We start from the raw sequence: 70,550 nt of genomic DNA, 5'->3' as shown, positions 1-70,550 counted from the left end.
ACATAGGCTTGCAGGTGCATGCAGAGCTGAGTTCATAGAGGTGCACAGTAGGGCTGAGAGGACGCTGCCTTCCTAGGAAAGCAGGCTGGAGACGTAGCATGGGGGTTGGGCATTGGACATGCATCCCAACAGCCTTGATTTCAATCCCCAGCACCAGATAGTCACGGGGATCCTCAGAATATGGCCCAAGCCACCAACGCCTCCCATAAAAAAAAAAAAGGTTATGGGGCACCTCCCTCCTAGAGAACAGTGGGTTGAGGGCCTAACGTCAGACTGCAAAGTGTGTCTGATCAAACCCCAGCCCGTTGGTCTCCTGCCTCCAGGGACCCGTGCACATGATCACCTTCTCTGTCCTCTCTATTTGAGAAGGGGGGGGGGGGCCTTTGGGAGTGGGGAATGGGTTCAGAAGCCCCCAGACAAGCTCTGAGGCAGCACGAGAATTCGGGACCTGGTTCTGATGGTTGACCATGAAGCACCAAGTTGCTGACCTTGGTCTCAAGACAGTGGGACCGGGCAGCTGGGCTGCGGGCAGTACGGCAGAAAGAAGGCTCAGTCCTGCATGCGGGGGCCTCTTGCAAATGTTTTGGGGACATCTGGGATACGTGTATTCAGGGCACCACTTCTGGGGTCCTCAGGTGCCCCAGCCTCCAGCCCAGTCATCTGATTCGAAACTCTTCCTGCAAGTCATACAGAAATGCGGTCGTTGTGCAAGGCGGGCAGAGGAGAGGATTCAGCTCCCGTCCAAATGAGAGCATTTCCGTTACCCAGAGGTTCCCAGGCTTACTTCCCTACCACCCCTTGGAAATCTTCCTCCTTAAAGTGAACGAACAGAAAGCGCCCCCTAGTGGCCTCCATGGCTAATACAGCCTCCCTGGGAAATTCCTCCAGAGGCTGCAGGCTCTTCCGGATGGGGTGCTGTGTCCATAGTGGACATGGGATAATCCTAGATGAAATGGAACCAGAAACAAGCGGCGAAAGCACTGACTGGCATTGGCCCAACTGCCCACCCGGCATCCTTAGAAAGCCGGCTTCCTGCTCCGCCCCCTCCTCCCAGCTGGGCCCCTGCCACGCACCCTGCCTGGATTCCCACACTCTTTCTGGGACCTCTGTCCACTACATCCCCCAAGGTCTCTTTTACAAGTCACCTGGGACCTTTCGTTTCCCCCGCAGAAACTCCCACTGGGGCCCCTCTGGTTCACTTCCTGCCTGAGCCCTGCCCTGGGGTCTCCCCAATGCTGGACCACACAGGGCTCCCCTCAGCCATTAAATGGCCCCTCCCCGCTGTCTGCTCTCTCTCACTTTGCTTCAAAAATCTTATCAACTCCACGGCCTCTTGGACTTAAATGGCTCCCCAGGGATTGATGGTTGTTCCAGATGTGGATGTCCATCTGCCCCTGGGGGCTGACCCCCAGACACCCCACAGGCAATACTAATGACCTCTTCCCTACTCCACCTGGGTACTTCAGGACCACTGGGTGGGAGCTGCTGCCCACCCTCCCTTCCCCCGTCTCCCCAAGTCCTCCTGCTGGAACCCCAGCTCGGAACCCAGCTGCCCTGGGCAGCTTGGCTGGCACAGGTCATCGTGGGGCACCCCCAGCGCTGGAGCAGCTCTGTGCCCCTAGGAGAGACATCTGTCCCAGGGACCTGAGTGTCTTTAAATACTGGCTCTATGGAGTTGGCCTGCAGACCCATCCCTGGAAAGTGTGTCCCCACCCGTTGCCCACCTGGGGGCTGACGCAGCGTCACCCTCCTCCTTTTTTCTTTTTCTTTTTAATTTTTATTAGTGAAACACCATGAGGTACAGTTGTAGACTTACAAATTTTTGTGCTTGGGTTTCAGTTATACAATGATCAAGTACCCATCCCTACACCAGTGCCCATTCTCTACCACCACTAATGCGTCACCCTCTTTCAACCATCCTGGTTGGTCTCACACATTCTGAAGGGATTTGAGCCACACCTGGCCCTGCAAAGGAGGCAGCTGTGCCCTGGCCATCTGCAGGAATTCCTGCCTCAGCACTGCCCAACCTGCCCACCTGGGAGCCCGGCCCCTCTGTCCTGCCATGCCCTCTGGCCCTCCTGAGGGCACTGGCAGGCCCTGGGGAAAGGTTTGGACCTGGCCACCCTCCCTCAGTGACCCCACCACTCTGGTTCCTCAGTGCTCCCCTGACCCTGTTTCTATTCCAGTTCTTACACCCCCAGGGGGACCTATGTGCACCGGCCACTTGGAAAGAATTTCCTCCTTTTTTTAAATTTTAAACTTGTGGCCCCAGAGAAGCACAAAACCAGATGCTTGTAAGGGCTAAGCCAGTCTCACTGCCTTGGGCTTGTGTCTCCCGGGAGCCCACTGGACTAGGTGGTGCCGAGGGGCCTCTGGGAAGGGGCTGCTGAAGAGGGTCTCCTGCAGGTCAGGGTGGGCTCCTTCCCGATCCCCACCACCCAGGGCAGGAGCTGGAAGCAGAACATTGAACAGGACCGCAGGACCCGACTTGCACTCACACTCACATTGCCCACGTCTGGGAAAGAACCAGCAGCGATCACATTCACCACCAAGAAGAGCTTTAAGAATTGGGTCATGGGTCATGGCCTGACCCACCCACTGGGCTTTCAGAGCAACGGTGATGAGGGGGGCTTTTATGCAAGGGGGGTGTGAGACATCAGGGGCAGCTCCAAGGACCTGAGAGGTGACATTTTGGACATTCCTTGGGAGGGTTGCCTTTCACATGACCTCATCCCTCAATGTGTGGTCCCCCTCTTTCCCAGCTGCCAGGAACCAAAGGAGTCTCAGTTCCCGTTCCTGGAGACACTCAGATGGACCCTGCTCATTGGCTGATCCAAGCCGCAAAAGGTCACTTGCCCAAGCTTTATGGATTGGCTCATTTGGGGTCAAGTCTGGCCAGCTGGGGAGGCAGATGCACGTGGCAGGTGTCACGTGGTACAGCATAGGGCAGGCAGCTTTGAGTGGGGGGTGTGAGTATCTGAGATGGAGGAGCAGTAGGCAGAGAAGGAGGGACAGCTCTAGCCCCTGGTCCTCACTTCCGGTCTGCTGACCAATGCCCCATCCTGCAGGCATTAAAATGCTTGGAAAACACAGAGAGAGAGAGAGAGAGAGAGAGAGAGAGGACTCAAAGGGCTGAGTGCAGGCACTGCACGTGGGAGGGAGGCCCAGTTGATGCCTGGATTGCATGATCTTCCAAGCACCATAGGGAGCTTCCCCTAGCACAGAGCTGGGAGAAGTCCCCCAGGACTGTCCTGTGACCCCCCCCACCCCAAAATAATGTTCTACTACAGTAGCTCTTAACTGCTGTCCTAGTGGTACTTGGACAGGTACAGCCTCGGGTGTAGTGAGGCTGAATAGCATCACTCCAGCACACAGGATCCATTGAGTGCACAGCTCAGGGTACTAAGGAAGCTTCTCAGAAGCCACTTATGCGGGGGTCCTAACAAGCTGGGGCTGTCACGGAGCCAGGATATTCCTAACTATGCTTCATAGTCTTGGCGTGTTGAATTTTGTTTTCTTTTGCAGATAGTCATTGGTGCTCAGCTGGCAATTCCTGGCTCAGTGCTCAGGGAATACTCCCAATGAAGTGCAGGGAACCCTGCTGTGCTGGGAATTAAACCCAGGCCTCCCACATGCAAATCCTGTGCTCCTCCCCAGTCTGACATGTGTGTTGGCCCTTATCCCCTGTTGTCCCATCAAGGTCAGTGGCTCCGTAATTCACATTCTTCCTCAAGGCAGGAAAAAATGAAGAAGGGTCTGGGCTTCCTTTGCTCAAGAGGAGAACAGCTTGCTCAAAAGGATGGATCCCCAGTACACTTCATGGGTTTCTATTGACCAGAGTTGGGCCTGCTGACCACCCTGCAAGGTAGAGCAGCAAAGGCTGAAGCAGGACAGCAGAGATTGCGGGTCCAGCAGGGGTTACAGACTTTTCACACCTGCACAAGAGCAGCACTTGAAAGTCACAAGTTTAGAGCCAAAGTCTTCTAAGCCAGTCCAGCCCAGCCCCATAATCCATGCACAGAACTTGTGACCTAAGTGGGGGTGGTTGCCTGGCAGACTCAGGTGCTACTCAGGGTCATTCTCCATGGCTCTGGGGACCGTGCAGTGCACATGATCAAGCCAGGGACAGCAGCATGCAAGGCAAATTCCTTAACCTTTGTACTCTCTCGCCAGTCCCAGAGACTCACAATTTTGTTTCGATGGGAAGAAAGGTCTGAAGAATGTTTTTTAAAAATATGTGAAAGTTACCCCCTTGGGTCACTGACTCTACATTTTACTTTCTTTCCCTTCACTGAAAAACGTGTTGAGCCTCGCTTAAGGGTAGCAAAGGCTGGTGTTGTCTAGACCTCGGGTAGCTGGGAACTCTCTCTCTCTCTCTCTCTCTCTCTCTCTCTCTCTCTCTCTCTCTTTCTCAAGATCAGGATTCTGGCAGCAGAAAGAAGCTGAGAATGGATTGAGACAGGCAGTTCTCAGGGTCAGTGACACTGATCTGTTCATTGCAATCCCGGATCTCGTGATCTCATCTGTGAACCACATAGACTTAAGACTTCCCCTTTGCCAGGGGCCTGACACAAAGGGAGTTTTCTGGAAACCTACAGCTTTAAGGCCATCTTCCCCAACCGACCAAATATCTAGGACTTCGACAGAGACCTATGAAAAGGAACGAGGGCCATCAGAAACATCTGGCTGGCTGTGTCCCAAGGGTCCCGTGGAACGCAACTTGTTTAATGAACTTGTTCCCGGGCAAGTGGTGATCCTCAATCTTGTGCGTCTGAAAAATGGGTCTGACTAGTGTCTGTTTTTGCCAGTCACATCCACAAGGACCCTGCCAGCCAAGATCCCTGTACAATAAGCCAGGAACATTCATAAACCCAAGGCCTTGGGGCTGGAGCAATAGTACAGCAGGTAGGTTGTTTGCCTTGGTAATATTTACTGACCACCTGCTAGGTGACCAATAGGTGGGAACACATCTGGGTACAAGAGATTGGAGCGTCGCCTCCATCGGGAGAGACCAAAGACAGAGGAATGAACAACAGAAGGGAAATGTACAGTAGCTGGTGTTAAGCAAAAGGAATAAAAGAGGGGGCGGAAGGAGGGATGGGACAGAGACTTGCACACAGTTCAATCCTGGCATCCCATCTGGTCCCCATAGCCCCACCAGGAGTGCTCCCTCTGCACAGAGCCAGGAGTAAGCTCTAAGTACAGCTGGATGTAGCCCAAAAATGTAAAGAAAAGAGGAAGAATAAAAGAAATAGGAATAGAAAGGAGAACGTGGCGGGGGGCGGGGGCGGTCAGATGGCACTTTGAGATCGAGCGTCACCAGAAAGTGTGTGTAAAGGCCTGACAGTGGTCAGGGAGGGTCATGAGACTCCGGGGAAACCTTCTAGGCAGAGGTACAGGCAGGGGACAGTCTGGTGAAGAGCTGGTGTGTACAGAGATGGGGTTGACACAGCCAAGGAGGGAAACAGGGCAAAGGTGCCCCATCTCAGCTAGAGTCTGTCAGTCTGGGGCACCCTGAGTAAGCTGTGTTCTGGGGCGGTTGAGAGTGGGAGTGAAAGATCCTACCTGAGGTAGATGGGGTCATGCAGAGGTGAGCCTAGGAGCAGGTAGAGACAGAGGTGGCAGCGACCCAAACACGAACTGAGGGCAGCTTGGCCCCTGGGCACAGGGACAGAGGTGAAGGAAGAGAAGTGGTCGGTTTCGGGGATGTCAGCATCAGTGCACTGACCCTGCCCAGGCCTGCCTGCTTAACAGCCCTCTGCACGACCCAGGACATCTTGGTCCTGCCCTTCCCTCCCCCATCCCCCCACCAAAATCCAGACATTTCTGGAAGTCTCTGGCTCCTTCTCTGTCTAGCTGCCAGCCACCTGTGTCTCCGTGTTTCAATCCACATACCCAGCACCAGCACTTAGCTCATATGGGTTGGAGTGAAAGATAAATTTAAGGGGCTGGAGAGGTAATTTAAAGGTAACTTCCTTTAAGGAAGGAAGGAAAGAAGGAGGGAAGGAAGGAAGGAAGGAAGGAAGGAAGGAAGGAAGGAAGGAAGAAGTAAAGAGGAAAAAGAGAAAGAAAGAAAGAAAGAAAGAAAGAAAGAAAGAAAGAAAGAAAGACAGACAGACCAAGAAAGGACAAGGAAGGATAAAGAAATAGAGAGAAAAAGAGAAAAAATAAAGAAAGAGAGAAAAAGGAGAAAGGAAGGAAGGAAGGAAGGAAGGAAGGAAGGAAGGATAAAAGGAGAAGGAAGAAGAGAGAGAGAAAGAGAGAAATCAGGTCACTATCAGAATTGGCAGGTAATGGAATCTTTTACCTAGAAAACCCAAGAACTGACTCATAAGTAATTAAAGCTAATGATGGTGTTTGCAGTTTAACCAAGTGCGTAACAGTGTTCACAAATGAGTAGGTTTCCCAGTCCCCAGCAGTGAGTTAGGAGGATTTCAAACCAGTGGGGAGAGGCTCATCCAACCAGCAATGGGGGGAAACCAGTCAGCAATGAAGAGTGACACAAACCCTGCATCACTGCATCCCACCAGCCAGTCCACAGAAGGCGCCACTGCTCTTCAGAACTTAAGGCCCTGGGTTCAACCCCTGGCAGCAACCCCCCTTCACCAGAAGAGAGAGAGAGAGAGAGAGAGAGAGAGAGAGAGAGAGAGAGAGAGAGAGAGAAACAAGCAACAATTTCTCTTTTGGATTTTAGTTGGAGTGCTCAGGGCTTACATCTGGGTTCCGTGCTCAGGCAGGGCTCAGGGGACCACATGCAGTGCTGGGGCTCAAACCAAGCAAACCCAGGCAAGTACCTTAACGAACCTCTGCATTATTTTCCGAGTCCCAACGAACTATTCAAAAATATAACTTTATTATCTGGGTTAGAAATGGATATTCTAAAGCAAGCCTGAAAAGGAGCAAATCATAAGGAAAAAGTATTGTTTGTTTCTGAATTTAAAACTTCTCTATTAGTTTTATATATAACCATAAACAAAGCTCTGACTGGGAGAGAACATTTACAATTCATGTCAAGTCAAAAAATTATGTTCTTAATATATTTTCTTAACCTTCTACAAATCATGAAGGAAGAAATAAACAACACAGAAATATAGACTAAAGGATAAAACAGATCCCTGGGGGTAAGAGACCTGAATGGCTAACAATTACATGTGAAAACACCAGTCATTGAGGCATGCAAATTAAAATGAGACCCTTGGGACCAGAGAGATAATCCAGCTGGGAAGGCACTTGCTGACCCAGGCTTGAGCCCCAGCACCCCTTCTGGTCCCCAGAGCCCCGCAAGAAGTGATCCCTGAGCACAGCGCCAGGATAAGCCCTGAACACTTCCGGGTGTGGCCCCCAAATCCAAACAACATTGATAACAAACACACAGTTCTCCGTTTCTGGAACTCTCCATGATACATACTTAAGTCTCCTTGGAGAAATAGCTGGTCCTAAGGCTAATGGCTGCAAATTGTGCCAGGAGTGTCATGAAGTACCAGAAAATAAGGAAGAGCTAAAAGAGGGCTGGGGAGCCAAAGAAACACAGGGACCTCCTGAAAGACCCCCTGGGGCACAGACTGGAGGCCAGCTCAGGCCAGGGTGCGTGTCATGCTGGGCTGGTGACTGGTCCTGTGCCGTCCCCAGCACCTAGCGGCCCTTGACACCAGCAAGAGCAGCTCCAGAGGCGTCCGAGCCCCTCACTGCAAAGTCCCAGCAACCCTCGCACGGAACTGCAACCCCGTTGGCCAAGAATTGCCGGGAGGGGCTTTCGAGGCCCCCCAGCTCCACTTGAGTGGTTCCCACCACCAGAAAAAAAAAGGATCTCGAGAGGCAAAGCCAGAACAATTTCACCGAAGAAGTACTGCATTATACTCCAAATTAGAAAAGAAATATTCATGAGCCCACTCTGATCTACATCAGTGAGCGCATGGAATGGAGAGGGGAAGAGAGGACAGTTGTGAGCAGAGGAATGCTTTTAATTCTTTTAATAGAATTCTCCCAGTAGTAGGCTACAGAATCCTATTGTTCTCTGGATGAGTGTTGTAGAAACGCCAAAGGAGGGCTGCAATGCTTCCCCCCACCCCATCCCACCCCTCATCCCCCATGCTAAGTGTCCACATCTAGTGACTTCCTTCCAAAGAGGGCAAAGGGGAAGGGAAAGAGAAACCACTGCAGGGAAACACAGCAAACATTTTCTCCACCCGGTGTCAAGGCCGGTATGGGCAGTCATAGCTCAGGGAGAGAGGGCGCTTCTAAGGCTTGAGGTGATGAAAATGGCACTTGCAGGACTGGCCGGACAGTACAGCAGGCAGGGCGCTTGCCTTGCATGCAGCCAACCTGGGTTCTATCCCTGGCACCCCACATGATCCCCTGAGCCTGCCAGGAGTGATAGAGTGCAGAGTCCCTGAGTGCAGAGTCAGTAAGCCCTGAGCAAACCCTGAGTAAATCCAGAAGTAAACCCTGATGGTTGTGGCCCAGAAACAAAAGGAAAGAAGGAAAGAAGGAAGGAAAGGAGGGAAGGGAGAAAGAGGGAGAGAAAGAAGGGAGGGAGGAAGGAAGGAAAGAAGGAAGGAAGGAAGGATGGAAGGAAGGAAGGAAGGAAGGAAGGAAGGAAGGAAGGAAGGAAGGAGTGGCACTTACCTCTGCATTTTCCTCCCTACAAAGTATACAAGAAAGCACCAGATAAATTCCAGTTGGGGGGGGGGGCAGCATGAGGGTGGTGGGGGGCAGAGGGATAGTCCAGGAGGTAAGGTATTTGCTTGCCTTGAAATGTAGCCAACACCCTTTTGATTTCCTGTACCCCATATAGCCCCTGAGCACTTCCAGGGTTTAGACCTGAAGAGAGAGCCAGGAATAGCCTCTGCGCACCACAGGGAATGGCCCAATCTTGCCTTTACCCCCACCCCAGAAATTTCAAGAGTGGAACCTCCTACAGTATTTCTCAAAACCGTTGACAGTGAACTCTCTGAGGCAGCGGCACAGCCAAGAGTAGCTTATGAGCACCTGGCAGCAGAATGCACTGCAGTCTCCTCTGGGTACCTGGTTGGCATTCTGACATGGAGGAAGGACAGGGTAACCACAAAGGAAACCGCAATCATCTGGACTCCCGTGGTAGGAATAATGCCCCAGTATTGGTTTGTAAAGTGCAAAAAGTGACCCATGTTCTAGTAACTGTTTTCTTTTTTTTATTTCTTCTTGGGTCACGCCCAGTGATGCACAGGGGTTACTCCTGGCTCATGCACTCAGGAATTACTCCTGGTGGTGCTCAGGGGACCATATGGGATGCTGGGAATCGAACCCGGGTCGGCCACATGCAAGGCAAACACCCTACCCGCTGTGCTATCTCTCCAGCTCCCATCATAACTATCTGTAATAGAGGAAATAGTGGAGGAGAGATAGGTATCTACACACTCACTTTGCTTCATTTATCTGGAGGGGCGGGTTGTTTACCTGGGGGGAGGGGCATACCTGGAAGTGCTTAGGGATCACTCCTGCCAGAGCTCCAAAGAACATATGGGGTGCAGGGACAGAATCCAGGTCAGCCGCACGCAAGGCAAGTGCCTTCCCCACTATCCTATCTCTCGAGCCCCAGAGTAAAGCCATTCTTAGGAAAGTATTGGTCCAGGGGTGGGGGTGTGGCTCAGTGGTAGAGCACTTGCCTCTTGTGTGGGGGCTCTGGGTTTGATCCCTAGTTTGGCAAAGAAAGAAAAAGAAGCATTGGTACAAGACACATACAAAACTGAGAGAATGCTCTGGCAAAATACAGCTGTGTTCGGATGCTTTGGCGTGGCTCTTTCCACACAGGAGTGACCTAGATGGAAAAATCAGTGAGGACGTGGAAGACTGGCTTCAACAACACTCCCCAGCCAACAGGGTCTATAGGCTCCACCTCTACCCAGGACAGCACACACCCCCTGTAGGCATCACTGCATGTCCGCAGGCCACCAGGCGGTGACCCTCAGCAAGGGTCAGGATTGAAATTCATACAGTACAGTTTCGCTTGGAGAACAAGCTAAGTTCATCTTTCCGTGGGTATGGTCCTCTCTTGTCAGTGAATGTCTCTAGCAACATTATTTATCTAAGCATATTTAAGCCATTTTAGCGTAGAGATCTTTTTTCTCCTCTTCCTTTCGTTTGTTTGGTTTTGGAGCCGCCCCAACCCGCCATGCTCAGGGGTTACTCCTGACTCTGCACTCAGGAATTACTCCTGGCAGTGTTAAGGGGATGTGTGTGGGATGCCGGGGATAGAATCTGGATCGGCCGCATGCAAGGCAAACTCGCTCCCCACTGTATTATCTCTCGGGCCCCATCTTAAAACAACAACAACAACAACGCTGCACTGCACTGTCCTCCCGTTGTTCATCGATTTGCTTCAGCGGGCACCAGTAACATCTCACAACAAATTGTGAGACTTGTTCTTACTGTTTTTGGCATACCAGATACTGTCAGGTGTAACTTGCCAGGCTTTGCTGTGGGGGCGAGATACTCGGTAGCTTGCCAGCTCTCTGAGAGGGGCGGAGGAATCGAACCTGGCTCAGCGGGCTGGCTGCGCACAAACGCCCTACCGCTGTGCTATCAACAACAATAACAACACACACACAAAAAAAAAAAAAACAGTAATTCAGAGTTTGAAAGTACAGCTTGCACGCGGCCCACCCAGGTTCCCGCATATGGTTTCCCGAGCCCCATCAGAAGTGATCCCTGGACACAGCGCCAGGAGTAAGCCCTGAGCACCGCTTGGTGTGTCCCCCACCCCCACCCCGACCCCCGCCAAAAAGAAAGTCAATCAAGCACAGGGCATCCAGGACGGAGTTTTTCCATGCGGCGAGCGCTGTGGCCCCGGATGACCAGCAGAGGGCACCAGAGGACAGAGTTCGGTCCTGGGCTCAGCTCTTGCTTGTAGAGATCCTGGGGGTGCCGTGGTTGAGGCTTGGGGAGAAGGGAAACCTGTCAGTCCTACCTGGGTCTGCAGCCCGGGGGCTCCCACCACCAGGTGGGAGGGTGCAGAAGCCGAGGACGCAGGGAGCGAGAATCGAATACGGCAGCGAGAAGCTTGACAGAAGAAAGGGAGGCAAGGGGTGTGGCAAGAGGAGCACTTTGAGTGGTGGACTAGGATGGAACAGAGGGAAGGAGTGTGTCAGGGTCCCCAAGAGTTTGGAGTGTGTACCCGGAAGGGTCGCACTGCACTTCCACTGTAGGTGCAGGGCCAGGGGAGGGGGTCGGGGTGGGGGTTATTTGCCAAGAAAGTTGCCTCCAGACCTTCTATTTCATCCGTGAAGCAGACAGATCTTACAGCAAGTTCACGATGAGGAGGTCAAGGTGCAAAGGGAGAGAGATCTGATAAGGAGTTCCCCAGAGAGCTTCCAGGTGGGCTGCGGGGGTGGGTGGGGGTCTTGGGTTGCATCTGGGCTCCCTTATTCACGGGCTCCTCTATTCTGCAAGTACTGGCTCAGGATGTCCTCAGTACAATGCTGGGATTGTGGTTTGCGGGGGGGGGGGGGGGGGGGAGGACAAATGAATAACAAGTCATTCAACACACACCAGAGCCCTGGGAACTTACCTGCATGGAGAAGCAGACAGAGGGCGTGCATAGGGAGTACTGTGATACAGGGTGCTTGGGGGTGGGCCAGCTGAATCAGGGTCTTTCCAGAAGAGACTTGCAAACATGGCAGGGCAAGCATTGCAGGTGCTGGGGACAGGACAGGGGACGGGGGCACGGGAGTCGAGGCAGACCCCACAGGTGCTGGAAATCACCCTTTGTTGTTGCCAACCAGAGGGACACGGCCCCACCCCGAGGGCCTGTTTCCAAAGGTGACTCCAGCTCTTGTGTGGAGAACAGGTGGTAAGGAGGAGCCCCTGCCCCAGGCAGCCAGAGGAAGCCCGGCTTAGCCTATTCGGAATGTTCTCTGACTAAACCAGCAAGATTTGCTGCTGGCCAAACAGGCGGTGTGAGGGAAATGGTTGTCCACTGTGACTCCAGTGTTATTTTTTTTTAAATTTTTTATCACTTCACTTAACTTCCCGTTAGTCGGCGATTTGCTCGAGCGGGCGCCAGTAACGTCTCCATTTGTCCCTGTCACGTGCTAGTGTAGCCCAATGGCATCTCTTCGTTCCGGGAACATGGAGGGCCTCAAACCGATCGTTCATGATCTTGACAAAGAAGTCTGACCATCTGGTAGGTGGGCGGCCACGCGGTCTCTTGACATCCCATGGAATTCAATCAGTATTTTTTATATTCACAATATTTGATTACATTTAATATTTGAACACCTTCCCACCACCATATTTCGGATGTTTCCATCCCGAACCCCAAACCCTGTCCCCAAAACAGAACCAAAATAATTTACTTTGTATTGCTTGTTATGAATACTGTCACTGTCCTCCCATTGCTCATCGATTTGCTCGAGCAGGCCCAGTAACGTCTTCATTTTGAGACTTGTTACTGTGTTTGGCATATTGAATACGTCACGGGTAGCTTGCCAGGCTCTGCCGTCCTGGCGAGATACTCTCGGTAGCTTGCCGGGCTCTCCAAGAGGGGCAGAGGAATCGAACCCAGCTCAGCTGGGCTGGCTGCACGCAAGGCAAACGCCCTACCGCTAAATGATCCAACTTGGGTGTTATTTCTGAGCTGTTTGGTGGCTCCACTTATTCAAACAGAGTAGGTGCCACCAATGTGGGGTGGAGCGCGTCAAGAGTTCTGCCTCCATGCTTCAACATGCTTCAAACCCAGGTTCTAGCCTCCACATACGGACCCCCAGTCCTGCCAGGAGTGATTCCTGAGCCAAGAGGAAGCCAGGTGAGACCCCAAACATCCGAGTTCTGCAAGATCCTGTAGGTGGCGCTGTGGAGTTTTGCTTTCCTCTGAGCAATGGGGGAAGTCACCAGGGTGGGGGTTGGGGGGCAGATCTCTATCTTTCTCCAGCAACACCCAAGGGAGCCACAGAGGCAACTGTGGAGAGAGCAGATGATAGATCCACGAGGATCTAACAGAACAACTGGCAAGAGAGTTCAAAGTAATGGAAAGAAATCAACCGAAATGGTAGAAATTGAAAATCCCACTCCTGGAATGAAGCTTCTTCATTCGTCTGATGGCAGGTAATAAAAAATTGCATCAGTTCATATAACACCCCCCTCCCCAATAGAAACACCATGTTGGTGTTTATCTGTAGTGGGATCAACCTGGGCAAAGTAAGACACCCATGAGATATATGTATGTCGGTGGGTATGAATGTGATGGGCGTGGGTAGGCAGATGTATTGGCTTGTCCACATGGTGGACATCTCCATCATAAGCTGGAGTGGCAGAGAGGCAGCAGAATCATATTTTAGTCAACACCCTACACTTCCAAGAGGGTACCCAATCTGAACTCAGACAAGGTTAGGCCTGAACGTGGGGTTGGAGAGATTAGTAGATTAGTTGGAGCAGGTAGATCACTTGCTTTGTATGCAGCTGATTTGGATTTGATCTCTGGCACCCCATAAGGCCCCCCCGAATTCTGCCATGAATGATCTCTGAGCATAGAGCCAAGAATAAATACTGAGAAACACTGACTGTGACCCAAAAAAGACAAAAATTAAAAAAAAACAGATTGGTACACTGGGGGTACTCACCTTCTCCATAACCTCCCCCATCTAGTATGAAGAATTGAGCTTTACCACTAGAAATCTGGTATGAGAAAGTGAAGAAATATTCTTTGTGGTTCTATACAACTGTGTAGGTGTGGTTGTGTATAGGAATGTGTCTGATATTTGTGTGGGAGTGGAGTGTATGCAGGTGTGTGTACAGATACTCCCAACTTACAATGGGTCCATTTATATCCTTCCTTTTTGGTTGTTTTATTTGACTTTACCTCTTCGGGAGGTTCCTGGAAGCTATTTCTGCAGTGCTCAGGGGAGTATGCAGAGGCAGGGATCGAAGCCAGGCCCCTGCCGCAAAGACTGAGCACCAGCTTCCTGAGCTCTCTCCCCAGCGCAACAATGGATGACTTCCATTGTTTAAGCGCTGAGTGATGTTCTCGGACTTGTCAACAGAGTGGCAGCTTTGTGACTTCAGTAGAACCCTTTTTCTTTGTATGCGCGGCGGGCGCAAGGTGCAGCAACTCCCAGGCAGCATTTTCAATCCACTCTATTTTCAATTTTCCACACAGGAGTGAAGACAGAAGCTCATGATGAGTGAGGGAAGGTGTGTGTGTGTGTGTGTGTGTGTGTGTGTGTGTGTGTGCAGAAAAGCATGCAAGAGGTATGCAGGTGTGTGTTCAGCAAAACACAGAAAGACAACCTGCCAATAGATGTCATTTCCTAGAGCAGTAGGTGATGTTCAGAGTGCTGCCTACTCCTTTCCCCCCTAAAAAAAAGTAACTCTCCACCTTCCAGAAGTCAGTCAATGCAACCTGAGGGGAGCAAGAAAGACTTGACATGTCCTTGCGTGGCCCTGATCCTGGCTCAATCACAGGCACCCCAGGTGGTCTCCCAAGCACCACCAGGAGTTACCCCTGAGCACTGAGCCAGGAGTAAATGCCGAGCATTGCTAAGTGTGCCCCCCCCCACCAAAACCCTAACAAACAAAATAAGAACACACCATGGGACTCGCCGTCATTCCATGTAACCCAGACATCCCACCTGACTGGAAGAAGTGTGACCAAGTCCAGGGGGCAGACCTGGGCCTGGCCAGGAGCGGGCTGGGGGGCTAAGCGTCCTGCTTCCTGGAGGGCCTCCCTGGAGATAGGCAAAGCCCTGCCACAGATTGGGGTGAAGAGATGCCCCTTCTGGAGAAGGTGGGCACCTTTGTTTATGGGGTACACAGCCAGGTCACAGCTCCCTCCACCATCCCTCCTTCATGGAAGTGCCATGAAATACATATGCACACTCATGCATATGTGCACACACGTCTACACGCATGTGAACTCCCACACTCCCACACATGTGCACTCATGCGTCTGTGCACACATACGTATGCATGCGTGTGGACTCCCACACACATGCCCTCACACATATGTGCCCTCACGCCTGCAGGCGTGTAAACACGCACACTCCCACAGACATATATGCGCACACACGTCTCCAGGCGCATGGACTCTCACACACACTCCCACACACGTGCACACACGGCTGATGAAATCAGAAAACCAAAGCCAGAAGCTGAGGAGCACAGGAAGGGCGAGCCTCTTTTATTATCCCAAAATGCAAAGTATCGAAGGCACTTACAAGGACGAGAAGGGGGGGGATGGGAGGGGCAGCGAGGGGACAGTCATGGGAGGTAAATCAACAGTGCCCACGGGGGTCACAACCTGGCGCCAAGAAAGGGAAGCGCTACAGGGCCAGGCGTGGACTCCGCCGGGGTGGCTAGTTCTAAGCAGTCAAAATCCATCCTACCGGGGACCAGGGAGTTAGGAGCCCCCCGCGGGAGGGGCAGGGCCATCACGAGTTAGTGGTTCTTTGAGGGCCATGCGGGGCAGGTGCCGCCTCAGGGACCCTGCTGGAAGAGGTCGCGGTACATCTCGATGAGCCGGGCCGCCTCACGCTGGCCCGAGAGCAGAGCACCATGGGTGGTGGAGTAGTACTGGCGGTGGGTGGCCTCCCCGGAGAACAGCACCTGCATGGGCTGGGGGGGCGACAGGGGCCAGGGAGTGAGGGGACGGGGAGCAGGAGCGACCTTCAGGCCGCCTGTCTGCCCCAGAGACCCCCCGCCCCTATGCCCAGCCAGGCCTGTCCCTGACTTCCTGGCCTCCCTGCCGTCTTCCTAGAAGCTTCCCAGGGGCCTCCCTGCTCCTCTCATGAACTCGGGCCGGTGGTTCCGAGATTCCAAGACCGAACCTCCCAAAGTCTTGGTTTTCTCCTCAGCCAAGGCACGTTTACCACCTGCTTCTCAGGAGAATGAGGAGGAAAACCGGGGAGGAAAGCACTCAGAACCTGGAAAAACACCAGCGCTCAGAGCTCAAGTCAGGGGAGTCATTTAACAAACCTGGATGGGGCCCCTAGTAGGGTCCAGGGACTGTTCTGGGCAGCTGGAAGATAAAAGGTGACCAGGCGGCTGCTTTGAGGTGCCTCCATGCTGGTGGGGAAGCCAGACACGAAACCCAGTTACCAAATGGTGCCAGACAGGACGGGATGGGGGTTGGAACAAGGTGCCGAGTGCCCAGAAAACAGGCCTGAGGTCAGAGGTTTTGGGGTGCACCAAGATGTCCCCTTCCCCGACAGGGCCTGAGGGCTGCTTCCGGGGAAAATGCTAAATCAATAGGCAAAGGGTGTTTGGGGAAGAAGGAGAGGGGAGGGGGTGGGACGGTCCCCAAGCCCTGCTGGGGGAAAGGGAGACTCGGTGGCTGTTGCCAGGGTAGAGGAAGCCGGCTGTCCAGGCGGGCCCCAGCCTTGAGGAAGCACTGGCCTTCTGAAGTGGGAGCGGGCTTTCTCCTAGTGCCCTCAAACCCAGGGCTCCAGCAGAGGCCCTGTGGGATGCAGCTGTGATGTCAGCACCTAGGGGTGGGCTGGGAGAGTTTCTAACAACCACCCCCCCAGCCCAATTGAGCAACTGTGCCCAGACCATCCACTCTGACTCTGAGGCTTCAACCCACTGACAAGGGGCCCATAGAAGAGGTTAAGCTGGAGCGTGGACGGCAGCACAGGGGAGCAGCTGCTCCTACACCCATTCTCCTCTTTCCCCTGGGTAACAAAGACCTGACTTAACTAGGTTCCTTGCCACCCAGAAAAATTCAGAGATCCCAGGTTCTCAGCCGCTGGGGTGGCCATATGACTAAGTTCTGGCCAATTAGCTTCCAATACATGGCTGCTCTGTATCTCATCAAGGACAGGCCTGCCCACCCCCCAGGCATCCCCAATCCTCCAACCTTTTTTTTTTCCCTTAGGGGTAGTAGTGCCAGGAATTGAACCCAGGTCTCATGCAAGCAAGGCAGGCCTTCTATCATGAAGACACATCCCTGGCCCATCCTAAAACAAATCCTCCTCTTTGGCTGGTCTGCCTATCCCCACTCCTCCTTGTATCCTAAAGGATGTAGATGTGAGGGTAGGAGCCCCTGCAACCCTCCTGGACCACAGGGGCACTGAAAAGAGGAGTAAAGTGCAATGATGCTGGGCCCTGATACCCTTTGCGAGATATCCTTTGTGCTCTGAATTTCCTTTTTTGTGAAAGAAGTAAATTTCTACCTCATCTAGGCAGATAAGTCTGTTTCAAAAAGCTTTTTGTTCTGTTCACTGGAACTGAGGCAGGGGATAAGAGAGGCTTGATTTTCAGGAGGGAGGCTATGGAAGCAATGAGGGCCTTCTTCCTCTTCTGCACCCGGCTGGGGCAGACACAAGGCATGCTGGTTCACTGGATTGTTCCTCCGCTGCATCAAAAACCTTCTCTAAATACAATTTCACTGGGGTTTTAATAGATTTCATCTATGTCTACACTTTATCATGCCCCTTCTTATCTGTATCAGAACTCAGATAAACAGTGAGTTCTGGGCTGCAAAAGAGAATCTGGTGTTTGCACCTGTCTTAAAGTCTTGGTCCGGTTATCTGACAAACACCCACTCGCGTGCTGTCTCTGTGTCCACTCGGTGAGAGAAAATCAAGACACACATCAGGGAAATGAACCTAGATAATCATTTCTCTCGGATTTATTGTTTTTCTCTCCAAGCTCACGTCTTGATACAACCTGGGGAAAGCCACTCGTCTCCATGTTGCTTCCTCAGTGGGTACTGGAAGGGACACGCTTACCTTGAATCCGTGCTGCCAATCACCAGCTACAACATGGAAATGTTCTAGAACTACAACTTCTAATTTGGCAGCCGGGGTGACACATGCTACTGAACTTGAAATGTGGCTGGTGCTTCTCTTTCCTTGAAATGAGGCGTGGCTCACGGCTACCTTCCTGAACAATAAAGCATCTAATGGCTGTTTTTATAACCTCAAGACATCTCAGCTGGATGCTCTCTTTCCTTCTAGCTGTTATATTGTTCATTTTTGGGGGTTTTCTCATTCATTGCAGTTGCACCTTGGCACCTCCCTCCCAGCCCCCGCCCCCAAAAAATGAATGCTATTATCCCCCCCCTCATCACCCTGGACCACAATGAGGAAACACCCACCCCGCCCCCGGCACAGGGCACCCCGCCCCCACTCACCGCAGTCTTGGAGCTCTCCGTGTACGGGAGGGGCTTGGCCAGCCTCTCCACGTCGGCCCCACTGGAGCCCACCTGCGTGTATGAGTAAGAGCCCCGGAAGTAGGGGTTGCTGCCCCAGGCCGAGCGCAGGATTCGACGAGGTTTTGGAATGTTGGGGTTCCCTGTTAGGGAGTCAAAAGAAGGGGAAGAAGAATAAGGAATGGCTATGCACAAAAGGGCCCCTCCGAATCTCTCCTATTCTGGGGCCAAGGTGATCACAGATAGGCATGGAGGATGTGGGGGGACAGAGAGGAAGTTGGGGTTCAAACAGTGACACCAACAACACTTCCTTGTCACCCCCTGTCAACATCCCTCATGTTTCCAGACCTTCACCCTCTGATCTAGAAAATACTGCAGAGTGAGCCCCATTTTCCCTTTCTACTTCTGGGGTGCCTCTGGGGATCTTCCAGGACAGGACATGGAAGATGGTCTTTGTTTTTGTTTTTTTGCTTTTTGGGTCACACCCGGCAATGCACAGGGGTTACTCCTGGCTCTGCACTCAGGAGTTACTCCTGGCAGTGCTCAGGAGACCATATGGGATGCTGGGAATCGAACCCGGGTCGGCCGCATGCAAGGCAAACGCTCTACCTGCTGTGCTATCTCTCCAGCCCCAGGACATGGAAGATGTTCAACCAAAAAAATCCAATAGTCAGGGGCCAGGGAGATAGTACAGTGGGCACAGCACTGGCCTTGCATGCGGCTGACCCAGGTTTGATCCCTGAGCCCCGCCAGGAGTGACTCCCAACCACAGAGCCAGGTATGGCCCCAACCCTCGTCCCCACTAAAGAAAGACTCCAACAGAGGTGGAGGAGACCAATACCCAGTGACCTCACTAATGCTCCATGAGCAGAGAAACAGAACAAGGGTATGGAAGGTATCAGACGATGCCAAACCCTCAGCCCTGCACTTCAGAACTGACATAAAAGGGGGCAGTGGGTGCGGGGGGGAGGGAGGGGGCTGACTGGAGGGGACACTGCAGACTGGTCAAGGGCCTGGGGTACTTTGCTGGCAGAGAGATAATGTGACTGTGTGCATCAAAACCATGAGCATTAACAGTATTGTAAATGCATGACCTAAACTGTAACTAAAACCATATATTTTTAATTCTGAGTTTGCCAGCCAGGTCACATGCCAAGCCACTTCCTGAATGGGGGGGGGGGGGGTGGTCCGAGACACCCTGTGGCTCCCAGCTTGCACTGCACCCCCACTCCCCACCACATCCCATTCCCAGGTGCAGCCCTGAAGGACCCCAGTGGGAACCCTCACATTAAACTGCTAGCCGGATTTATGGAGGTTCGCCAGTGGGGTCCCAAAACCTCCTGAGTACCACTGGGGAGGATTTCCCCCACCCCAAATAAATAGATATGAGTTTGCAGTGTGGGATGGTGGGAGGGGAGGATGCTAGCACTCATGCGGTGGGTGTTGAAACATGGTAGGCCTGAACCTCTATTATTAACAGCTTTGTAGATCACGGAGCCTGCATAAAAATTTGGAAAAAAGGGTAAATACATAAAATAGAGACTGGAGCAATACAGCAGAGATAGGACACTTACTTTACACACGGGGGACCCAGGTTTGATCCCCGGCACCCCATATGATCCCCTGGGCCTGCCGGGTGGGATCCCTGAGCACAGATCTAGGAGTAAGCCCTGAGTACCACGGGGTATGGCCCCAAACCAAATCAAACTACATATATTTGTGTGTGTGTGTGTGTGTGTGTGTGTGTGTAGAATTCAGCAGAAAAAAAGACAAAGCGTGTCTTTGAACAAGACACCGGCAGTCAGAATTGGGCAGTCCAGGGTGCGGTAGTGATCACAGAGATTTTCATGATCCTGGGGTTGGAGTCACAGGACAGCGGGGAGGGCGCTTGCTTGCCTTGTACACAGCAAGTTGGATCCCCGGCATCCCACCTGGGTACCCCAGAGCTCTGAGCGCGGAGCCAGGAGCGGCGCCCTGAGCCTCGCGGGGGTAGTGGGATGCAGCCCAGACAAACACACGCCGGGGCGGGTGGGGAGCATGCGGGGCTGGGGGCGTGGTCGCCTGCCCCCGTCCCCCCCTCCACCACGGCCGGCCGCGCACCCGTGAACTGGCGCAGCATCTCGGTGCAGATCTCGGCCACCGCCTCGTCGTCGCAGCGCTCCATGACCAGCGCCTCCTCGCCGCAGATCCAGCCGCTGAGCACGTGGCCGTAGCGCTCGGGCGGGTAGAGCACGTCGAAGCCGCAGATCTTGCGGTACCAGAGCTCGGGCGGGTAGGTGAGCGTGCGGCTCTCGGCCTCGTCCTCCCACACGAACTGCAGGCTGTTGCACTCGGGGCCCCAGAAGGGCTCCTCGAACTCCAGGAAGATCTTGTCCGTGGTGCCGATGCCCAGGCGGTGGATGGCCGCCACCTTCTCGGCGGGCAGCCCCGGGCGGAAGAAGCTCGCGTGCTGCCGCTTGAGCACGCCCAGGGACACGGTCACGATCACGTGGTCGGCGGGGATGACCTCGCAGTCCTCGCACTCGACCACCACGGGCCACGGCGCGTCCTCCTGGTCGTCGTCGTTGTTGTCGTTGTTGCTGTCGCGGCCCCGCCTGGGAAGCGCCCCGTGGCCACCGTCTCCACCGCCACCACCACTGTGGCCGCCGCCACCTCCGGGGCCGTCCTCCCCCGGGGCATCGTGATTGTGGTCGCCCCGGGGCTCGATCTCGGGGCCGCGGGGCCGGGCCGAGGCCTGGTCCCAGTGCACGCAGCGCACCGGCTTGCCCAGCTGGATGACGTGCGCTGGGAGGCCCTCGGCCAGCAGCTCCACCACCCGCATGAAGCCCGATGGGATGACGTGGTGCGCGCCCGGGATCTCCGTCCACTCCCCAAAGGCGCTCAGGGACACCTCGTCCATGCTGTGCGAGCTGCTCTCACAGCTCTCCACCTGTCGGGGAGCCAGAGAGGGGCCAGGTCACCGCAAGGGACCTCAGGGCGCCGCTGCCCACCACCCACCCAGCTTAGAATGCCCCAGAACTGGGTCTCTCCCATTGGTGCCTGCATCCATCTCCACCCTCCAACCCCCCACCCCAATACACACACACACACACACACACACACACACACACACACACACACACACACACTCCCCTGCTGGCAGCTCCCACAGGCCACAGCTACCTTCAGGTACTGCTGGATCATGGCGAGCTTCAGGCGCTTGGTGGCCTCTGGCTCGTCGGGGTCATCCCGGATGCGATTTCGCACCTTCTCCCGGGTGAACACCCCCACGCTGTTCTGACTTTCTGCATTGACTGGTTTTCCATGCTGGAAGAACTCCTGGGTCAAGTTATAGACCTGCCAAAGAAACGTCCAGAATAGGCTGGAACATTCCCACCTCTGTCTCTCTCTCTCTCCTGAAATCACCACCTCCCAGGTGTCCCCCACAGGGTGTCTTGAGCCCCAAACCCTGCTCCCTGGGTGCAGAAATTCAATGCTGCACTAAAGGGCCAAGTCCGGGTACAGGGCTGGCCAAAGCCCAGGGCAACTGTGATAGGGGATCCCGCAGGCTCTGGGCTGGGACCTTGCTTAGAATGCAGTGACAAGGGGCCAGCAAGATAACAGGCACTTGTCTTGCACTCAGCTAAACCTAGTTTGATCCTGAACATCTCCTGATTCCTGAGCACAGAGCCAGCAGTAAGCTCTGAGCACCATCAGGTGTGGCCCAAACACCCCCCCAAAACAAATTTTTTTCTTTATGGGTCACACCCAGCGATGCACAGAGGCACTCCTGGCTCTGCACTCAGGAATTACCCCTGGCGGTGCTCAGGGGACCATATGGGATTCTGGGAATTGTCGGCCGCATGCAAAGCAAACACCCTACCCACTGTGCTCTTGCTCCAGCCCCTAAATTAATTTTTTAATAAAAGAACTAAGAGAAGTTTTGGGGGACCTACACCACACAGTCCTATATGAAGCTGTGCCCTCAGGCACTCTGTGGGGCTGAGCTGACCACCCGCTGGAGAGCCCGGGTTTACACACATTTCTCTTTTCCACAAACCAAGCATGCAGCCTCTCCTGCCCACACATGCCAGCCTCACTCTCTCTGAGAAGGACAGTCTGGCATAGCAGCCTGACCAGTGCTTGGGGGTGAGGGAAGGAGCAGAAGGGGCCCAGACCTTGCTAGGCCCTGCTCAAATTCATACCAGGCCCCCTACTTCCTGCAGGTCTCAGACTCAGGAAATGAAGGCGGCCTCGTTGGGGGGGTGCAGCAGGTGGAGGGGAGGGAGCCCCAGAGTGCCAACGGGCTGGAAGGTGTTTTGTTGGCTCTGCTTAGCAAGAACATAAGTTCACATCTCATGAACAGGAAGCAAGGAAAGGGCATCGAGTACCTCTCTCCCACCCCACACTAAGTACAATGCAGGTCTCCCCCGGGGGAAGTATGCTAAACTCTGGGATTTCCAAAGGGCAACATCTCAGCCCAATATTCACTCAACAGACCCTGATTACCAGGGCAAACCAGTCCTGAGCCCCTGCACTTTCAATTTGGACCATCTCTACGTGATATGCTGTCACTGCAGAGAGCCCCAGGGTTGTACGATACACCTAGAAAACTTTGGTCGGTCAAGAGAGGGACAGGGGTACAGGAGAGAGAGAGGGAAAGTATTTCAAGCAGAAAGAACTGTGCACTGATGATGCGGAAGGGCCCGAGGAACATGCATGACACGCAGAGACCCCGACTTCCATCCCCCACACCACCTGGTCCCCCGAGCACCACCAGGATGGCCCTACTGGGCCCCAAGACTGCTGAACCTGCACAGCACTAAATGCCAAATGCCATCAGGAATGACCTCAGGGTCACCTACACACTGCTTGGGAGATCCCTCCCCACTTCCCACCCGAGAAAAATGAAGACGTGGAAGAGGCAGAGAGAATGTGATTTGTACTCAAAGTGGCTCAGCCTCGCTGGAGTGGGCAGCACGGAGTGAAGAGACGGTGAGGGATGGCTCCAGCAATGCAGGCAGGGCCACGGGACAAAGGACTCAGAGTCATGCCAGGACACTGGCCTCAATCCCAGGCTTGGGCATGACTGCAAGGTTGTGAGAAGACCACATATCCACTCTCCCTCCCGGGGCTCTGGCAGATACTGGGTCCTCGGCCAAATCGCTGTGCCTGGGGCCACTTGCTCACAGGCGCTCCTTCTTCCAGTGTGTTTGCATTTGATGGGCATGAGCACGCTATCTGCCTGAAAGCCAGCCCTGAGTTTGCCACAGTGGGAAGGCAAGACGGGAGCTCTGCCGTCTCCCACTCTCCATTCCAGGGAAAGCCCTTGGCATGAGAGAACTGTGAACCCCCTAAACATGTTTCTGGGATGTAGACTCTCTTTTTTGGGAAGGGAGAGGGGACTGGATCACAGCCAGTAGTGCTGACGACTTACTCCTGGCACCATGCTCAGGAATCACTCCTGGCAGAGCTTGGGGGAACCATAGGGGATGCCAGGGCTCGAACCCAGGTCTGCAGCCTGCAAAGAAAGCACCCTACCCACTGTACTTTCTGGTCTGGTATAGTCTCTAAGAAGAAAAGGCTTCATTTTCCTCCTTAGAGTCACAAGTTGCAGGGTGTCCACTTAGCCTTTCCTGAAGCCTCCAGCAAATTCCTTACCTAGTGCCGCTGCCAAGGAGACCGACTTTGAACTCACCGCATGCACCCTCCTCCCTGAGTTTTGCTCCTTGGGTGAGAAGCGACATGGTAGCTGAGCTTTCATTTGTGTTGACCAGCGGCCAAGTGCCCGGCTGAGGAGTAACAACTTGAGTCTATTTACATGAATCATCTACCCCCGTGAGCCTCTGTGCCAGCTTTAATTGAACATGTGTTTGTCCCGTGGGTTCCGTCTCCTGTCCTGAGGGAAAGCACACCCTCTTAGGGAAGAAGAAAGGGAAAGGACCCAGGAAAGAGGAACCAATCTGTGATGGTGACAATACCCCAAATCTCATGAGGTACCTTTCTCATTTAAGCCTCTTACAATGTATAAAGCAGGTAAGACTTCCTGGCATTCACTGTATGTCCATTTGACAGAGGAGGAAAACAAGGCTCAGAAAGACTTCCTAGCCAGCTAAGATTTAGAGCAAATTAATTGTTGAACCATACTGCTTTGATTAAATACTGCTGCACAGACTGATGTTTTGATTAACAAAGATAACACAGGTGAATGAGTAGCCCTTCAGAGTCAATGCCTTGACACGGAAGATGCATATTGATTACAAAGACGGGACTATCTGGCCGATTAAGAGCACACCTCTTTAGAACAGCCACACAAGAACATCTATCTCTTGTACTTCTGGCTAACACCTCCTCCCTCTGACCACCCGGATTAATATTAACATCACCACCCAGATTAATAACCTACCTGATCCCTCCTATTTTCCATGACTCATAGCCAGGATTTGCAGAGACCAAACCCAGGAGCAGACATTGATAATGATCTACTTTTAAGGGCATTTAGAAGAGCAAGTCAGTCATGGACCCTAACAGTCATTCTTCTTGAGGTATCTGGGCTTGAGGCACTTGAAATAACCAAAGGGCAGGACCAGGAAGGTATCCTTTGGAGAATGAGTACTAGCTCATATCTGCTCATGGAAAATCTAATCTTCTGGGATGTGAGAGAGAAGCACATGGAATGTGTACACAGCCTATTTTGCGGTGCATGCACAGAATGGGTCTCCCTTCTGCTGAGCAGGGATGGAGCTCAAGCCAGGGCTTCTTTCTCCTTCCCCAAACCCAAAGCAAAGAAACCCATATGACACGCTCATTGGCCCATGCGCTGAGCCAGAGTGAAGGGTTTCTAAGTGAAAAGCTAGCAGAAGACAGTGCCGACATGTTATCTTGCTTGTTCAGTGTGGTTCACACCACTGAAAGGCATTCAAAACAATATTGGGCCTTTTGGAAACCTGAATAAAACAAGGATGTATGCCAGTGCCCTCGCTCTCTGACACTAAACTGCTGATACTAGCCAAGTCAACAAGGCTAGAACAAGAACTACAGAGCCAGAGCTCTAACATCTAATAAGGAAGTCACTGGAAACCTGGGGTGAGGGAAATGAACTCACTGTGCTCCTCCATTTCACACACTACACTTTAAATGCTCAAGACCCATGATAGTGCATGGCTAAGCACTATCCTATGGGATTTACAAGGCTCTAGCTTCTCCATCATTGTGAAAAGTTCTATTGGACAATGCTGGTCTAAGGATTAGGAAAGGAAAATTAAAATCTCCATTTTTTATAAATGTGACATATACTCCCACACTCCAAAATGTTATAATTTATTCATAATTAAAATGAATAAATACATCATTAGAATGAAATCATTTAGCAAAGCCGCTCAAACCAGTGTATGAATGCCTGTTATGGCTCTATCTACTAGGAATAACTTAAAAGTAAACCTTTTCCAAAAACCATCTATGGAACCAGAGCAATAGCACAGCAGGTAGGGTACTTGCTATGCATGTGGCTGACCTGGGTTTAATCCCCGGCACCCCATATGATCCCCAAGCCCCTCCAGGAGTGATCCCTGAGCGAAGAGCCAAGAGTAAACCTGAGCACCTTCAGATATGGCCCAAAAGCAAAAAACAAACAAACAAACAAAAAGTGTGGTGGGGGAGACCCCACTGGAAAGATAAGTACAGCAGATAGAGCCTTGCATGCGGCCAACATCGATTCAATCTTTCAGCGATCCCTATGATCTGAAGCAGGTATAAGCCCTGAGCCCTGCCAATTCTGGCCCCAAAACAAACAAGCAAAACTTACTATCTATAAGAATATCCAAAAGTAAAGACAAGATTGTGTACTGGACAAACATGAGTGTACTGCACACCATAAACCTACTACTTCACTAATCTGCAGTCTCTCCTCTAACTGCCCTGTTTTTCCTAAATGCTGGGCCCAGGAAGTATACAAAGACATGACCAGGCTCCTAGAAAACCCAGAAGACCTCTCAATACACCCATTCCTCTAACATGCCAGGGCTCTCCTTATCCCTGCCTCCCACCCCCTCCACACATACATACACCCCAGGTACAGCTGCCCGCTGACACCTCACCTCGTTGTATAAATCGCTGAATTCCTCAACCACATCCTTGGGGATCCGGTGGCCGCGGTTGGTAAGGTAACAGGCCACGCCATTCTTGGAGTAAAGGCTGATGCGGCCCACGCTGCGTTCCCCATCCGTTGTCTCTTCCAAGAGCCCACTGGCTTCTGCTAGATGATAGATGGGATTCCCATGGGACCCATGGATCCAGGTGGCTCCCAGCTCAAAGGTGGCGTGTCCTAAGGGTGACAACCACAGGCCCTTAGAGAAGCAAGGACTTCAGAGAGGACCAAGCCTGCCGCCTCTTCCTTCTACTCCCACCCAACTGGGCAGGAAGGCGGGTAGGAGCCCTCCCTCCGGCAACCAGTGAAAGGGGCTGGAGGCAGTTGCCAGTATGAAATCCAAGTAGTCCTTTGAAACAGTGATTTACAGGCAAATCACATATTGGCTTGTTCTGATCACCAAACTAGAGTTCTCCTACAGAGCTGGTTTTCAGCCTAGCTGAAAACTTTCAGATCCTAAAAGTCTTAGAGTTGAAAGCGTGAAAAGGTGTCTCTTTTTTTGTTTGTTTGTTGTTTAGTTTTGGGCCACACCTGCAGTGCTGAGAGAACATGTGGTTCAGAGGATCAGAGATTAAACCCAGTCCTCCTGCCTGTAAGACCTGTGCTCCAGCCATTGAGCTCTCTTTGTCCAAAGGTGTCTCTTACTAGGGGAATGAGGTGACTTTTTAGGAAATACCAGAGAATTAAGGCTGGATCAGGGCCAGGGGAATCAATTGTATGATTAGAATTTCCGGTCTGAATTCCCTAACCTATAGGGAGGGGAGGGAAGTCAGAAGTTGAGGTCTGTTATCAGTCTACAGTGGCCAATGAGTTCATGTGCCTTGCCTAAGTAATGAGATTCCACAAAAACCCAAGAGAGGATATTCTTTTCTTGTTTTATGTTTTGGGGGCCACACGTAGTGGTGCTCAGGACTTACTTTTTCTTATCTCAGTGCTCAGGGATCACTCCTAGAGGGTTCAGGGACCCATATGGAGTGCCAGTGATTGAACCCAGGTCGGCCACATGCAAGGCAAGTGCCTTACCCACTATAGTATCTCTCTAGTTTCCCATGAGGAGGGATTTCAACTGGACCAGCTCCGATGCTCCTGACCCCTGTTCACTGTACCACACTTCCAGGTAGATCTCTGGACTGAGAACGCCCAGGTCTTTTTGGAATAGGGCGGGTGGATTCCCCTCCCTTCCAGCTCAGCCTGGTAACCTCCACACAGACAGCTGTGTGACAGCTCCTCATCAAAATTCACATTACTCACAGTTACATTTCTTATCACTTGGTGAAGACAGACAGAGAAGGGAAAGAGCAATTCCCAGTCTAATTCCTCAGAGTCCCAGAGGGGCTAATTACAAAGATTCACACTCAGCACGACAGGAGTACAACTAACGCAATGGGGAGATGCATAAAAACCCACCAAGTTCGATAAGCAAAAAACAATAACATAGAAGGCTCAAGCAGCACCAAGCAGCTCAGTAAATCCTCAGACAATGACTTTAGTGACACCAGGGTGAGGATGCTTAATGAGCTCAAAGAAATAATGGCACAGGTAGCCAGCAAAGTGCAAGAAAGTGTGAGTGCTGAAATGAGAATTCGACAAGCAGAAATGAAGAGTATGAAAGGTGACATAAAAAATGCAATAGACGCTCTGAGAAGCAGATTAACAGTAGCTGAGGAAAAGGTCAATGAGTTCCAACATTAGATGAAGGAAATCAGTAGAAAACAAGGGAAGGTATAAAATAGCCTGAAAAGAAATTAACAGCATATCCCAAAATTATCAGGTGAATTCAAGAGGAACAATAGAGGAATCATTGGACTCTCTGAAGAACAAGAAGCAAATTTGGTGAAGAAACAATAGTTTAAAGACATCACAGATTGGTGTTGGAACACTGAATGTAATAAATCATGAAAAACTTTATAAAAATAAATAATAAATAAAAGAAATCATGGATAAGAACTTCCCAGTACTGAGAAATATAGGCACTGAGATCCAAGAGCCCCCTGAAAATAGACTCAAATCAGAAGATTTAAGGACACTTTTGACTTGAAATGACAAAATCCAAAGGTAGAGACAAAGCAGCAAGATCAAAAAAGGAACTTGTATCCAAAGTAAGGCCCATACATTCAGAAGAGATCTATGGAATGAGACTGTATGTGCCAGAAGAGAATGGAGGGATATAGTACAAATATTTAATGAAATGAACATGTCACCAACAATTCTCTATCCAGTTATATTATCACTGAGATTTGAAGAAATGAAGAGAGCTTCAAGGACAGGCAACAGCTCAGGGAATTCATAGCCTTGAAATCTGTCTCGCAAGAAGGATTAAAGGAGATTCTTTAGAAGACAAGATGAACTCTTTAGCGCTTTACCCTGAGTGTGACATTCATTCATGGCACTTACAATTGCCCTCTAATAGATTAAGTTTTTTTCACTCCTATCCTGATTTTATGTAGCACTGTAGCACTGTCGTCCCGTTATTCATCGATTTTGCCCCAGCAGGCACCAGTAATGTCTTCATTGTGAGATTTGTTGTTACTGTTTTTGGCATATCGAATATGCCACGGGGAGTTTTCCAGGCTCTGCCGTGCAGGCGGGATACTCTTGGTAGCTTGCCAAGCTCTTCGAGAGTGGCAGAGGAACTGAACCCGGGTTGGCCGCGTGCAAGGCAAACGCCTTACCTGCTGTGTTATCGCTCCAGCCCAGGGATTTTATATATTCACAATAATGAATTAACATCTTATTGATATTGAATATTATTAAATATCATATACATATAGTCAGGTGTTTTTTTACACATCCCCAGAAATATTTACTACAGTCCTTTACTTGTTAATAAGACATTTTAGCTGTATCTATAACATAATATTTTCTAACATTAAGCCAATGTTCCCTTTCTTTGGAAAAAAAAAAACTTTTATATTTCTATTGGCTGTTTCAAATTCTCCCCTTAAATTTTACTTAACTCTCTTCACTCTTACTAAACATTCCATTTGTAGGATTTATCTATCTCATGTAAATCTTAAAATGTATTAAAGGTAAAGGTAAAGGTAAGGTAAAGGCCCTCCCATTGATCATCGATTTGCTCGAGCAGGCCCAGTAACGTCTCCATTGGAGACTTTGTTGTTACTGTGTTTGGCATATTGAATACGTCACGGGGAGCTTGCCAGGCTCTGCCGTGTGGGCGAGATACTCTTGGTAGCTTGCCGGGCTCTCCGAGAGGGGCAGAGGAATCGAACTCAGGTCAGCCATGTTGGCTGCATGCAAGGCAAACGCCCTACCGCTGTGCTATTAGCACAGAATTATTCATAGTACTAATTTTTAATATATATACTTGTAAAAAAAAACAGCTTTTGAAAAAAAGCTATTATCAATTTATCATCGACCTACAATTTTGTGGAATTCCAGTAGTATAGCTCTATTCACCTATGTGTGTTGATGTCACAATTTGAGAGAGAGAGAGAGAGGGAGAGAAAGAGAGAGAAAGAGCGATCACAAATATATTAAAAAAATGAAACATACTAAGGAAGCAACAAATGGTCAAAGTTATCAGAACTGAAGATTTGTCTGTAGAACTATGCTTACAAAAAGGTCAGGGTGGGAGGGGTCCTTGGGATATTGGTGGAAGGAAATGGGCTTTCTGGTGGTGGGTGTGGTGTTCAAATGATGTGTCCATGTAAATGATGTGTCCGTGTGTCCTATGAGTAACTGAGCCAGAGCAATAGTATAGCAGGTAGGGAGTTGGCCTTGCACGTGGTCAACCCAGATTTGATCCCTAGCATCCCATATGGACCCTGAGCACCACCAAGACTGATTACTGGGTTCAGAGCCAGTAGTAAGCCCTAAGCACTGCTGGGTGTGATGCCCAGAACTTATTCCTGAAAAAAGATGATAATAATAATTTAAAAAATGCCCCTGCTAAAAAGAAAAAAGTATATATTTTTTTTTTGGTAAATCTTATAAATGTCAGTACCTATAAAAATGGTTCGATAGAGCCTCACAAGCTACTGTGGCATACTTGATATGTCAAAAACAGTAACAATGAATGGTCCTCATTCCCCTGACCCTGAAGGAGCCCCCAATATGTCATCAGGCTACACTTGCACGTGACAGGGATGAATGGAGATGTTACTGGGCCCGCTAGAGCGAATTAAAGAACAACAGGGTGATAGTGATAGTGATAAAAATGGTTTAAAATAAAAAGAGAGAGAGAGAGAGAGAAAGGGCTTCAAAAGTTAAGGGGCTGGTTAATGGGTGAAGATCTGCAGAACAGTGTGCCTAGAGAGGCCCAGAAACTCTGAGCCTTTCCATCTTCTGCCCTCCACTCTTTTCCATCTGTCTGCTGATGTGGGGCCTTTCATAGCCTCTGGGCTAAATGGTGATGTCATGAGGAAAACTTCCTGGGTTCTGGAAGCTGTTACAGTCACTCAAACCCTGAGGATGGTGGCCTGGGAATCTCTGACTTGGAGCCACTCTGAGGATCGAACCAGAGGCTAAGTTGGCCTTGCCCCGGCACCTACATTCTGCATAGGGAGTTGTGGACACCCCCAACATGTAGCCCGTGGCCATAGGTGGCATCTGAAGAGGAAGGGTGGTCTGGAAAGATGAGGTCATTTGCCTATGGATCTGGACACTGCACAGTAAAACGTGGCAGAACTGAGCTGAATTCACCCTTGGGTATTGTGTGTGAGTGTGTGCCTGTAAAAGAGTGTGTGAATGTTTGAAAATCTGCGAGTGTATGAGTATATGTGTGTGACTGTGGGTGTGTGAGAGAAAATATATGAGTGTGTGTGAATGTGCCATCTGTGAATGTATGACTATGTGTTAGTCTGTATATGTGATTTTCTGTGTGTGTAAGTGTATGATTGTGTGAATGTTTATTTGTGAGTGTATGACTGTGTGTTAGAATGTGAGTATCTAGGAGTATAGGAGTGTAGGTGTGTGTAAGAGTGTATGAATGTGTGTGTTTGAATATGTGTGTCATGAGACACACATATGAGTAATATGTTGTCATATGTGTGTGCCAGTGTGTCCTAACAGATAGCATGACCCTCTGCCCTCCAGAACTGGCCATTCCATATTTTTTGTGTATTTTCTTTCTGGGGTTGCTTCTCATTCGATCCACAGTCTTACACACATGTCTGTGCCAACACATAGCAGAACTCAACCCTCTTATACCACAGTCAGTGCAACAGAATATCCCTGGAATGTGTAGATCTCTTGTCTAGGAAAAGTTAGCGCACAGGGGACATGGAAGGCAGGAAGTGCAGAGCCCTGCCTGCAGAGGCAGTTACTATTCTTTCTCCTTGAGATCCTCACTTAGTGCTCCCCAGAGTGTCTTGCCCTATCTCAGCTCTCAACAGGAAGAGCAGAAGGGGGCCAGCATGCTGGAGAGGGACCTGGACCCCGTCCCCAGAGCACAGCGGGCTGCTCTTTAGTTCTCTACCAGAGAGTGATTTCCAGGCAGGGAACATCTCCCAACCCCACCTTCTCTGCCAAAGTGGGAATCAGGTGAGCAGCTAGAGGTCAGCAGCAGGGGGCAGCCCAGCTCAGCCCAAGGGGATGGCAGGAGCGGGCACCCCTCACAAGGCAATCCCCCATATGGGCTGTTCCCTGCCCTCTCCCACATACCTCCAGCCCTCTGCCTCCTTGCTACACCCAAACATGGCAGCTGCCACCTCCATGTCTCCCCCCACACCCCATGTCCTGAGACCTCCTCCCCCTGGCCCTGGCCACCCCCTCCCCCCACTCTGACCACTGAGACTCACAGCTATGATTATCTGTTGCATCGATACAGATCCGGCTGCATCGGGGCTTTCACCAGCATGTCTGCGCACACACACACACAGACACACACACACACACACACACACACACACACACACACACACACACACACATGCCCAGAGAGGTGCTCTCCTCTCTTCGCAGCTTCTGCCTGATCCTCCTCACGTTCATCATCCCAGGGATGCTGCTCCCCCACCTTTCCATGAACTCCCAAACTCCCACCCTCGCGGAGGCCCTGCCAAGCTCCCATCCCGCAGGAAGGCAGCCCTCCAGCCTCCTGCCTTCCTCACTTCCCCGCAAGGCCCAGCTTAGCGGCCAGCTGCCACAGACACAGCAGAGAATTGTTCATCCTCCATCTCCTCCGTCTCCATCCAATAACAAGTGTCAATTCAATACTCTAGAACCACATCTGGAGCCCCCCTGTCAGTAGGGCGCCCAACAGTGTCCGGCTTGTAGGGACACTGAGGCCAGAGGCTCTCCCAGCTGTCCCAGGTCAATGAGCACCTGGACTCTGCTTTCAGCCTCACTGCCCAGACCATCTCCTCTGTGTCCGCATATACCTGGGAGAGAAGGACGCAATCACATCCCTTCCAAGCAGTGTTCTCTGTGACCCAGACTCACCAGAGGACAGAAGGTCCTCGCATGGGGCCAGAGTGATAGTACAGTGGGTAAGGCATTTGCATTGCCTGTGGCCAATCCAGGTTCAATCCCTGGCATCCCATATGGTCCCTGAGCCCTGCCAGAGGAGAAAGAGGGGGAGGAAGAGGAGGAAGGAGAGGAAGAGAAGGAGGAGGAGGGAGAGGTGAAGGAAGAAGAGGAAGATAAGAAGGAGGAGAAGGAAGAGAAAGAGGAGAAGGAGGAAGAAGAGGAGAAAGAGGAGGAAGAGAAAGAGAAAGAGGAGGAGGAGGAGGAGAAGGAAGAGGAGGAGGAGGAGGAGGAGGAGGAATAGGAATAGGAGGAGGAAGAGAAAGAAGAGGAAGAGAAAGGAGGAGGAGGAGGCCCCTGTGAGTCTGTGGAGTCTGGGTCTGATCACCTTGAACCCTGGACCAGCAGCCCCACCCATCCCAAGAAATGCGTGCGGCTTCTCCATGTCCCAGTAGAAGGATTATGTGACTCTGGAGGGACAGAGCACCCCAGAGCTCTGCAGGCCAGAGTCTGTGCTCACACTGGCTTCCTGTCCCTGCGTCAGGGTCTTACCCCTGAGGTGCTCGCCTCCAGCTGCATTCCAGGCAATCCTGCCTGAGGTCTCTAACCGGCCCTTCTCCAGAGCACTCCCTGCTCTCCACCCTGGACAGAATCTCTTTCCGGGTCATCTTTCAAATTCCCATCAACTAACAGGGCCCCCAAGTCCCCTTCTGCCACCACTGCCCTGAGCTCCTGCCTCTCCAGGGGAGGTTCTTTGACATGATACTCAAATTCACACTCCAAGCTGAATGGCCAGGGGCGGGAGAGATAGTACAGCAGGTGGGGTGTTTGCCTTGCCTGCTGCTGACCCAGGTCCAATCCCTGACATCCTATATAGTCCTCGAACATCACCAGGAGTGATCCCTGAGCACGGAATCAGGAGTAAACCCTGAGTACAGCTGGGTGTGGTCCAAAATCCAGAATCAAAACAAAAACTGAATGGGCTTATACTCATGTTTTGCAAGCAGGAGGCCGGGGCTCCATCCTTGGCACTGCCTGGAGTGACCCATGAGTACGGAGCTGGGAGGAGCCCCTGAGCACCATCAGGTGCGGTCCCCAAGCCCCCACAGCAATCAAATTCATGGCTGATAGAAGCCTGCAAAATTCCCTTTCTCGTAAAATAGAAATCGCCATGTGCTGGAGCGACAGTACAGCAGGTAGGATGCTTGCCTTGTATGCAGCCAACCCAGGTTCGATCCCCAGCATCCCCTATGGTCCCCCAAGCCTGTCATGAGTGATTCCTGAGTGCAGAGCCAGAAGTGGGCCCTGAGCACTGCTGGGTGTGACCCCAAATCTTTTTTTAAGAAAAAAAAACAAAGAAAAAGAAAAGAAACTGCCGTAAGAATTTGGCACAGGGTCGGGCCTGGAGCAATAATACAGTGGGTAGGGAATTCCCAGCATCCCATATAGTCCCCCGAGCACCACCAGGAGCAATTCCTGAGTGTAAAGCCAGGAGTAACCCCTGCATCGCCAGGTGTGACCCAAAAAGCCAAAGGAAAAAAAAAAAGAATTTGGTACAGGGTAACCTCCCTCATAAGCCTGGTGAGGCCTCATTCATGGTCCCAAAATAGAGGTAAGAGCCCAGCTACCCCTTTGGCGGGCTGCAGAGGAACAAAGGAAGTTTCTGGAAAACATCCAGATTGCATGATGAAACACCTTAGGGAAGGAACTAAAATAGGGAGATGCTGGCATGACCAAGAGCCCCCGGGGTGAGGGTGGAGGGACAAGAAGTAGTCTGGGGGGGGGGCAGAGCAGGTAGGGTGCTTGCCTTGCACACAGCCAACCTGGGTTGGGTCACTAGCGTCTCACATGGCCCAGGAGTGATTCCTGAGTGTAGAGTGAGGAGTAAGCCCTGAGCATCCAGATGCAACCCCGAGTCCAGCAAGCAAACAAAGAGGCACTCACCAAGTTTCACGCTCTGCACCCGGCCTCCGATGCGGCTGGAAGCCTCAAGCACGGTGACATCAGTGAAGCCCTGCTCCAAAAGTGCTTTGGCTGCAGCCAGGCCAGCCAAGCCAGCGCCGATCACCACCACGCGCGGCTGTCCCCTTCTCCGGAGGCCACGACTGAGAGGGTCATCCGCACTGTCGCCACTGGATTCACAACTTTGCATACCGTCCGTGCTCACCTCCTAAGAACCTGCGGAGAGAAGGGTGGGCGTCAGGGCAAGGGCTCAGCCTGCCCGGGGTGCTGGCTGAAATCTCTACACTCTGGGAGGACCACAATCCCCTCCACACAGCCTCCACCCCACCACCACCACCACCACACACACCCCTCAATGACCTAGACAGGAGATGTCATGGCCAGAGGCTGTGTAAGGAGGAGAAGGACAGAGAAGAGAGAAAGGGACAAGGGACAATGGACTGTGCCCCCCACCGGCAATGCCAAGAGGGGAGCAATGAGCCCCTTGTAATGTTCACAGCCCATCCCAAACCTCCAGGTTACTCACTGCCCACAGCTGAGACAGGGACAGCCAGGGAGAGAATGACAAAGAGGGCAGAGGTCAGGAGAAACTGACCCAGGACCCGCTGACCCAGCTCCACCCAGCACAGCAGTGACTCCCGGATGACCACGTACACACACTCATATACCCACACATACTCTCTCTCTCTCTCTCTCTCTCTCTCTCTCACACACACACACACACACACTCACTCACACACACATGCACTCACACATTCACACTCACACACAAATTCACACACTCACACACTCACTCGCACTCACTCTCACACACACTCTCACACTTACACACTCACCCCCACACCCTCACAGACATTCTCACACACAATACACACTCATTCTCACATACACAAGCTCATTCTCACACATGCTCACTCCCACTCACACACATTCACACTCACTGACATGCACACACACAAATACACACTCATTCTCACATACTCATTCCCTCACACTCACATTCCCATACACACTCCTTCTACACTCATTCACAGACACACACACACACACACACACACACACATATTGACTTGCACACACCAGGAGGCTTACCCTAATCCTAGAATGCTCTCACCAAATCCAGGGAGCAAACACCCTGGGATATGTTAACTGATCCCGGGAGTCTCACATGACCCCTCAGGAGAACACACAGAACCCAGAATACTCCCAGCAACGCTGAAATGCTCATACCGAGATGAGCTCATCCCCCAAGATGCTTGCCTTGACCCCAGAATCCTTTCACAAATCCCAGGATGCTCACCTAGACCTCAAAATGCTCCCACAGACCCCCAGACTGCTCGCGAGCAGGATCTTCACAAGCATCCCAGGAACACCCACACAGACCCCCCAGAGCACTTACAGAAAACCCAGGATACTCCCCCGGGCCCCACGATGCTCCTCACAGCAACCTCACAAAGTCAGCAGGAGCCTCGGGGTGCCCAGAGAGGGGTGCACATGCAACGCCAGCCCCGCTCACCCTCCTGCAGCGCTTCCCTTCCTTCTCTGGCCCCTTCCCTTCTTCGCATCCTCACTGAGGTGGCAATTTGGTGGGAGGATGGAGTCCCACCCTCCTCCCAGGAAGTGCCACGGGGCTGGTACCAGAGGCGCCTCTGCTATTTCCGGTCGTCCCTGGTTGTTTTCCCTGGCCACCCAGCCCCTTGGTCACCGCAAGGCAGCGGACCAGGAGGACCTGTGGCACCAGAGGCCAGACATCAAATTGACAGTTACACCAAGCCAGCTTGCTCAGACGCCAGGCCGGGTGACAGCTAGAAGGTCTGAATGCAGCCCCTCCCCATGGGAGGGAGAGGCAACCCCCACATTCCCAGAGTGACCCCCAAGGTTTTAAGGTATCAGGGGGCTTCCTCAGATACAGGTTCTGTCCCCGTTCCTCCCCTGGCCCAGGCTGCCTTTACGGAGGCCTCTGGCAGCCTGCGGACTCCGGCTGTATCCAGGAAGGAACCAGAGGGAACAAATGTGGGTGGAAGGTGATGGATCCGCGCACAGGCAGGAGACAAGTAAACACTGGCCCCTGAGCCTCAGAAGAAACCAGGCCTGCTCCCCGAAAGGGACGTGCCAAAGGATGATCCTGGCAGCTTTACCCCAAAACAGTCCAAGGCCCCTCCATCGGAAAAGGGATGAACCCGCGTGCGCTGGGGAACATGTTCAGACAGAGGCACAGTCTTCGGCAACCATCAGAAAGAACACAAATCTGCTCCACAAGCACTGGGCAGAGGAGGCTGGAGTTGAGAGCTCACAGTGAAACCCACCCACGGTCAGGCCCACCGCCACGCAGACACAGCTCCTGCAGTGGGAAAGGGGTGTGCTAGGCTAGAACAAAAACTGGGAAGGGGAGGCCGGAGTGATAGCACAGTGGGTGGGGCGTTTGCCTTGCACATGGCTGACCTGGGTTCAATCCCCAGCATCCCATATGGTCCCCCAAGCACCACCAGGAGTAACCCCTGCGTGCATGAGCCAGGAGTAACCCCTGAGCATCACTGGGTGTGACCCAAAAAAAGAGTAAAAAAAAAAAAACGGGAAGGGGGCTGGGCAGGGTATTGCAGGGATTAGCAGGGAACGTTCTGGGCTGAAGAAACATGTGTGTTGACCCAAATGTTGGCTATATTAGGGGACAGATAACAAGTCACTGAGTTGGACATTTGGGATTTGGGCCAGTCACTGTAAGTTTGTGTGTTCATGGTTCATGAATGTGTGTCCACAGGTTTGCATATGTGTCCCACATGTATGAATATATTAGTGTGTTCATTTACAACTGTGCATATGCATCTGTGTGTGCACGCATACAGATTTGTGGTGTGTACATGCGCATGAATGTACTTGTGTGTGCATTCATGAATATGCACGTGTGCATGTATATAGGTCTGCATGTGAGCACATGTACATGAATGCATCTGTGTGTTCATGAATGTGCATGTATGTGCATGTATACAGGTTTATAGTGTGTGCATGTATGTGTGTGTGTGTATATGTGTGTGTGTGTGTGTGTGTGTACCTCACTAACAATTCAAAAATTCATTCCTGGATCCCTATAGAAGAATTAATGCTGCCTCCTGAACAGGCCTCTGACATCTTCTTTATCACAGATGAACAAGGGGTCTTTTCCCTTTTTTTGTTGGTTTTTTGTTTGGGGCCATTCCTGGCCATATTCAGGAGTTACTCCTGGCTCTGCACTCAGGAACCATTCCTGGTGAGCCTCAGGGACCATAAGAGGTACCTGAGATTGAAGCTGAGTTAGGTGCTTGCTACCAACTACACTATCTCCCCGGCCCTGGGGTCTTTTTCTAAAGATGCTTCAGTTCTAAACTGGAAAGAGAGAGAAAGCAACATGGGAAACAGCCTCGGCCTCAGCTCCTGTGGTGCGTGCCCCCCTTCCACTCTCTCTAGCTGCCAGCTGGGGGCATGGAGAGGAACCTCCCCCCACTCCTGCCTCTGAGCCCCCAGACCCAGGCAGCAGGAGAGGGCAAGGCCAGTATCCCCTGCCCTGTCTTCCCGCTGCTCCTCCTCCCCTCGTCCTTCCCAAGGGACCCCACCCTGCGGGCACCTAGAGAAGGGATGAGCAGAGAGGCCTTGGACTGGGGTTAGGAGTGGTCACCAGCTCAGCCAGCTCCCTCTCTGCCCTCCCCCTCCCCTACTTTCTTTCTTCCTGGGAATTAGAGTGAGAAGTGAGGGTGTGGTTGCCTGTATGGGGGGGAGCGGGGCAGCGGCAGGGAGGAGAGGTCCTGGGCAGAGCCACAGGAGCTTGCGGGAGCTTGCGTCAGTTTGTAAACACACCTGGTGTGGGCGGATGCCACCACTGCCCAGCACCCAGCCAGGCCACGTGGCGCTGCTGCCGGCCACACCCCACCCCCAGTGCCCAGAAAGGGGGGAGCTGCCGAGGGGGTGCCAGGCCTGCACTCCTAGCCCCTGTCCAAGGCCCCCATCTCCACCCAACAAAGCTCACAGCTTTTAAAAGGCGGGTGACAAGGTTTCCGGGTCCTATGCAGGGGTTCTCTTAACCTTACCGGTGGAGTTCACCTCTGGAAAAAGTTCCTGCATGGCTCTGATAAAGAGGGGGTGAAAGCTGCTTCCACTTGGGGTCTCAGCACAGATCTCTCCAGGCTCCCTCAGGAGCCAGGGCCAGGGCCAGTGAGCTTGTGCAGGAGGATTTTATTTTTTTCTTTCTGGGTCACACCGGCTTTGCACAGGGGTTACTCCTGGCTCATACACTCAGGAATTACCCCTGGTGGTGCTCGGGGGACCATATGGGATGCTGGGAATTGAACCCGGGTCAGCCATGTGCAAGGTAAATGCCCTACCTGCTGTGCTATCACTCCAGCCCCCCAGGAGGTGGACTCCTGCATGTGACCCTAGTTCCAATCCCTGGCACCACAGCTGGTTCCACTAGCACAGCCCTGAGCAGTCAGGGATGGCTCCTGAGTATCACAGGGTGGGGCCTAAAACATCCAAAAAGAGGGGTGGGAGGGATAGTACAGCAGCTAGGGTGCTGGCTGGGTTTGAACCCCGACACCCCTTATGGTTCTCTGAGCACCGCCATGAGTGATTTCTAAGTGCAGGGACAAAAGTAGTCCCTGAGCACTGCCAGCTGTGGCTTAAAAAAAAAAAATCCCCCAAAGAGAACATTGTTCAGTGCTGTGTAGTATAGGGAGACATGGGTGCTGACGTTACTGTCTTGGCAAACTCATGAGAAAGCTGGCCATCAGGTGCATGTGCCAAGCCCGCTTCAACCCCTGACACCACTTAGGGTCCCTCTAGCAAGGTCAGGGGTCACTCCTGAGCCCAGAACACAGAACAGGCCCTAAGCACTACCAGGTATGACCAAACACCACCCCCCAAAACAAACACCACCCCCACCCAGGAACCAGGGGAGTGGCCGCTTTGGGAAGTGGCAGAGGGTAGAATACAGGGGTGTAGATCACTTCCCAGGTCGCCAGCCTCAGTGACCTCCAGGACCGGCCCACACTGACAGGCCAAGTGGGCCAGGGTGGGGGTGGGGGAAACAGGGGTCAGCACTTGGAGGAGCCCCAAGTTATTTCTGTAACTGGCTGTGATCAATTAATTGTAAACACCACTGCATTCGGACCAGTCACAGCCAAGTTATTTTTGGGGGCTGGAGCAACAGCACAGCGGTAGGGCATTTGCCTTGCACTCGGCCAACATGGCCAACCCGAGTTCGATTCCCCCGCCCCTCTCGGAGAGCCCGGCAAGCTACCGAGAGTATCGTGCCCGCATGGCAAAGCCTGGCAAGCTCCCCGTGACCTATTCAATATGCCAAACACAGTAACAAGTCTCACAATGGAGACATTACTGTGCCCGCTCGAGCAAATCGATGAACAACGGGAGGACAGTGCTACAGTGCTACAAGTTATTTCTAAAGGTCTCCTGTGGAATGACGAGCGCAGTCTTGGGAATCCAGATCCTACAGGGCTGGGAGAAATGCAGTGTGTGCTGTGCCCTTGAGAGAAACCCAGAACCCCAACAGGTCAGCGACCCTGGGCTGAACACCTGCACAGGTGAACAGGTGAGCATGGGCCAAGGGACCATCAGTGTCCTGCCCCTCACGGCGAACCCCGTTCATGTCCCTCCTTAGCTCTGTCCCCACATGGGGCTCCCGAGCAGTCCCGTCAACAGAGTGCAGAGCGATGAGCCCCTCCCAGCACCCACCACCCCATCACACTTTCAGCCCAGACCCAGAGAGGAGCGAAAACTGCACAGGAAACTGCCTCGGATCCCTCCTGCTGGGCCTTCCCAGGCCCTAATCTGCTGCCAGTGGGGAGGAAGGGGGAGGGGGGCAGCTTGTTTGCTGCTGTTGGTGTCATCTTTTCCTCTCTAAATTTTTGTGAGAAAAGGTCTCTCCTTGAGGAAACAATCACTTAATGCTCCACTGTGCCTCCTCTCGCCTTCGGGAACGAAAGAAATAAATAACATCCGCTCCTCGATCTGTATGCACAGGAGAAACAGAACACCCTGTACTTTTTTGAGCAGATAAAGGAGAGAAGCAAAAAAAAAAAAAAAAAAGTGCTGGCTCAGCCAGGCGGGGAGGAGCGGGAGGAGGAGGCACCGGCAGACACTGGCTCGCTTGCTCCGGCTTCCATGGTAAAAGGGGAGCTGGGGAGGAAAGGGACGGAGCCCCCAGGGCCCCAAGTCCATCAAGCTGCTGGCTTTAATTTAAAAAAAAATTAGGCCAGCCCCAACCTGAATGGGTCTGGGTGTCTCATCCCCACTAGGAATACCCCGCCATTGTCTCCAGGGTCCCCCGCTTCTCTGGCCCGCAGACCTCCCCGTTCCTGCCACCCAGAGCCAATATTGCTCCTCGAGAATTGGCCCAATGTGGCTAAACTCAAGAAGGCAGCAGGGGACCGGGAGCACGAGGATGAGCACAGCCTTGCAGGCAGGAGGCCCAGCTTTGAGCCCCCACACCACATGCCCTCCCTACCCCCCATCACTGAATAGCCCTCCCCCATGCTGCCACCCTCCCCGCCCCCCAATGAAAATAACTCCTGTTTGGAGAGACAGTACAGCGCAGGGCACTTGCCATGCACATGGCTGACCTGGATTGGATCCCAAACACCCCACACGGTCTTCCAAGCCCCAAGCAAGAGTGATATCTGAGCACAGAGTCAGGGGTAAGCCCTGGGCATCACTCGGTGCAACACCGCGCCCCCCCCCATAAATAAATAAATAAATAAATAAATAAAAGTAATACTGAGAAAATGTCAGAATCGTTACACATCTTGAGGAGTATATCCAAATAAAAAGCCTGCCCCCCTGGTGGGGGGCTGAGGGGGCCGGGGTGGAGGATGTCTCCAAAGGACCAGGTGGAAGCCGGACTGGAAGGTTCCAGCAGTTGAGCAGGAAACCCCGGCCCCACACCCCACTCTCCACCTCCCAGCATCTCCTGTCACCCTTATACTTCCAGCTGGGTTACTGACACCTCCAAGCAGTGACACTCAATGCCAGACCCAGGAGCCAGGTTTTGGTCCTGGCTGCCTCTACCCTGCTGAGCCCTCTGCACCCCCAGGGGCCAGAAAGAAAGCACAGTGGGTAGGGCTCTTGCCACCAGGGACCCTATCTGGTCTCCCAAGTACCACCAGGACTGATTCCTGAGCACAGAGCCAGGAGGAAGCCCCCAAGCACAGTCGGATGTGGCTCCAAAACCAAAAAGAAAAATGAGGCATGGAGCATGGAGCCAGCGCCAGCCACAGGCACGCGAGGACCCCGAACTCGGAGCAGAAGGCCTCTCTGTGCCTCACACAACCACAGCCGTCAGATCCAGCCAGCAACCCTTAGTCCCCCCAAAGCCTCTGCCCCCCAACGTCCCACGCCTGGCCCCCCCTCTGATCCACTCCCCCAGGGATCGCTACGGCTGCACCAAGACCAGCACAGCCAGGACCTGAGGTCATGACCGAGAGCAAAATCCAGCGATTCCTCCGAGCACATCCCAGGAACCAGGAGTGGGGAGGGGTCAGGGCCTGCACATGCAGGTCGGGGACCCCTGAGCTCTGTCATCTTCCCGACTTCTGGTTTTTAATTTTTTTGCTCTGTGGTGCCAGGAAGCCAATGTTGAACTTCATGCATGTGAGGCAAGTACTCAACCGCTGAGCTGCACCTCCAGCCCCGCTCTCTGTCTCTCTTGACTTTCTCTCTGTCCGTCTGTCTGTCTGTCTGTCTGTCTGTCTCTCTCTCTCTCACACACACACACACACGTCTATATATACATACATACAGACACATATAAGAACATGCATATACATTCATCCACACATATATGTACCACATGCACACTTAAGCATGTGCGCACACATGTATTTGTACACCCCAACTTGACCACAGCCTGACAGGCCTGCAGGGCGTGTGTCCCCCACTCACCCCAGAGGTGCAGCCGAAACGCACAACCGCGAACCACCACAAGACCAGCTCCATGGAAGTTTCCTGAAGCGGCAGGCACCCTGGAAACGGGACTTCCCGGCACCGATTCTGCTTCTGGCCACCCCACTACCCACCCTCCCTGCAGTGCTCAAGACACAGGCCTCTCCCCAGGAAATCCTACTGCCTATGGCTCGGGGGTGAAGCTACAGCCCACTAGGGCGGAGCAGGACGAGGGGGCCGGGCTGAACTACACACACACACACACACACACACACACACACACACACACACACACACACACCGCCAATGCCCACGCTCCCAAGCCTAGGAGAAAATGGCAGAGGAGTCAAAGACACGGAGCAAAGCACAGGCCCCTCTGCCCTCCACGCCGGAAGCCTCTCCAGCTCCCCCCCAATCAGAGTTTTCTTCCTCTCCCAACAGTGCCACGAAGCACTGCCATGGAGGGAGGGCCTACTTCCGGGGTCCCCGCCTCCCCAGTGGGGTTCCTCCAAAGGATAAACAAGCCGACCCCTGGGTCCTGGACAGGATGCACATGCCTGGTATGCACGAGCCCCGACTTCCATCCCACACCACAGGCCCCCAGACACCGCCAGGAGTGGCCCTGGTGGTCCCCAGCACAGCGGCCCTCAGCATCACACAGCCAGGGAGGCCCCCCCAAAAGTCTATACCCCCCTCTGGGGTGCATGGGTTCCTCCCAAAAGTATGGTCTATTTCTCAAGATCCCCCAGGAGGAGAGGAACTAGGGCCGTGAGCAACCTGCCCTCCTCCCCCAGTTCCCCACCCCATCAGGGGTCCGCAGAAGCACAGTCCTGAGTGAGCTCACTCTTGCCAGCCAGCAGGTCTCTCCCTTCCTGAGCCCCCACCTTTGCTCTGCTTGCGCTGGGGGCAGGGGAGTGTGGGGGGAGGACCCCTCTACCCTCCACAACTAGCCCTGGAACTTACAAGTCTCTCCTCCCAGTGAAGACGGATGAAGTCGAACCTCAGAGGTTGACCTGTGGCCCTACCTCAGTTTCCCTGAGGGAGCCCCCTACCCTGGCTCTGCCTCAGACTTTCAGCAGGAAGGGAAAGGGGGTTGGGGGGGGGCGGGGGGAAAGGCTGGCCCAGGGGATTCTCTTTAGACTGCCTGGCAGGTCTGGGGAAGGATTTGGATTCTCGAGGGCCCCCCAGACAATGCAATTATTCTTCAAATGTGAAAAACGCCCAGAAATCCCAGACCAGCTGCTTTGCACAGCGACCCAGACAAAGGGGCTCTGTGTCTGCAGCGGGCGCCTCCCACCCCTTCACCCCAGGGAGGGGCTGAACCCAAAGTGGCCCCAACCAGACCCTCCTGGGCCTCCTCACCGGGACCAGCCAGCCAGGAAGTACAAGCACAGCAGTGCTGGGCCAGGCTTGGGAGAGGGGGCGTCGGCTGGGGGCAGAAGGGGACCCACAGGAGTGGGCAGAGCCCTGCCCAGAAAGCCAGGACCTGGCTCAGCACCATCTCCCCCGCCAGGTGGTCCCAGCTTCCTTTTCCTAGACCCCACCTGGCCAACACCCCAAGGACCACCCCCCCCAACCACCCCCGCCCCCTCTCTGATGCCAGACTCTCCCCTGGAGGCTGAGTCCTCCCAATTCCAAACTGGGCAGCAGGGGGACAGGGAGCTGCTAGGAGGCATTCACTGAACCTGCACAGGTCGGAGGAGTCACCCTTGCCAGAGTCACCTCCCAGAGGGAGGGAGAGAAGGAAGATCCCCCAAGGGACCAGTCCAGAGTGGGACACCCCCTCCTAGGACGCAGGGAAGAATCCCAGGCTTCATCTGGCATCACCCAGCCTCCACCAGGACTCTGATTCTCTGAGACTAGCTCCTCACCCGACATAGTCATATATCCCCATCACCCCCAAGTCTGAGTCACGGAAGCCCTGACTGAGCCCCCACCCTCCCTTACTGTCTGCCTGACCACATCCCCCCTCTCGGGTGAGGGTTACGGAGAGGATCCCACAGTGACCATTAATTAGGCAACCGGAAGCCACACGAGCTCATGAAAGAGGGAAGGCGGGGCCACACCCCCAACAGAGCACCCCTGACTCACACAGACTGATTGGGGCAGGAGATCTTCCTCCCAGGTACAAACAACCCCCACCCCCCCCCCACACACACAGACCCGCCCTGCTCCAAGCACAACTTTAAAGAGTTTTGTAAAGAAGCAAGAGAGAGAGAAAGAGACAGCACAGCAGGTGGGGCGCTTGCCTGGCACCATGGCCGATCCGGGTTCAATCCCCGGCATCCCACAAGGTCCCCAGAGCACTGCCAGGAGTGCTCCCTGAATGCAGAGCCAGGAGTAAGCCCCAAACACCTCTAGGTGTGTCCCCCAAACCAAAATATTAAAATAAAGGGCTTCCTAAGAAGAGGACTGGGGATCTGCACCGCAGAGAGCGGCCAGGGCGAGGGGGCAGGGGGAGACAGATGGAGACAGGGTCCAGCAGCGGGCAGGGTCATCCTGGAGCAAGGCAGGCCAGAGCCCCGAGACTGATCCAGCCCCCAGCTGCCAGCTGCCCCTCCCATCATGGCTGCAGCTCACCTGCCGGCAGCCTGAGGACAAAGGGCCCCTGGCCTGGCTCCTGGCCTCAGTGGGGGTGGGGGGGGGGGAGGGGGAGGAGATGGGGGAAGTTAGGATGATGCCTTTCTGAGGGGTGCCGAGCTGTGCCCCCAGAAAGGGCTGGCACTGGGGAGCTCAGAGGATGCTGGCAGGAGAGTATATGCCTTGCCTGCGGGATTCAATCCCCCAGACTACCCAAACAATAATAACATTAATAAATAATGTCACTGACATTGTCACTGTCCTCTCGTTGTTCCTCGATTTGTTCGAGCGGGCCCAGTAACATTGTGAGACTTGTTACTGTGTTTGGCGTATCGAATACGTCACGGGTAGCTTGCCAGGCTTTGCCATGCAGGCGAGATACTCTGGGTAGCTCTCCAAGAGGGGCGGAGGAATCGAACCCAGCTCCACCGGGCTGGCTGTGTGCAAGGCAAACGCCCTACCCGCTGTGCTATCACTCCAGCCCCACTGCGAGGTGTTCACTGATTTGCTCTAGCGGACACCAGTAACATCTCCATTCGTCCCTGTCGCATGCTAGAGTAGTCCAATGGCATCTGCTCACTCCAGGAACACGAAGTGTGATTTGTTACTATGTTTGGCATATTGAATATGTCACAGGGAGCTTGCCAGGCTCTGCTGTGCGGGCGGGATACTCTCAATAGCTTGCCGGGCTCTCCAAGAGGGACAGAGGACTCGAACCCGGGTCGGCTGCGTGCAAGGCAAACGCCCTACCCGCTGTGCTATCATCACTCCAGTCCATAATAAATAAATAAATAAATAATAATAAATTATCCAGAAAAAGGAGAGCTAAGCCAGAACCCCAGGACTGCAGTCCTGCCCCGTCACCCAAACAGCTTCACCCCAGATGTTTCCCGAGAGAGCAGAAGGAAGCAGGAAGATGCACTCAGCGAAGGTCCGAGCAGGGCGAGGTGTGTTGGATCCTGCTCATCCCTACAACTTACCTCGCCCCGCACAGCCTCACACTCAGCCCTGACCCACTCCTCGCACCCACACCCTTGCGTCCCCTCCCATCTTGCCGACCTGCACACAGATGCCCCGCCTGGCCAGCAAGCGGCCACCTCTCTGCAGACAAACCTCCACTCCCTTGTATCAGCTGCAGCTTACAGTATCTGGGAAGCCCTGGGCAGCCAGGGTGCGGACAACTTGGGCACCCAAGGTGCCCCGTTACATGGGACTCTAGGATGCACCCAGAGAAACTGCAATGGCCCCGGCAGCAACTCCACCTCTCACCCAAGCTGCATCAGGACACCTGGGCTTTCCCGTCTGCAAAACGAGAACCACGTCCCTACGCTGAGGGAGGCTGTCCTGGCCACCAGCTGCCTGTGTTCCTAGCAAAGTCCTAAGGTCACGCTTGCTGGGGCTGGGGAGGTGCCCCAAGGGTCAAATGCCTGCTCCATCCCAGGAACTGTATGGTCCCCTACACACAGCTGCAGGTGGAACCCCTGAATACCACTAGCTATGGCTCCAGATCCAGAAAACAATAATACAAATAAATAATAAAGACACGTTTTCACGACGGCTCCCGTATAGTTAGCAGCCCTTAGGGTGAGTCCTGGATTCCTTTCCTCCCTGTGCCAGGGCCTGGCAGCCGTAGGAAATCCACTCCAGGAAATCGGCAGCAGGATTCTGTCCCAGAGACGTGGCGGCTGGGACTGTGCCCTTGATGTCATGAGCAGAGGAGGGGAAGGAAGTCAGTGCTGCCACTCGTGCCCCCTGGAGCACTCCCCAAGGAGTGAAGGGAGAGAAAACCAGATGCAATACCCCGGTATTGGGGTGGACAGATAAAGTAGTGGGTGAGGCGTGTGCCTTGCACACAGCTGACCCGAGTTCAACCCCAAGCACTAGATACAGTTCCCCAAGCACGGTCAGGAACAGCCCCCTTACCCAAGGGGGCAGGGTCACTGCCGGGAAGGCTGGGCCAGGGGACGGGGGGCAGGGGGCAAGTTCAGCCAGGAGAAAGGTCACAGAGTGTGCCCATTTATAATAACCCCAGAACAAGAGGCCTGGGCAAAGGACACTCCATCCAAGGAACACTGCTACAGGGGCAGGGGAGGACTTCAGGAGAGGAGCCCCCAACCCCACTGACCAGAGGTTCTTGGACTGCCCAGAGAAGAACAATGAGGTTGTAAGGGCCATCTGGGTGTCACTAACCTCCCAGGTGACAGTCAAGGATCCCGGCCTGTTTGTCTACCTCAGCGTGCAGCCCCCCGGAGATATGGTGGAAATGGGGGCGGGGGGCACTGCTGAAACCAAGTCGAGACTACGCTGGCTTCTCCTAGGAAAAGGGAAGCCAGACACCTCATTAGGAGGGTACCCTGGGGCCAGAGAGAAAGTACAACGGGTAGGGAGCTTGCCCAGCACCCGGCCAACCCCAGGTACTGCATATGGTCCACCAGCACCACCGGGAGTGATCCCTGAGCACAGAACCAGGAGTAAGGCCCGAGCATAGCCAAGCACTGCCCCAAAATAAAGAAAAGCAAAACAAACAACAACAAAAAAAAAAACTACCCATGGAGAGCCCTAGGGGCCAGAATGGAGTGCCACCAACAGCCCACCCCTCCTGCGCGGACACGAGTGACCCAGCCCAGAAGCAGGGGCTCCAGCCCCAGTGGGGCCTTCCGAGACGGCAACCCCAGCCAGCACAGACCAGTCCAGCCTGGAGCCAGCCGGGGGCTTGTGATAGCCTCAGGGCCACTGGGGGACATTTTCTGTTTGGTCACCCGAAAAAGGCAGATTTATACGGAAAGCGCTGAGTGGCATGTGTTTTCCTAAAAAGGAAGCAGTGGGTCGAGTGTGCTTGAAAACCTCTGACTAAGACAGCACCCCCAAGACCCCTCCCCCTAAACACTCCCACCCCCCTCCCAAAGACTCCCTCCTCTCAACACCCCCCCAAGAAAATGGCCCCACCTCCAGAGCCACATCCCCTGGGAAGATGAGAAACGCTTGCTGCTATTTTAAGCGATGATGTTTGGGGGTGCACTGCTGGCTGTGCAGTCAAATACAGCCAGCAGTTCTCTCCCCAGAAGCCCCCCAGGAAGGAGACCCTCTTGTGAGCCCTCCTATTCTGCTCAGGAGACCAGACACCTCTTTTCTGGGGCCCCTGATCTCGGGGCCACCGGGATCAGAGTCTGCCTAGATGCACCCTAGGTCCGGGAGGCAGAACCTCCTTCCCACCCATGCCTGGACTCCCCTGGACAGGTTTACAGAGCACCCCAGGCAGCGTCCACATTGGGCCCCCAAAATCAGAAGCTTGGCCAGGATGGCAGGGGGTAGGGGTGGCGCTGAGCAGGACTATTATCTAAGTTGCTAATAGATAGCAAAGGTGGAGAATTTAGAGCAGGTCCCCAAGGCACCCTCTAGCTGGCCCAGAATATCTGGGGTTCACTTGTGCAGGAGAGAAGGTGGCAGGGAAATGATGCCCCAGGCCCTCACTCCCCCACCACGGCTTAGGCTGAGGGGCTCCCTCTAGCTCTCCCTCCCACGCTGCCGCCCTTCCCAAGCCCTCCATATTTCGTGCTTGTAAGACAGTCCACCAGCCAGGGGCCACGCCGCCCTCAGTTCTACCACCCTGGCACTTACAGACATGAGGTCTCACCGAGGGACCTTGGGGGAGATCCGTTGGATCTACTCTCTAAGGGAGCGCTGCTTCCTATTCAAAAAAAGTCTTCTGAGACGCAGCCCTGAGTGACACAGATGGGCCACCACCTCCCAGTACTGTGACCTGCTGTGAGAAGAATGAGGTGGGGAATGAAACAGGTGGGAAGGGGCTTTCAGGACAGACATCAGGCAGGGGGATGGGACATACAGACTCCAGAGCACTGTAGAGACTCCAGAGCACTGCTCACAGCACCAGCTCTCAGGCCAGAGAGATGGTTCGGGGTGGCTGGAGTACAAGCTCAGCACGCAGTCTGGGTCTGAACCCCAGCAGTGCACAAGCCCGGGAGCACTGAGCAGGGAGTTACTACCCTGAGCACTGCCAAGAATGAGCCCACAATTTATAAAAATAATTATAAAAATTTATTAAGTTAGTTTTAGATTTTCCCATCTAGGGGCCACACTTGGCGGTGCTTGGGGCTTACTCCTGGTTTCTGTGTTCAGGGATCACTCCTGTTGAGGCTCGGGGGACCATATGTGGCGCTGGGGGTCGAACCTGGTGAGTCACATGGAAGATGACCAGGATAGGAGATGCGTGATGAGAGTAGACTATAGACCGAACATGACTGCCACTCAATGTCTCTTTTGCAAACCACAGCACCCAAAAGGAGAGAGAGAACAAAGGGGAATGCCCTGCCACAGAGGCAGGGTGGGATGGGGGAGGATGGGGGTGGGAGGGATACTGGGATCCGTGGTGGTGGAGAATGGGCACTGGTGGAGGGAAGGGTATTTGATCATTGTATAATTGAAACCCAAGCACACAAATTTGTAAGTCTACAACTGTACCTCATGGTGTTTCACTAATTAAAAAAAATAAAAATAAAAAATACAGCCCTACCTACTGTACTACTTGTCCAGCGTTAATTATTTTTTAAATAAAAAACAAATTTGCTCTCAACACAACTTCCCCTTCCTGGGGCCAAACTACTCCCTGCCTCGGGGCGAGCCTGTGGCCCTCACAGGAGCACAAGAACACCCTGAGCTTCCTCAGACCAGTGAGCTCCCCCCTACCTCTCCCCACACCCCAGAGTCCAAGAGAAAGAGCAGATGACTTCAGTTCCCCAGAAGACACAAGACATGGGGAGTGTCCCAACCCTTCCGAGAGGGGTGGGACGGGGAAGTAAACAGGCTGGTCAGTGAGAGACAGAGCCCCCCAGCAAATGGCACGGGCATGGATGCACCCAGAGGTCATGGAGTTGGGTGGGGGGCAGGGTTCTGCAAGGGCACAGGAAGGACTTCTGGGTGCTGAAGACATCCGAGCCGCATCTGAATACAGGGGTGGGAGGGAATGTTCCAGAAGGGTGTGGCAGTGGTAAACAGACTAGAGATAAGCACAGACTAAGTATGAGACAAAAGTGGGGGGGGGGGGCGTAGATCCCCAGCACATGGTCCCCTGAGCATCCCTGGTGCTTCCCTGGAGGCCCACAGCACCACAAGGCCCAGGTAACAGCTCATCCTCATGCCTGTACATCAAACTGACAGCCACATTAGCTGACAATCACTGTAGGTCCCCTGGACCTCCTGAGAACCACTTGTGAGCCTCCACCCCCCCACAAAAAAGTGGGATGGAAATAACTAACTTATTTTGGTATGGGGACCACACCAAGCGGATCCAGGGGTTACTCTTATCTCTGCACTAAGAAATCACTCCTAGAAGACTCAGGAGACCATATGGGATGCCAGGGATCGAACCCAGATCGGCTGTGTGCAAAGCAAGTGCCTTACCTGTTATTTTATCACTCCAGCCCTGGAACTGATTTTTCAATCATCCAAACTACTGAGTCCTCACATTCATATAGTTTGGCTACTATCAGAAGTAAACAGCAAGTTGTTGGCCAGAGTGTGGAGAGGTGGAGTTCCAGGCATTGCTGGTAGAAAGGTAAAAATGTGTGGTCACAGAGCAGCCTGGCGGAAGCTCCCCAAATGAGAACTACCAAGGGAGCCAACGGTTCCATTTCTGGGCAGAATTGGAAGCAGGACCTCAAGGTGGTCATTTGCACACCCATCATGACATATTCACAATAGCTGGTGCTTCAACATGGCAGAGAGATGGTTCAAAGATGCAGGAAGCCCAGATTCGACCCCCGGCACTGCATGGTCTTCCTAGGAGGGGCAGTGGGGGGGGGGGGGGTATTGGTGCTTAATGGGGACAAAGTTTCAGTTTTGCAAGAAGAAAAGTTTGAGTCAAGGTTTTCATGCCATGACGGGAAGATCCTTCATGCGCTGCACTAAATACATGCACATCATCAAAGTGGTGAATTTGGGGCTGGGAGAGGCTGGAGAAATAGCACTGGGATACAGCACTTGCCTTGCACGTGGCTGCCCCGGGTTTGGTCCCCAGCACCACATACGGTCCCAGAGAGCCAAGAATAAGCCCTAAGCACCACCGGTAGGGGCCTCACTGGCAGTGCTAGGGTCCAGTAGAACAACACCTGGTGGTGCTCAGGCCTCGAACCCAGGGCCCTGTGCATTGTAGATGTGGGGTCTGCCCTCTGAGCCTTCTCCTCAGCCGGAAAATGATGCTCCCCCAGCAGAAAATGGTCAGCTTTACATGATGCTTATTTTAAGGCAGTAAAAATCAGAGTCAGATATGCAGAAGCCAGCAGCAGCCAGAGTCACCCCCAAGGAGCAGCAAGAGGTGACAGGTGCCCCAAAGGTTAGATCAGCTGAAAGGGGGGAGTGGCAACTGCTGTGTATGGAGATCAGGGTGGCACCAGGCACCAGGGTGAGGAAGTGATGGGCAGGAGGGCACCCAAGGGTGCCTGTGAGTGGTGGGTGATGTCCTGGGCACTCTGTGACCGGCAGCATGTGGCGGGGAGGGTCAGGGGAATTGACCGCAGGGACCACACAGGGACACTCCCTGATAAGTTCTAGCTGTGTGGTGTATCTCTTCACTCCAGCCTGGGAGAGGAGGAGAGAAGCCTGGGGAGTAAGACAGGAGGGAAGGAAGGAGTCAGGCTGCAGAGGCACAGAGGGTCTGACTCCAGGGCACAGCCCTGTCATTGGGCTGCTACCAGGCCCCAAGTGTCCCTAAGCCCATGGCCGGTGACCCCCAAATCCAAGGCTGCTACCAGGCCCCAAATGCCCACAAACCCAGGGCTGAATTTCATGAGGCATCCATCACCTGCAGGAAGGGGCTGCCCCCCTGGTCCCAGCCCCCAGCCCCAGCAGGCAGCCCCAGCCCTTCCTTGGCAGCCCCGGAGGGGTGAGTTGGCAGAGGAGGCGCCCTGCACCCCCCACCCCCGCCGGCGGCTCCAGGATTTCTCTCTCCCTGCCAGGAGCCTCAGCCCTGGGGTGAAGCAGAACCGCCCTGTCAGCACTTTCCACGACTTGAAAACCACCACAGACAAGAACCAAGGCTGGGAGCCGCGGAGCGGGGCGAACTCAGTCCCCCGCAGCCCCTCGTGACTCTGCACAAAGCTTGTCTGTGCTTTTGGCTCCCGCTCCCCAGGGTGGCAGCGGGAGGGGGGTCCTCTCCCCTGAGCCACGGGGCCCCCACAGCCCAGAACCCAAAGAGAAAGAGACGCTGCAGTGGCTTGGAGGGTTCAGCGGGGCTGAGGCCTTGGAAGGGTCCCCCCCCCCACTCCAACCCCCGTCGTTCACTCTCAGAGTACAGAGCTTCTCCCAAGGCCCAGAGCACAGGCGTGACCCATGAGGGAGCCCCCCAGCAGGAGACTAAAGGAAAACGCCCTCCCCCAAATCTAGCCCCCTGGGAACCCTTCTTGAAGACTCCAGCCAGCCTTGCAGCCCCGTTGGCTGCTTTGCGGATGCTCCCGTCAGTGACACCCCTGTCACAAGAGGACCCGGCTCGGGGAGGCAGCCTGGAGACCGAGGGGCAGGTCTGGCTCCAGGGCCCTGAACTCACTGCCTGTGGCCTCCTGACCGAGACCCCCTCCGCAGGGGCACCCAGCCCCCGCCAACCTCTCTTGCCTCTCTCCACACTGGGACACTGCACACTTTGTACCAGGCACTCCGGGCTGGCAGGAGGCATCCCCAGGCCTGGCAACTCACCCGACTGCACCGCCAAATCTTGGTGCTGCCCTGGAAGGTCACCGGCTGGTCACCGGCCAGCCAGTCTGCAGGATGGGCTAGAGGCCACTCTGCGCTCCCGCCCCAGGGAGCTAACTGTTGGGGACTTCTCTCTATTTATTTACTCAGCCTTTCACTGTGGCTTTGTGTCCAGAAGAAAAGGGATAGCGAGAGACCCCTTTCTCATTAGTTGTTGGGGTTTTGGGTTTGAGTATTTTTTTTCCCGTAAATTTGTTGTGCAGAAACTTGCTTTATCTTTCTTCCCTTCCTACCCCCACTACCCCTATCCCCAGTTTTGGGGTCACACCAGGCAATGCCCAGGGGTTACTCCTGGCTTTGCCTTTAGAAATCACTCTTGGCGGTACTTTGGGGGGACCATATGGGATGCAGAGATGGAACCCAAATCAGCATGTGTAAGGCAAGCAACTTACCCGCTGTCCTCTCTCTCTAGTCCCATGCAGAAGCTTTTTTTTATTTTAACAGTTTAATACAATTCCACTTGGTTTATTTGTTTGGTTTGGTGTTGGGATCTACTTCTCGTTCAATGCTTAGGAGTTGTGCCCAGCAGTGCAGGGCGGCGGGGGGCTGGCGGGGGGGGGGGGGGGGGGTTGTGTGGTGCTGGGGACTGAACCTGAGTCTCCTTCAGGCAACTTATAACTTTATAAATGTAGCTATAACATCAACACAACACCCAAACATCATTGAGCCAATCCATATCAAGAAGGCTTTCCCCTATATTTTCTTGTTCTGAGTTTTATTTCCAGCCTTCCTTCCAGGTTTCTGGGGGCATTTTTTGTTGTTGTTTTGGGTTGGTTTTTTGTTTATTGTTTAGGGATTTTTTTTTTGGACAAAGGTGCAAAGGCATTTCACTGGAGAAGGGATAGTATTTTCAACAAATGGTGCATGAAGAATTTTATATATATATATATAATAAATTTTGATCCATACCTGGCATCAAAAGGCAGTGACTTCAAAGGTGAAGTCAGTGATTTTTAACTTCATAACCTCAAGTTAAAAATATAAAATAGGGGTCAGAGAGATAGGATAGCAACTGAGATTCTTGCCTTGCATGCTGTTGAACCAGGTTCAATCCCAGGCACCTCCTATGGTCTCTTGAGTACCACCAGGAGTCATCCCTGAGCACAGAGCCAAGAAAAATCCCTGAGTACTGCTGGGTATTGCCCAACACTCTGCCCCCAACAAAAGTGGGGGAGGGACGGAGACATAACACAGGGGGTCAGGCACTCGCTTTGCATGCAACTGGCCCTGGTTTAATCCGTAGTACTGCAGATGGCCTCCCAAGCACCACCAGGAGTAATTCCTGTACACAGAGCCAGAAATAGCCCCTGAGCACTGTAGGGCATGGCTCAAAATTTAGAAAGGGGGCTTGGGGGAGACAGAGAGGATAATAGAATTGCTTTTGCCCACGCAAAAGAAAATTCCAAGAACATCAAAATCCTAACTCCCTCTGCAGACTATTAAGTCCTCTCTCCCGACCCACAGTATTCCTTGCTTGGTAACTTCAGGGCATCTCAGCTGTGCTCCCACAAGCCTGAACACAGACTCTCCAGAACACAAAGGGCTCCCCATAAAGTTCAGCCCTGAAGGAGGAACCCCACCACCGCCCGGGCAAGAGGATAAAAAGCCAATGATGTTCATTTCCAAGTGCACCGTGGGCCCCAAGCCCAGGATTTAATCCATAAAACACCTACGTGGAGTCTGGACAATAAGCATATTCAAGTCTTTTGTTGAGTTCAAAGAGAGAATTACAAACTTCCCAGCTTTTGAAAGCAAGAAATGTCTGTTCTTAGAGTTCTATCAGCAGCATCATTGCTATTTCTCACGGGGTGCGTCTGAGGTCTAGGGTGCAATGGAAGGGAGCAGTTAACTAAGACCAACATCTCCACTCTAAAGAGGAGGACACGGAGATGAAGAGGGGTGTCACACCAGCCACCTCACATAATGCATTGAGAATTCACTTAGTGACTTAGAAAGCTGAGCTATAATCATTTTTATTCCATATATCAATCTATGCAATTACTTTTTAAACAGATAATAGTTTGCTTTGTTTTGTTGAAATAAAAAATGCTATTGGAAAGTAGAAAGGAAAGAAAAATAAATTCCCCAACTGGGGAGAAACTTAGTATAAGGCTAAATGGATTTATTAAATCAAGATATAGTTTGTTGTTTAGTTTCATTGTTGTTTATTTTGGGGGCTACAAACAGCTGTGTTTAGGGTTCACTCCTGGCTCTGTCTGTACTCAGGGATCAGTCTTAACAGATTTGAGGGACCATAAGAGGTACTGGGAATTCAACCTAGGTCGGTTGCATGCAAGGCATGCATCCTACCCCAACGGTACTATCTGTCTGGGCCTTCAATTACAACTACATTAAAAGATGGAATGATAATGGGTTAATAATAAATTACAGATACAAATGATCAACAGAGAAATAAGATATATTTTAAAGGACTAAATATGAATTTTAGAACAATTAGCATCTGAAATTTAAAAATCTTTTAACAGAATAAGGGCAACAAGGAAAGAATTGGTAAACTTGTAAATAAATGAAGAGCCCCTACTTAGAATTCTCCATCTCTCCCACATTCTATGTTTTTCATGTGCCTTTCTACTTCCAAGTGGAATTTCTTTTCCTCTTCTAGAAGTTCACCCAATTTTTCTTAGAGGGACAGTTTAGTGAATTCCTTTAACTACTGGTTACCTGAAAAGCTCCTGCAAATATGATTGACAACTTAGTTGGCTAAAATAGTCTTTATTGGAGGTTCTTTCCATTCATTATTTTTCTGTGTCATGCTGCTCCCTCCTGACTCTGGCTTTCTGTCGGGAAATCTGCTGAAAGTCTTGGGGATTCCCTGATATGGGGCTCTTCGTTTTTCTCATGCAGCTTTTAGAATTACCTCTTTGAGTTTTGCCAGTTTAATTATGTGTCTTAGTGTGCATCTGTTTGGGTTTGTTTTGTTTGAGACTTCTGAGCTTTCTGGACCTTGGGGGGTCCTTAACTCCTTATTCAGATTAGAAGTTCTCAGCTATTCTTCAAATAGGAATTCTGGGACCGGGAAAAATAGCTCCAGGGACTACAGCGTGTGCTTTGCATGAGAAATTCCAGTTTCAATCACCAGCATCTCAAGCACTGCCAGGAATGACCCCTTAGCACCAAGCTAGGAGTCATCCCCAAGCATTGAACCTGAAGTGATCATTCCCCCCAAAAAAGACTTCTGCTCCTTTCTCTCTTCCTGGATCCCTGAACGATAGTGTAAATGTTACTCTTCTTGATATGTCATTCTATACAGCTTATATATATATATATATATATATATATGTATATATATATATATACACATATATATATTCATTGTTTTAAATTCTTTGTGCTTTTTTTTAATGATTTTTCCCTACTTTACCTAAACGCTCACAGATTTAACCAGTTTCTGTCATTCTGCTTTTGAAACCCTACACTGCAATATTCTAAATTGTGATACCATGTTATCTGGATGATTTCTATTTAGACTTTTCTGAAACTTCCTCTCTTACCCTGTCTTTGTTGAAATTCTCTTCCAGTGTCCTCCAGTGTCCTGTTATTTCAGTGAGCACTACTAGGACGCTGACTTTGAAGTCTTCTTCAGGGAGCTGCGTGGCTCTGGGATGCTAGAGTTTCTCTCTGGACTGTTGTCTTGTTCTATTCGGGTGTGAGAGAATTCCTCCCATCTCCCCATCAGATCTGATGTTCTGCACAGGCCTTTGAGGGCCTGGGGGCCTGTGTTCAAGTAATTCAAGTGCCTGGGTAGTGACCAGGGCCTCAAAATAGGAAGGATCTGGGGACACCAGTGCAGCAAGTTTGAGAGGGCCCAGGAGGCAACCAGGAGTATGCAATCACAAGTGCCCAGGGGTGGCTGTATCTTGAGTTCAAGAGGGTACAGGCAGCAACCACCAGTTTCTAGCAGCCAAAGGAAGCAGAAAGCTGTTGGCAGACAGCATTAGTTCTTTGTATTTAGTCCCTGGGTTCTTTGCTGCCTTATATCTGTGATCCCAGCTGCCATGAAATGACCATCAAGGGTTTCTGTTTTGTTTTGTTTGCTTTTTGGGTCACACCCGACAATACACAGGGGTTACCCCTGGCTCATGCACTCAGGAATTACTCCTAGCAGTGCTTGGGGGAGGACATATGGGATGCTAGGAACAGAACCCAGGTCAGCTGTGTGCAAAGCAAACACCCTACCCTCTGTGCTATCACTCCAGCCCCATCAAGGGTTTTTATCATGAGGAACAACAACAACAGAAAGGCTTAGAAGTCTGCTGGGTACTTTCAGTCTTAGAAGCACTCAACTTACTTGCTAACAGTCAGACATGGCAGGTAGGGACCTGTCTGCTTGGCTGCCAGAATAAGTTCTCTTGATGTCTCTCAGCCCCCAACTGAAGCACGGATTTGCTGGGGGTGATAGTGGGTGTAGCTCTCAGGGGTGTTCCCTCAGGGTCTGTTCACTGTGGAGAGGGAGAGCCAAGATGGCATCCACCAAAGCATGACTGGGTGAGATCACCAAGACGTGTCTACCAGTAATTATGCCCCAGAATTTCTTTTGTCCTGTTTCAGTGTTGTTCAGTGCAGGACTGCAGAATTGTGGTTCTGGGTGTTTGGCACAACAATCCTCCTGCTCCCCAAGGCAAAGTTTCCTACCTTAGAATTCTCTTTCTGACTGTACCTTATTGCCCACTGCAGATTCCTTTCTCAGGCAGGCGTCCATGTCTGCAGTCCATTGGGGTTCCTCCTCTGTCCCTTGCATTCTTGGAAAGTTGGCCTCGTTGAAGTTTCATTGAAAGTTTGTTCCATTGAATTTGTTTCTACATAGGTGAACCCAAGTTTTCCGATCCATTTGCTGTGATCCCCATGAGGACCAACGCAAGTTCTCCCTACCCCTACTCAGCAATCTTGACCTCATCCCTCACCAATCATCTTTTTTTTTTTTTTTTGCTTTTTTGGGTCACACCTGGTGATGCACTGGGGTTACTCCTGGCTCTGCACTCAGCAATTACCCTAGCGTTGCTCAGGGAACTGTCTGAGCATATGGGATGCTGGGAATTAAACCTGTGTCGGTCGTGTGCAAGGAAAACGCCCTACCCGCTGTGCTATTGCTCTAGCCCAGTATCATATTTTTTTGAAAGCCAAGATGAGGAATCCAAGAGAAAGCTCAAAATACTGAGCACATGCCTGCCATGAAGGAGGCCCAGGTTTGATCCTCACCGAGCCCCGCTGCATATGGCCCCCCAAAAAATTAATTAAATGAAACCAAAGTGAGTCAAGTTCACTGTCCTTTCTTGAGTTACCTTTTCAGAGGAACTCAAAATGTTCCCCCAATGATGTATGTTTCCTTACTTTTCCAAAGGAAAAAGAGTGAACTAGACATGTATTTAATATTCAAAGGCCTCCCTCTCTAGGAGGAAAAAAACACTTTCTTAAGAATGTTTGCCCACTGGTGGTCTCCCCATAGCTTCCTGTTTGAGTCATCTCAAAACTGAGCTGACTCAAGGTCTAGTTTTTCGCCAGCCCAGAAGAAGGACCTATCAGTGTCTCCTTCCTGGGGTCAGGGGTTCAGGGGACAGTGCCAATGAGGTTTGTGGGGGTCTAGTGGCAGGCAGAGAGACACAGCTGAATGGCTTGGAGACAGGCTTTGAAGGGGGGCGACTGGACCAGATATCCTAGAACAGACCTGCATTTGCTGGCATCTGCCAGTATCCACATCTGCTAAATGGGATGCCCAATGAGGTGACACTTCCTGTCCATGGCAAGGACAGGAATGATGGGTCTGCCAGGGTCTAGCACAAAGTTGGCAGAGTGCAGCTGGGTTTTTTTTTTCCTTTCCTTTTCTGTTTTCTAACCAATTATGAGTTTCTGGGGCCAGAGAGCTAGCACAGCAGGTAGGGCATTTGTCTTGCACAGAGCCGACCTGGGTTTGATCCCTGGCATCCCATATGGTCCCCCAAGCAGCGCCAGGAGTAACCCCCTGAGCATTGCCAGGTGTGGCCCAAAAACAAAAACAAAAACAAAACAAAGAAATCAACATCTAGAGGATATGACAGATGGTGCCCACTTTCTCCTGTTCCCAAATAAAGTCTGATTTTCTTCTTAAAAAAATAAATAAATAAATTAGAATGAGTTTCCAAGTTAATGCTCTCCTGGTCTTACACCAGGGCTTCCTCAACCCTCTCCCTCCAAGAATGGCTGGAGTCTAAAGGAGTCTGGCCGGGAGGAGGGGGGTGAAGGGCGAGGAGGGGAGCACTGCTTTCCCTGTTTCACCCTCCTGGCCCCAGACTTAAGGAGGACAAGAAAAGCCCTAGTGCCAGCTATTTGAGGAAGAAAGCATCAGGGCACTGGAGGGCAGGAGGGCAAGCAAACACAGCCAGGACTGAGCGCCAAGGTTCCCCCACAGCCGAGGCCAGGGCCTCCCCGAGTGCCCCCATCACTGTACCCACCTGACACTGCCCCAGGCCGGCTCCTCCTCCTGGGTCACCGCTGTGAATGCCACAACCCATCTGTCTCTCCCGACCTGAGCCTCCGGATGCGAAGCCCTCACCCTCAGAGGGCATGAGGTGCTCAAGGAGCCACGCGGGGCTGGGGGGAACTCATGGACTATCTTGGCCAACCGCAGGGCACGGATGGGGGGGGAACTGGAGCTCTTCCCCCACCAACCCTGCATTTGCAACACCCCTTCCAGGAAGACCACAGAAAGGGAGGGATTCCTAACCTTTTGGGAAAGTGACTCAGAGCTCTGAGAATCCAGGGACAGGAGGCAGGAACCGGGAGAGCCCCTCCCCCGTGAAGGAGCTCTGCTTTCCTCCTGGGATGTCTAGTGAGGGGGAGCAGAGCCTGCACCCCACACGGTGCACCCCAGCCCGTGTCCCGTTAAAGCAGGCTTGGGCCACATGCCACAGCCCTGCTCAGGAGCTTAACCCCAGCTTCCCTGGAGTCACTGACCCAAGGAAGGCTCCCCCCACCATGGCCACTTCCTCCCGGCCCTCAGCACTGTCCCCCCAACTCCCTGCCCCCTGACTCCAGCCCCTAGACCAGACCCCCGCTCCCCAGACCCTGACAGACCTGCGGAATGGCCCTATTGGGACACCCAGACAGCAACTCCTCCAGAAACCAAGCCCGCCCACCCAGGACTTCTGCCCCCTTTTCCCACTGGTGACCCCTTCTCCCCCGAGAAAGGCCACAGGGGCGAGCGCAGACCTCAACTCCATAACGCAGTTCATTTGAGGGGGATGAGGTGATTCCATTCAGAAACCGTTTACTGTTGCCAAAGTGTTCACAATCCCCCACATTCAGAGATGCGGATCTCTCCCCAATAAGGTCACAACCCCCCAGATTAGGAAACTGAGCTATTTCTCCTTCTGGCCAGAAGGTTCTTCCTGGTTCAAACAGGACCTGCCCAAGCCTGGCTGTACTCAGAGCCCCTCAGAACTGTCCCCAGCTTGAGGCTCCTCCTGGAGAGCCACCCCCAGTGGCCTGTCCATCATGCCCCAAACACCCCCGACAGGAGACCATCCCACAGCACAAATGGGGGCACAAAAGCCCGAGAGGCTCCCCCCTACCCAGACATCACTGCCACTTTCAGGGACAGGGCTGGGGTGAGGCCGTCCCAGACTCGCAGCCCTGCTGCAGTGCCTCTCCTGCCACTAACTGTCCAGTGGTGCTGTCTGACCCCTCTCTGGCAGACTGGGCCCTCCCATCACCCATTTTTGGTCTGTCCTTGAGCAGCCCCCTTCTGCTGTTAGCTGCCCAGCGTGGGGGTGGCCTGCACACTGGGCATCATTAGGAAATCTTCAGTGTGAGGAAACAGTGTCTATGATCCACTCAGTTTGGCAGTTTCTTTCCTACAGGACTTATCAGCACCTTTCATTCCCTTAAGTGTATTCTAAACCTCCCTCCGGTAGAAGTGTAGATTTGTCCCTTTCAACCCTGCTTGATCCCCCTGCTCCCATCCCATCCACAACTCTACTGGTTTCTTAAAAGTCTTTGTGTATTTGGTTGGTTAGAAGGTCAGGGAAGGGGGTTTTTAACACACGAGGCAATCCTCAGGGCTTACTCCTGGCTCTGTGCTCGGGGCTCATTGCTGGTGGTGCTCAGGAGACTGTGGTGGTGCCATGCCAGGATTCTGTTTGGTTTGGTCTGATTTTTGTGGGATATGGGGCCACACCTAGAAGTATCCAGGGCTCACTTCTGGCTCTGCACTCAGGAGATCCCTCTTGGCAGTGCTCGGGGAACCATACGAGGTGCGGGGGATTGAACCGCATGCAAAGCCAACCCCTTGGAACAGTCTTGAAGACAGGCTGGTGCACCCCCTTCGGGACAGCTTGGCCCAGCACTGGGCCCCGGGTCGGGTGAAAGGGAGTGTGAGAAGCTCCTTCCTTTTAGGAGGGACACAGGGTGCTGTTTTGTCTACTGATGAGCCACCCTCAGAGTCGGCCCATCCTTGCTTCCTTCCAGGGACATGGCCGGAAGGAGCCTAAGTGGACAATGCCCACCCACACACAGGTCTTCATGGCCAGTCAAACTAAGAGGAATTAAGCTGAGACCATCCTGCACCCCACCCCTCTGCAGACCCTGCGGCCTGCCCTCTGCTCCCCAGGAAAACAGAACCCCTCGATTTTCAGATACACTGGGGAGAAAAGCCCCCCACTTGCCTCCCCCACCAGCAACAGCAGCAACAAGCCCCCCCCCCACATGCTCCCTGCCCTCAATGCCCCATCTCCCACACCCATACGGGTACCCAGGCTCTGCCACTGCTGCTTAGGCTTGGGGGGCTCCACAGAGGATGTCATGCTTCAGGCTGGCATCAGCTGCTTCCCCCAATCTCCCGGGCCCCAGGCCGGCTGCAGGAAGGGTGCTGGGTGCAGATTGGCTGCCCACAGGGCCGGGCGTGACTGTGGGCAGAGATAAGATGCCCGGTGCCCCACTGCCTGTCACCCTGCCCTGAACAGGCACCTCAGACACCCGTTTTGAGGTCTCCGGAGCATCTCCGAGTCGGGTCCCCTGAGCAGCAGAGGCGACCCTCAAGCCCCTCCTCCAGCCCTCCACCCCCATCCTGCAGAGTGGGCCCTGCTGCCAGCACCCCTTCTGCACAAATCCTGCAGCCTACAGCCACTCAGCCGCTCCTCACCCCCGGCACGGCCCTCTCCATGCTTTCAGGTCTTGGCTGCACCCGTGCCCATACCTGACTGTCGCCAGAGTCGGGTCCTTCATCCTCGCTCCACAACAAAAGGCCTCTAGATCAGCTGGGCACCCCCTGAGTCTGGCAGAGAGTCTCATGCGAAGTGGTGTCCCAGGTGACCCGAGCGAACGGGAACGTGTGAGAAGCACCTTCAGAGCCCACCACTCTGAAATCATCAAGTCACTGCACCCAAGACCTAGAAACTTCCAGGGTGCCCAGGGACCTCATGAACAAAGGCTTGGCAGTGCAGACCGTCTGCAGCCAGGCTTCCCCTCCTTCTCAGGCTAGGGCTCCCCCTCTGCTGTGGGAACGCCAGCCCCTCCCTTGCGGCTCAAAGGCACCACTCAGGATTTCACTGGAAGTACCACCGCTTCCAGAAAGCTGGACTGGACTGAGTGCCAGGACATTCCACCTGTCCGGACTTGCTCTTCTTTTACAGAGAGCGGGGCGGGGGCATATCCTGCATTTCCCACCACTGAGTCCCACAGAAGCCCGAGGAAGCCTGGAGTCTGCCGACAGGACGTCCTCCCTCACCTCTGAGTGGAATAGAGGTTTTTTCCTCCTCTCACAGACCAGAACTCGGATTGGGTGGACAAGCCTCACGCATACTCCCTGTCAGAGAAGCAGGGACCCCGAGAACCACGGGCCTGGCAGCTTCCGGCCTCAGCGTGCTCCTTCGGTACCTCCATCTCCCCAAAGTCAGCAAGAGTGCCAAGCATTCTGCCTCCTCTCCCTTCAGGGGGCGCGCAGTTTTGACCAAACAGGTCCCCTAAACACTGCAGCTCAGAATTTAGAAGAGAGACACCATCTCCTGCCCCCCAACACCCATCCCACTGGCAAACTCCATTGGCAAACTCTTGCTTAGCCAGCCAGGCACCCAGGACACCGAGGCACCTGCCCAGAAGTATCCTCAGGCCCACACAGGGCAGCACACAGGCCGCCAGGGCCACCGCGCCCTGCTCCCCACTCCCTCCCTCCTGGCCCAGTTTCTCCTGGCAGCCATGGAACCCCAGGGGAAGGCCTCACTCCTTTCCACAGGGCTGCAGCCAGGCACCCCAGCACGTTTCCAACTTCCACAACCTCTGGGACTGCGAGGGAACAGAATCTTCCGACCCTGTTCTAGAGCCAAACCGAGGGAAGGAGACGAAGCACTTTTCAGTTCCCCATTCTCTGTTCCCCCAACTCTACACCCAAAGCCAATATTAGACCCCGTTTTCCCAAGGCCAAGCTGGCCACTCCACCCTCAAACACTCTTACTGGAATCCAAAACAGGCGAGTTTATCGGCAGAACCCTGTGACCTCCCAGAAGTTGGGGTGTGTGTGTGTGTGTGTGTGTGTGTGTGTGTGTGTGTGTGTATTGGAATTCTAAGAGGTAGACTGAGAAGGCAAATGGGGTGAAGCCAAACCCATGAGGGGCAGGTAGGGGGGCATGCTAATAGTGGCCCCTCAAGCAGGGAGTTGTTTTTGTAGCCAAAGCAGCTGACCTCCCAGCACCCCAAAATAACAATGATGCCTAACTGCTTGCTCTGGGCCTTGGAGCTCTCCGGGAATAATCAGTGAAGCATGAAACAGAAAAATTCAGCAACCCAGCCTGGGTGAGGCCCTTTCTACCTTCATGGGTGTGGCTTCTTTCTTAACCTTCCCAGCCCCTGGGCCTGGAAGGGAGTTGGGGAACCACTAGTGTCTAAGAGGCCTTCAGCTGGCATATCTGAGAGGCAGGGAGAAGTGCGGAGTGAAGAGGTGGAGGTTCAGAGTATGGAACCTGGAGCCCGCTGGTCTGGGTTCGAATCCTCACTTAGTCAGGACAGAATTCTATGAGTCTGCCTCAGTCTTCCACATGTAAAATGGAAGGTAAACCTACCTAAGAGAGCTACTAAGAGAATGAGAACTGAGTTAATATCTGCAGTCCTTAGACCAGTGAAAACACCCACAAACTTCACGAGACCCTGACCCAGCACTCCCTAATTCCTCCCACCCAGTATTGCCTCCTGTCTCCTACCTGTCCCAACTCAAGGCCCTTCCCAGACATGTCAGCCCGACCCTGGATTCAGCCCCCCAACCCCTCCCTCCATTATTCGCCAGTGTTACACTCACTCCACTGCTGTTCCCCCTGTCCTGGCCAAGGCTCCCCTCCTCCCCCAGATCTCATATCCCTGCTCTGTTCTCCACTCTGAGAGCACCGGCCACACAATTCAACTCTCAGCTGGCGCCTCTGAGCAAACAGGCAAGCCGGGAGCGGAAGACCAAGGGTCTCCATAGAGAGATGCCCTATCCCAGCTTCTTCCTCCCCATCAACTTATCAACTTCCTGTTCCCTGGGGCTGGGCACCCAGCAGTCACCCAACAAAGGGGTCTGAACAAGTATCTGTCTGTACAGGCCGCCCCCATTTCTTGAGTTGCAAATACAACACACACACACACACACACACACACACACACACACACACACACCTGCTGACCAGCCTGGATTTCTACCAAAGATAGCACTGTAGCACTGTCATCTCACTGTTCATCTATTTGCTCAAGCAGGCACCAGTAATGTCTCCATTGTGAGACTTGTTGTTACTGTTTTTGGCATATCGAATACATCACGGGGAGCTTGCCAGGCTCTGCCGTGTGAGCGGAATATTCTTGGTAGGTCTCTGAGAGGGACAGAGGAATCGAACCCAGTCGACCCAATGCAAGGCAAATGCCCTACCCGCTGTGCTATCGCTCCAGCCCACCAAAGATAGCAAAGGAAATCATTGCTCCCCAGCCCACAGTGACCCATATGCACTCCACATCCCCCCATACCCCAGCCAAGATCCTCCTGGTCAGACAGGCCTGCCTTCCAGCCACGAGAATCTTCTCTACTTCCCTTTCTCACATCCCACTGGCCCTTCAAGATTCTGCAGAGATTTGCACAAATGCTTTTGTGGAAAATAAATGAAAATCTTTGGGTCACTTGAGGTTTCAGAATCCTTCATGTCTGAGGATGTGGCCCAGTGAGAGAGTATATGTCTTGCATGGGAGAGGCCCTGGGTTCAAGCCCTTCCACTGTGAAAGAGAAAGGAAAGAAAGAGGAGAGGAGGAAGGAAGGAAAGAGGAAAAAAAGGAAAAAAAGAAAGAAAGAAAGAAAGAAAGAAAGAAAGAAAGGAAGGAAGGGAGAGAAAGGGAGAAAGAAAGAAAGAAAGAAAGAAAGAAAGAAAGAAAGAAAGAAAGAAAGGAAGGAAGGAAGGAAGGAAGGAAGGAAGGAAGGAAGGAAGGGGAAGGAAGGAAGGAAGGAAGGAAGGAAGGAAGGAAGGAAGGAAGGAAGGAAGGAAGGGGAAGGAAGGAAGGAAGGAAGGGGAAGGAAGGAAGGAAGGAAGGAAGGAAGGAAGGAAGGAAGGAAGGGGAAGGAAGGAAGGAAGGAAGGAAGGGGAAGGAAGGAAGGAAGGAAGGGGAAGGAAGGAAGGAAGGAAGGAAGGGAGGGAGGGAGGGAGGGAAGGAGGAAGGAAGAAAAGGAAAGAAAGAAAGAAAGAAAGAAAGAAAGAAAGAAAGAAAGGAAGAAAGGAAGGAAGGAAGGAAGAAAGGAAGGGAGGGAGAGAAAGGAAGGAAGGAAGGAAGGAAGGAAGGAAGGAAGGAAGGAAGGAAGGAAGGAAGGAAGGAAGAGAGGGAAGGAGGGAAGGAAGAGAGGGAAGGAGGGAAGAAAGAAAAGGAAAGAAGAAAGAAAGAAAGAAAGAAAGAAAGAAAGAAGAGAAAGAAAGAAAGAAAGAAAGAAGAGAAAGAAAGAAAGAAAGGAGGGAGGGAGGGAAGGAAGGAGGGAGGGAGGGGAAGGAAGGAAGGAAGGAAGGAAGGAAGGAAGGAAGGCAGGGAGGGAGGGAGGGAGGAAGGGAGGAAGGAAGGAAGGAAAAGTCAGTTCTGTGTTGATTATAAAACTGTCCCTTCCTACCTTGTCCAGCCCTGACTTTCCTCCTGACTCCAAACTTCTTGAGTGCCGGTTATATGCTGGTTATGGCAGGCACAATGCTTGAAGCTTGGAGGCAGCACTTTGCCATTCAGACAAGGCTTCAGCCCTCGCGAGCTCAGACAGGCCAGAGAGATGGTATAGGAGTTAAGGTGCTGGGCACAGTTGACCCCAGTCCAATCCAGAGCTTCATCCCCAGTTCCACATCATCCTCAAGCACGTCTGGGAGTGACTCCAGCACAGAGCCAGGAATAGACCCTGAGCGCCACTTGGCATGGCCCAAACCCCACCCCTCTCCAATAAAAGGCCAGACAAAGCAGACAGATACAACCAATAATTATAGACTAACAATGCTAATAAAGTAAACCAGGAGCCGGGGAGACAGCTCAAAGGGCGGGTCCACATGCTTTGTTAGGGGTCGGGGGTCTACTCCAGGAGTAGCCCCAGAACACTCCTGGGTATGGCTGCAAATCAAAACAGAATCAAACTTAATTATGACCAAGTATCTCAGTAGAAAAAACATGAATAACAAACCCCCAAAATTATTCAAGGGAAACTGAGAGTAAGGAATGAGACGATCTAATCAATTTTCCCCCTTCTTTCTTCTTCTGTTTTTTTTTCCTTTCTTTCTTTTCTGCAGTGCCAGGTTGGAGTCCAGGGCCTCCCTCCCACATGACCGGCCACACCTCTGGTCCTTCAATATTTTTCTAATCAACCCTGCTGCCGGATTGCAGTGAATCAGAGGAGGGCACCTGAGGCCTGGGAAAGGAGGGAGCAACTCCTACAACAGGTAGGGCAAGGAGGCAGGAGGCAGCTGGTCCTGGAGGCAGGGGAGTCAGAGCGTGAACGTGTCTGAGACGGATTTGTCCAGAAACCAGCAAAAGGATCCGCTGTGGGACTGGATGTGGGCACGAAGCTAAAGGGCACACATGCCACCTGGTTTCCTGTGCCTAACGGTGAGGGGGTTCGGAGAGGGGGGAGCCAGAGCATTTACCGAGGTGAGAAAGCTGCAGTTGGGGTTTTTTTGTGACTGAGACATCAGGACACCCTTCACCAGAGAAGCAGGGGCAGGGGACAATTGCTCCTGTAGATCCTGAGAACTGGGCCCCAGGCAGAACTCAGTGATGGGTCAACCAAGTGAAGGGAAACCCTTTTTTTTTTTAAATAAAAGTGAAAATTATAAGACTAAGAATCATGACATTAAATCTGCGTGATTGGAAATACATGCTTGATGTTAAAATTCTGAGAAAGTATGCGATTTCTTTGGTCTCGGAGTCCCATCCCGCAGAGCTGGAGGGTACTCCTGGTTCAGTGCTCACAGATGTTTCCCAGCGGTATTCCGGGGATCCAAGCTGGGTCTCCCCTCTGCAAAGCGTGCGCTCCTTTGAGCCATCTCCCTGGTCCCCAAGAATGAGATTTCGGCTACTGTCTTGTGTAAATAGAGGGAGGAGATGGAAGAGGGAGAGAAGCGAGGAGCCGCTGAGTACGCGAACCCTGACTGGGTCCTGCGCCACAGCCACCGCCGCTGAGCAGAGAAGTTTCCCAGCAGACAGGCCATCCAGGCAGGGAAGGACCTGCTGCTTCCCCCCAACAAAGCCAAGGGGGGCCGCCGCAACAGGATGCAGGTGTGAGGCCTTCAGACACACACCTACCCCCTTTCCACTCTGCCTTCGTTCCGGGCCCGTGACCCTGGACACCTGCCCTTTGGCAGACAGCTCTGGCCACGGACCATGAGCGCGCCCCCCACGACCCCCTTTCCTCAAGCCGGGACTGGCACGGAATGTCCCACCAGCAGCAGCTTCTGCAAACAACCTGTGGGCACATGTCACCATCTGTGCCAGCCCCGGTGCCGTATGTCATGAGGCCACGGCCCTTCCTGGTAGAAGTCCGAGGGGATCCGAGCGGGGCTGCACCGGGACCCCCCGTGGGCAGTGCCAGTGCCCCGGGCCTCTTTCCTCAAACCCTCCCCCAAAGTGAGCACTAGCACCCACCCGGGACCTTCTTCCCAGCCCGGCTCTCTCGCCCAGCGGGGCGCAGCCTAGGAGTCCCCAGATGGCCCTTGGGAGAGAGACCTGGTGTCCACCCTGCCGGGGGGAGGAACAGACCCCCGGGACTGCCCCCGCGCCCCGCCATCCCCCGGGGAGCCTCCCCTTCTCTCCGGGGCGCCCAGCCTCTGCGCCGCGGGGCGTCCGCGCCCGGCTTTGTCTGCGCCCCAGGAGCGCGCCCGCCGGGTGCCCGGGGCGCTCCCCTCCGGCTCGCAGCGCGCGGGGTCCCGCCAGCCCGACGCCCCCCGGCGCGCTCTCCCCGGCCCGATCTCCGCTCGCCCGGCCCGCCCCGGGGCAGCCGGACCAACCCCCCGACTGCCCCCGGCGCGATCGAGGGGGGCGCGGCGCCCACCGCTGTCCGCCAGGCGCGGGGAGCGCCGGCCCGAGCGCCGCGCTGGCCGCCCGCGCGCCCGGGGCCAGCCGAGCCCCCTCGCCCTCCCGCCCCGCACCCCGAGATCGTGGGGAGCCGCCGCGGCCCCGAGCCCCGCGAGTCGGCGCGCGGTACCTTTCCCTGCGGAGCCGGGGAAGTGATCGTGCGGCGAGCGGCGCTCCGGCCTCGGCCTCGTCCGCCTCCCCTCCTCCGCCAGCCGCCTGGCTTCCTCCTCCAGCCGCCGCCGGGACCGTAGGGGCCCGAGCCAGCCGCCGCGGCCTGTGTGGGGCCCCGCTCCGCCTCGCGTCCCCAGCCCACCCCGCCCGGTCCGCGCGGCCCGGCCCCCGCTCCGCCTCCGGGCGGGGACGCACCCAGCTCCTCCCCGGGCCCGCCCCGCGCGCGCCGGGAAGCGGGTGGCCGCGGCGGCGGCCCCGGCCGGGGAGGTGGGGTGGTAAGGGTCGCAGCCGCCTCTCCCCGCCCCCCGGAAGACGTGGGACGGCTTTGCGGGGGGCGACTCTGCCGGCCCGGCTCCCCGGTGCAGCTTCGAGAGGGGCTGCGGGAGGAGGCTCTGGGGCGCAGGCAGTTTCTCGCTATTTAAACCCGGGAGTCTCTCCAGAACTTCCGGGGGCCGGGGCACATCTCTACTCGGGGTGACAAGTCTTCCGTGGGAGCCAGCCGGGCTGCAGCCCTGGACTGTCTTGCAGCCTGCAAGCGAACCTAGAGCCGCGCGCTCCAGCGCAGACACGGGCCGATGGGGTGCAGAGGTCTCCCTGGGGAAGTGGGATTTGGGGAGTTAGTACTCGAATGACAGCACATGTTTTGAATGAGGGAGGCCCAGGCTTGATCCCTAGCACCCAGGGGTCGCACGCTGAGTGACGCCAGGAGCCACCTCAAGAGTCGCTCCTAAGAACTACTGGGTGTGACCCCCAAATCAAGAAAAAATAGTAAAACGAAACGGAGTATTTCTCTCTCTCTCTCTCTCTCTCTCTCTCTCTCTCTCTCTCTCTCTCTCTCTCTCTCTCTCTCTCTCTCTCAGGAGACACCTCTTGTGTGCTGGTTATAGGGCAAGAACATGGTGAATTATTGGTGACTTTCTTTCTTGGCACAAAGGTCCGAGCATTGACCAAGCTATACCCTGCACCTAGAACCTTTCTCCCCTCTTCTGGCAAATCCCTGTGATCCCAATGAAATTTAAAGTCAGGATGAATGTCACACCCTCCTCTGTAAATCCTTCCCTGTCGCCAAGGAGAGCCAAGGTTTCTGAGTGAATCCTCAAGATCAATGAGTTTGAACTCGGCTTCCATGTGGAACATGAGAATAGCTTCATCTTCCCAGGCTTCCGTTTCTTAACCTGTTAAGAGGATAAAGAAGCCAGAGAGATAGTACAGGTGTCAAGGTGCTTGACTTATAGCCGGCTGACACAGGTTCAATCTTCTGTACCACAAACGGTTGCCCAAGCAGAGCCAGGAATGATTCCTGAGCACATAGCCAGGAGTGAGCCCTGAGCCCAGCTGGCTGTGACCCCAAAACCTAAATAAATAAATAGATGGTGCTAGCACCCATCTCACATGCACGCCCCGAGTTTGACTTCCCTGTCTCCCCATCCCCCATCAAATGGATGCCTTCTCCAGGGATCAAAAATGAAGCAAAATTTTAGTCAGAAGAAATCACCATCCCGATCAGATAACTAACACCCTTTTAAGAAAGATCTTCTGGTTGAAACCAAGATAAAAGCATCACTCCTCATACAGAGTTTGAGAGAAACCTCAATTTGAAAAAAAAAAAAAGAGAGAGAAGTACAGGAGTAAAGATGCTACCCTTGTTTGCAGTCGATGGTGGTTGAACCCCAGGCACTGCATATGATCCACCGAGCACTGTCAGGCGACACTCCAGAGCACAGAACCAGGAATAGCTCCCGAGTACCTCCAATGTGTCCCCCCAAAACAAAACGATGATAATGAATTGTTATAAGTATGAGTGAAGAATATGAACATGGGCTTGAGGGCTGGAGCGATAGCACAGTGGTAGGGTGCCTTGCACACAGCCGGAGGGCCAAGCCCAGTTCGATTCTCCACCCCTCTCGGAGAGCCCGGTAAGTTACTGAGAGTATCAATATGCCAAACACAGTAACA

At 53.2% G+C, this 70,550-nt stretch overlaps 1 protein-coding gene and 1 non-coding gene across 3 annotated transcripts; both read right to left on the bottom strand.

Annotated features, from left to right (window-relative positions):
- Positions 1–15,129: 15,129 nt before the first annotated feature.
- Positions 15,130–68,746, bottom strand: SMOX (spermine oxidase). Of its 2 annotated transcripts, XM_056121210.1 has the most exons (8): positions 68,554–68,746; positions 34,614–34,847; positions 26,197–26,423; positions 21,284–21,457; positions 20,222–21,050; positions 18,104–18,264; positions 15,946–16,035; positions 15,130–15,585 (listed from the first exon to the last, which is right to left on the bottom strand). In XM_056121210.1, the coding sequence occupies exons 2-8, from the start codon at positions 34,819–34,821 to the stop codon at positions 15,448–15,450; spliced, it is 1,827 nt and encodes a 608-aa protein (XP_055977185.1). In that variant the 5' UTR covers positions 34,822–34,847; positions 68,554–68,746; the 3' UTR covers positions 15,130–15,447. The 2 variants fall into 2 exon arrangements, with proteins under 2 accessions (XP_055977185.1, XP_055977184.1); XM_056121209.1 differs by lacking the exon at positions 15,946–16,035 and having other exon boundaries at positions 68,554–68,743.
- On the bottom strand, positions 17,396–17,522 carry LOC130030892 (small nucleolar RNA SNORA40). The gene has a single exon (XR_008793553.1). It is a non-coding gene; the product is annotated as a small nucleolar RNA SNORA40 (small nucleolar RNA).
- Positions 68,747–70,550: the final 1,804 nt, after the last annotated feature.

The sequence above is a fragment of the Sorex fumeus genome, unplaced genomic scaffold (assembly GCF_029834395.1).
Source record: "Sorex fumeus unplaced genomic scaffold, SorFum_2.1 ptg000044l, whole genome shotgun sequence".
NCBI classification, from domain to species: domain Eukaryota; kingdom Metazoa; phylum Chordata; class Mammalia; order Eulipotyphla; family Soricidae; genus Sorex; species Sorex fumeus.
Note: the sequence above shows the minus strand (reverse complement) of the source record. Positions and strands in the feature narration are given on the sequence as shown.

What these genes read in the sequence shown, in the direction of transcription:
- SMOX (XM_056121210.1), bottom strand. Translation starts at nt 34,821, where the DNA reads ATGCAAAGTTGTGAATCCAGTGGCGACAGTGCGGATGACCCTCTCAGT. An exon ending in TGATCCAGCAGTACCTGAAG is followed by an intron (nt 21,051 to 21,283) that starts GTAGCTGTGGCC and finishes GCTCCCCGACAG; the next exon opens with GTGGAGAGCTGTGAGAGCAG. An exon ending in GATGCTGCGCCAGTTCACGG is followed by an intron (nt 18,265 to 20,221) that starts GTGCGCGGCCGG and finishes ACTCCCTAACAG; the next exon opens with GGAACCCCAACATTCCAAAA.